Below are 72,089 nucleotides of genomic sequence, written 5' to 3'. Positions count from 1 at the left end.
TAATGCAACTTCTTAATTTTTATTTAACGTAATTTTTCTAAATTTTACTTAGATAATAGCAGTTCCAACTTCTTAATCGGTATCAACTGATTTCTAAGTTGACCTATCATAACTTTGTTACTGACAACGCTATAAAATTTGTTTACTTTTCTGTCCTGTTCTTGAGGTGCAATTTTAGTAGCATTTTTTCACGCTCAGCTGTTGCATTGTTTGATATGATGCTTTACGTATTTTGTGCCGACCCTAGTCCATGTTTGCCGGTAATAAATTATTTCAAGAAATAGCAACTATGAGGCCAATCTCAAATATACTTACCGCTAGGTGTGTCATCGCCACAAGTCGTTTCAGACGTCGCCGAATATCCTGCTTGAGTTGTGGGAAAGACAACCAGGATAGAAGTGTTTGAAGGAAACGCCACAATGTCTTCATTACACTTACCTACAGAAGCACAACAAAAGTTTGAATTTGTGTTCACTGAATGGTGAGCGTTAATTGTAGCCTACAGTCTACTTTTAGCTTCAAGAAAGGAATTTTGTGTTTGAATGTATTTTTTGCCAATACATGGACCCACATGCCCTCGCTGAAACAAACAACAAGTGTGGCTTGGAAAAAAGAACAGCTTCACTTGTAATGAAGGATTTATTGCATTTAAAACTTAGCAGCCTTCTGTTTCATATCAACAAAATATCTGAGCTTTGACGTAACGCCTGGTTCTCTGTCTTATTTCAACTTCTGTCTCATTTGCTATATGAAGTTTGGCGTAATGCCTGGTCATCCACGAACTGCAATTATTTTTTATCGATGGGGCAGCCACCAAAACATTTCGATACGTCCAAATTGCAACATAGCAAAGAGAACCGTTCTCTAGGACCGTCCATGGACCTCACTAGGTATCGACCAGGCATTGTACAAAAGCAGATTTGCTTTTGAAACTTGACTTGAAAATCGCGCTATGAAAGTATGACTACACAGGTGTTTACGCAACGTTTACTACCATAAGCGTTACTACAATAAACATTCAAGATTATAGATGCTGCACACTGCTGCATTCTTGCCCAGAGCCAACATACTTTGGGTTACGCTTGACAAGTAACTCGATCACATACCGTCACCAATTACAATCACTGCGCAAAAAAATGATATCTCGCGTCGCCTTGCTAACACACTTGGCAGGCACAACGTGGGGTGCAGGCGCTGACACCTTGCACAGCTTTGGTTCGCTTCACTACTAAATACTGAGCCCCTGCCTGATGCCCACACTCGCCTTATCGACCCACCAATCAACAACGCATTGCGAACTGTGACAGGATGCCTGCGCCCAGCTCCAACAGAGTAGGCCTACTTACCATTCCTTGCAGGCATCCAACCTGCTAAGCTTCGCCGAAAGGTAGCCGTTATACATCTGGCTCGCCGAGCAGAAGATCCCAATCACCAGTTCCACGCAAAACTCAACGTCCCACCTCAGGAACCCTCTCGGCGACTAAAGTCAAGACAACTCTTTGTACCAGCGGTCGCGGAATTATTACAACCATTCTGCGATCATATCTTCAGCCCAGCACATACATGTAAGACACCTGGAATGCAGCATGGTGTGCCGATGACACCAAACTTAATGGTTTTATACCTCTCCCTGTGGCACGCCACCCTGGTATGGATCTGCTTCGGCAGACTTGGGTTAAGCTTAACAGAATCCGAACAGGAATCGGCCCCTTCTATTCCAACATGTACAAGTGGGTTTGGCTCCCTCATCGGTCTTGGAGTGTGGCGTGGAGGAACGCTGCTGACCATGTCAGTCTTGAATGTCCTATTTACAAGACACCAAATGGAATGCATGGTACGGCAGCACTGGGCGAAGCTATACTCGCCTGGCTTTCAACCACCAGCCCTGAAATTTGAACAATCTTGTCTCATGCGAAAGAAGGTGAAAGACAACCAACATGACCTCTTTGATGTTTCTACTTAATGGAAGCGTGCTAAAGAGGAGACAGTCTTCTTGTACCTTTGGCAAGACAATAACCCGCCAAAGAGTAGCAACAAAAAGTGAGAATCTTACCACCTCAAGTAGTCAAGATGGCTACCATAAGCATTTCACTGCAAACCTTTGTTTGCCTCGATCTTTAATCGCTTACGAAATTGGAACAGAAATATGGATTATTGCATTAAAACGTGACTTGGTTGTCCAATAAAATTTATTTGTTTAAAAAAAAAAATCAAGTACTCACGTGGAAGATTCGATTCTGCTGCGGAAGATGTTGGGATTATTCTTTGCCCTGAAAACGTGATTTCATCAACTGTAAAAAAATGCAGCATTTTAAAGCAACATCAATTGTTTTATCTTTGTGTTTAAAATTATAACTGAAAATAATACAAACTATGCTAACTTACCCGCTGACAAGCAGTGACCACGCCTAAATTGCTGTTGTTTTACAACTCGATTATGCACAGTAATTATTGCAAATTATTTAAAAAAATTACTCATCCAATAGGCTACTCACGAAAAACGGTAGAACCTATTTAGGCAATTGAAGTGATGATACTTGTTGGAATTTTAGATTGGATTTCTTCAAATGTAAACATAAGTCATTGTGAAAAATGCAAACTCTGTATCAAACTATAAACAGATGAAACCAAGCAACCACACGGCATTTAACATAATATATTAAACTGAACATAAACTATAAACTACGAACGTTTTCGGCCATATACCTGTTAGCCCTTTTCAAGTAACGAAAAAATAACTGATTTTACATCTACATTGAAATAAATAACTGATTTACATACTAAATTGAAAACGAAATGCATAAGAATGAAACGGCAAAGTAGAGGAGAAAGGCATGTCAAATGGCGGTTAATTCCGCGAGGCAAACACGCATCATACGATGAATTAAGAAAAGACGTTTAGCAAATAAGAAGCACCTGCAGCAAACAACTGCGTATTGAAGCTAGGATTGCATGATTTTATTAGCAAAGCCTCGTTGATTTTAATATCAAATTCGGTGAAACATTTACGCAAAACTCTAAAAGATTTCAAGGATGGTTTGTTGTTTAAACATGATTGGCAATCGAATATATGGTCTTTAATGGCACTTCTTCTGTTCAAATTAGTTAAATCTAAGTGCTCCCTCACTCTCGTGGCCAAATGCCGCGTGGACATACCAATGTATGTACAGTTCAAGTCGTGCGAACAAGTGAACATGTATAAGACATTTGAACACAAGCAGGAGGGAGTCCCAGATTTAAGCTGAAAATAATCCCCCATTTTAAATGTTTTATATACGGGAATAATATTCACGTTGAACTTCATTTTAATAAAACTTGACATGTTACTGACAAAACGTTTCGATGCTTTACCGATAAAGGGAACTGTTAGAAAGTTTTTTAATTCACGTTCGTCCGCTAGAGAGTGCGTAGAACGTGAATCCAAAAACCCCCTGAGCACTCTATTAAAAAACAATGTGGGGTAGTTGTTCGCATTAAAATAAGAACGTAAGCGATTGACTTCATGATCAAAACTATCAACATTAGAACAAATATATTGTGCTCGCTTGAACAGGCACTTAATTAATCCAGATTTGTAGGTAAAAGGACATAAAGCATTAAAATTAAGAAGAAGGTTAGTATTGGTTGGTTTTCGTCAAACCCAAGTGTCAAATTTGTTGCTATTAATTTTAATTTCGACATCGAGAAAGGGAATGGTCTGGTTGGCTTTTTCTACCGTAAAAGTTATATTAGGATGTTGCGAGTTAAGAATGTAGAGAAACTGCATGCAAGAATAATCATCATTAAATATAGCAAAAACGTCGTCAACATAACGGAAGTACAATTTAAGATGGCAGTTCACATCACTTAAGCTGCTGCCACAGTTTCGGTTTCGCTGAGTTTCAGTCGCCAGTTGTGGAGATAAGCTAAGTGTTTTCATGTCCTGGCTCAAGGTGTCTTTTAGATTTTCTCACGACTTTGTGGAGTGGAGAATTACCAGGTCGTCCGCATAAGCGTATTTTGCGGAGACCATGTTTGGCACAATGTGGGTGTAGATCAGGGATACTCAAATGGCGGACCGCGGTCCGAATCCAGACCTTCTGGGTGCTGATGTTGGACCTTGAGCTTTTGGAAGAATAACCTAATTGCTACGTTTCAGAGCTTCTTTAAACAGATTTTTACTGGGAGGAAGCAATTTTTACTGTGATTATCCTAGTTGCTGGGGGTCTTCGACTCCCAGACTCCCGAACACTTTCTCAGAAATCCAATTAGAGCTACATTTTACCTAAAAAAGTGGTTTGGTACAGATAGTTTAGCTTGCGTGGTAGTGTATGAAATAACTTAAAATTTAGGCTATTCACCGGACCACCAAAAATATTCAACTTGTCAAACTGAACCTTTGTTAAGATTAGTTGAGTAACACTGGTGTAGATGTTGAAAAGAAGTGGAGCCAGGACCGATCCTGTGGGACGCCGTTTTTCAGGCGTCTCAGTCTTCTTTGCCGTGAGTTTCCGGTGGTGAGGCTGAAGCTTCGATTCCTGACAAGTTCCATAATCATACGGACCATATGTCGGTCAGGAATAAGGCGAAGCAGCTTGCAAGTAAGGCCACGATGCCATATGCTGTCATAAGCAGCTGTGAGATCTAGAAAGACAGCACCAGCCTTCTTTTTTGCCTCAAAGCAATCTTCGATGTTTTGGGTCAAAAGTGCGACCTGATCTACGGTGAATTTTCTGCGCCGAAATCCAGCGTGCTCTTTTGGAAGGAGCGGGTCGATGATTGGGTTGACGCGGGCGTAGATCAGTCTTTCGAGGATTTTGAAAGAAACACAGAGGAGGGATATCGGACGATACCTCCTTGGGTCCTCCGGTGGCTTGTGAGGCTTAGAGATCGCAACTACTAAAGCTCTTAACCAGATATTTGGGATTGTGAGGTGGTGCAGGCAGGAAGAGAGGAATCTACGTAGACAGGACTTGAGGGCAGGGCCAGCATGGAGTACAAGCTCAGGGCAGATCTTATCCGGCCCTGGAGACATGTGTAGTTTCACTAGGCGGAGGGCAGTGGTGAATTCTTCTGGAGTGAAATCTCCAGAGATTGTTTCTTTTTGTGGTGTTTCCACTCGCCACAGGGCAGATGCTTCTTTGGCGACAAGGCGGAAGCCTAATTCATAATATGACACATTTTGTCAGTTGGTGAATTTTTTTTTTTTTTATAAGAAACCTTTTATGTTGAAAAGCTGTTTGAGTTGTTTATGAAAACTTTTAATTAGTTTTTATGCCCTAGACAGAACCAACTCAATTTTTGTTTGAATTGAATTTGAATTGTATTTTAATTTGTTGTCAGGTTCGATATATTGAATTAGTAGATTAATTTGCTTTCAATTTGACTAAAAAAATTTAAAAATCAATTTGTTTTTAGTCTTACTATCTAGCCTATTGATGTTATGCTATTTAGTTGCTTTTACTGCTTAGTTTTGGTTTCACTCAAACCGTAACGTTCGTTTTGGCATTTTGAGTCAGTCGTTTATTTTATTTCGAATCATGTTTCTTCGTGAAGAATTTGAAACCATCTTGTTCATGGAGTGACATCTCATCATATTTTCATTATTATAAGTTATATTGTAAATATGCACGCATATATCATACTACACTGGAACCGTTTAATTTATCATCTTCAATATCCAAAACCTGACAATCAAATAGCAACGCTACGAGGTTACTCACTTAATTCACTACAATCTCAAGTATGTAGGGTTTGGCTATCTAAAGCTGTCTTTTGGTTATTAAAAGTATGATTTAGTCTGTCTAGTCGCGGCTTTCGTATGATTTCTCCTATCCTTTGCCCAACGGAGTTACACGAACTGACAGTTTCAGTGGAGAACGTAAGGGTAGCAAAGTGGGTGTCTCCTAGTCGGGAGTAAAAAGACGCACAAAAATCACAAACGGTTGCTTGGGAGCGAAACCACAACGCTTTTCAGAGCGGTGCCTGCATGTCTGTATAAAATAAGATTGGAACGTGTGTCCTGCAATCTGTGATGCCGACCTATGCTAACTGCAAGTAGGTTAACGCAAAATAAAAGGAACATTGAAATAAGCTAAGTTTTCAAGTTAGATTTGACACTGTGATTTTTCAATAAAAACTACATGGTTATGTTTCCCTGAAAAGGCAACTTGTTGGCAATTAGTGAATCTAATGTAAACGTTTATAAATTTTAAAAGTGGCAAAAGGCGCTTTGGCAGGTAAATAAAATTTTCGACATTGGCGTCTAAAATAAGCAGTCTGCCGCTGAACAATTCGCTTTATTACATCCCATAAACAAACAACAAAAATCAGTTAGGTTTGACAAGCAATAAATTGCCGGCGTTGCGCTTAAAAGTACAGTAGGCTACACAAAAATTGTTTGGCGAATTAACGTGTGAAATGTTATCAAGTAAAATGTTTTTAAAAAATGTTTATGAGTTCGTGCATTTTTAAGTTAGAAATAAAATATTGTAGCATAGCTTACTTACCAGATTTGCTATAGCTACTTTGGAGAAAATCTTTCTAAATTCACTTGTCTGAGTGTCACGAAAGTGGAGAGCAAATTATGAATTAAGCTTTTAATCATTTTCAACCCGACTTAAGTTCAAAGGTCACCAATGTGGTAACATTTATATTACATCGTTCATATTATACTGTCGAGTTAACCCTTTGAAGGTTGGGGGGCTGTCAATTCAACTTTTTTGTGTAAACAGTTGTATCTCTAAAACCACTGAGGCTGCGACTAGGAGATTTTTTGACTTTTCCTAACTTTTATTCACCTTTATCGAGCTGAAATTTTGAGCGAATAAAGATTATAATTTGAGAGATATAAGGCATTTCTCAGCACATCCTCTGAAATATTTCATATTCCATTGTTCAAAATTTTTCCACCAGCTGGATGAAAGTAATTAATTTAGCCCATGTCTAGCTAATCCTAACTATTCCACAGCGTGGAGGGAATTGGCTGTATGTAAAATTATGTAAAAAAAAATTTAATCACAACATTGCAATGCATGTTCTTCATTACTCTACCAAAAAATAATGTGTAAACTCACGCTACAATTACAATCATACGTCACCTCAACATTTCAACGTATATGAGCAATTCTAAAATTTACATAGTTTTAATTTTCGGATATGGTCAGCGTGAATAATTTTACAAAGTGAATCACAAATTTTGAAACCGTGCCTTAAAAAATAACAGAGATATCACTCCTAAAGCATAAGAAGAATCGACAGTCCTCCCCCCTCCCCCCAAACTGAGCAAGACTACAGGAGCCCAACCTTCTGAGGGTTAATCATTTTTTATCCCGTACGAACCCCCAATGTAGGGTTTTGGCTATCTGAAGCTGTCTTTTGGTTATTAAAAGAATAATTTAGTCTGTCTAGTCTAGGGGTATGACTAGGCTATCTACAAAACTTAAACAAGTTAAATGGAATATTAAATATAATTAATATTAATCAAAATTACAATTTTGCTATTTGGGAAATTGAGAAATATGTCTACCTCTAACCAATTTAGTTTATTGCGACGGGTGTCAGAAAAGCGACATTCTTCCGTCGTGAGTTTAACCTTCTCGTTCTGGTGTTGTTCAGTCTGTTCTCTTTCTCTGAATGGTTCTGAGTGTGAGCATTTTTCAATTCCCCGCTTATTTTATATACTGGTAGTGCCTTTTTATGAGTAATAGCCTATCGTGAGAGTTATGGAAGCGATACAGGTTACATAGTTATGTCGCTTTGAAATACAGATGTGCTAAGCTAAATTCCGTGAGAGTAGCATTTGTTAAACAGGAAGAGTGACCTAAGTTCTGTGAAAACAGAATTTAAGTTTTGAATTTGCAGCGTTGAAATGCATTTTGCATTCTGATAAGTTTCAGTTAAATGTTAAAATAAAAATATGTTGGTTAAAAACATGGTACATGTTACTTCACTACAATCTCACGTACATCATAAAAACAAGATATGTTTTAACCTACTTGATACCAAACATTCTACAGGCACAGAACCGGAAATACCAACAATAAGACTGTCAGTGTCTGAGAGATTGAAGACAGTCAGAGTTGATACGAAACCACTCGGCAAAACAACACCACGATCAGGATTATTGCTGTTGGAAAATAAAAGATATTTAAAAAAGCTTAAAAGTTTACCAGCAGAGCATATAGTTTCACGTGAAATTGGAATAGCACAGGACAAGCCTGGAAAGTAATCTCTGTCGGAATCATTAATCATTCCATTGGAGGGTGATTAGTAAAACTTTAAAGTTATAGTTAATAAAATAAGAATGTTTCAAATTTTTTTCAGAATTTTTTTTGTTTTCTAGAAGCAGCTGAGCATAGGGAGTTGTGCTTGCTTTTATTTCGTTGCAAGAAAGGTAGTTCTTAAAATTATTTGATAGTACATACAAAAGATATTCTTTGTTGTATTTGCACTCCAGATAGTGAAGTGAGTAAATTAATAAGAGAAACATAAAATCTTTCAAACAAATCCACTTGAAATCAATGAATGTCATGCCTCACGCAAACATTTTTGACATTATTGACACTTTTCAAGGAAATTTTTTTACAAACAGACAGAAAGGAAAATGTTGTGTCGTTGAGAAGCAAAAACCATCATCCGGCTCATCAACAGGTTCACTGCAGTTCAGTAATGCTGATCTAGTCATTACTGCTGTTCAGTAATGCTAATGCAGATCAACGAATTACGCTTTTCCCGCTCCAGGAATTAAGCATGTTAGGAGTTTTTGAAAAAACAAATTGTCAAAAAAAAACGCTTAGGCTAAATGGCGCAAACATATGTTAGGAAAAAAACAAAATGCAGATAAAAAACAAGTAAAGTTCTACACAACTATAATGAGAACATGCAACATACCTTATAACATAATCGTAAGGGAATAGGTGAGTAGGAGCTATAACCATTGAAGCATTGCTTGAGGGAACTGTGACTGTAGCAATTATGATCTGAAACACAAATTTTAAGTAATCAACAGTTTTTTTTTGCTCTGGGTACAATGACAACGTAGGGAAACTATATAATATCTGAAAGCAAATGCCGACAACGACCGAACCTCAACATTAAATGACAGAACTCTCATACCTTTGTAGAAATTTTTTGTACAATTGACTAAATGACTAAATGGCCATATGTGTAGTTCTCTGTAGTTTTGCAGATATATCAATACAATATCAACATCAACAACATAAAACAGAACTCATGTCGCAAAGCGATACAAACATTCATGAAAATATAAACCTGTTTAATTTTGAAACTCGTTTAGAAAAGTTACGTTTTGTTAATTTTATTTTGCAATAATTTATTGTCTAAAAATGTTCACTTATTCTCAACAACCTTCGTCAGATAGATGCTAGTTCTTATAAAAGATAAACAACTCTACAACAAACTATGGCAGAGAGGAAATATACAAAGTAAGTATATTGGCTAATGATAAGAAGCAATGCACTTGGGAACACAAAAAAAAATTAAGATTATTTTTTTCTGCTGTGAGCCATTTAATAGAAATTGAAAGATTAGGCTACCAACAATAACGTAGAATAACCACTGTGCTGTCAAAAACAAAGAAATCTTGCAATAACAAGACTTACGTTTCTACCATCAGGATCCCAAACCCAATCGAAAGACCACGATCGCCAAGCAGAAAAAAAAATAGGCCTAGTGGATGAAAAAGAAGCACTTGCAATTCCATTTGATAAACTTAGAATTTCACATCTTCCATGGGAGAAGAATATTTGAGAATTTGCGCATTGAAAGCAAATTCCTAAAATAATTTAAACATATTACGTAGGCTACATGTTAATACATGAAATACAAAGCTAACACGTAACCATACGGAAACACTGACTAACGGGTCCGCGTCGTTTAGCTCAATGGTTAAGCGCCCGACTCAAGATCAAGCGGCGCTGATTTGACTTTCGGGGTGTGCGCTTGAACAACGTATTTCAGGATTGCTCTCCATTCAGAAGCACCTAGTGGATGGAATAATTCCCGGTAACAACACTTGAACAATCGGAAACTTCACTCTGTCAATCTTGGTGACTGGGCTTGCGTCAGTGCTTCAAATCCTCTACAAAGTATGCAAAACAGCCAGGATTAACTTCTCAGAAACTTTCTCAGTCCGAGAATAAAGATCAAATCAATCAAATCGTCTTCGATGTGTTTCGCAGATTGAGTGCAGCCGATAATGTCTCATTCGTTTTGATGCATTATTATAATTACAATGTGTGTTTCTACGTAGCGCTGTATACATCGCAGATATGCGTTGTTTTCAGCACTTTACAAAGCAGGTCATAAACCAGAACTAAAAAGTATGGAAACTTATTCATTGCAATCAGCGACCAGGTCAGTTATCACCTGCAGGCTACAAACGTATGGGAAGCTGTACTTTGTTGTAAGCTACAATAATGCAATCTGTTGTGAGAAATGAGCTTTGGGAGTTCTATAAGCAGTACAAGCTGCCAATAGCGGATTTGTAAGCATTGCGTTTTGCATAGTTTGTGTGCTTTTTAAAGGGATAGTAAAGGAAAAACCTGACTTGGCGATTTTCCACGTTCTTTCTGAATAACATGCTACCTTAATACGATTTTCAATAAAATTTTGCCCCATTGCGGTCTGACCACCAATGCGCGCGTGCTTTTGTCAGCGCATTCAGAACAAGATTGGGCTTGAGCAGCGAAGCGTGCGACTGTACAGTGTACACTGTACAGTCTGCGTCTCTAGAAACTAGCAATCAGCTGATCTAGCAATAATTGTTACTGCGGGCGATTTGACTGTAGGCTATGTATGTATGTACATCAAAACATCAGATTTCAACATCAAAACATCAAACAGTATGCTCAAAACATCAGATGTGGTAACGTGGCTTTTGTTATTGCTGTCTTTTGTGACGTATTCTCGAGCAGTGTTTGCACTTTTGGTTATTTTGAAATAAATGAAACATTGGACTTTGGGCCTTGCCAGCGCCATTGAAAACATTTTTTTTTCGGTAATTTTTCTTGAAATGTATTCTTGAATTTTCAGTTTACGCATTATAATGCTTAATTCAATTCCCGTTTGAAATTTTCATTTAGTAGGCCTTTAAGCTGCTTTTGTGCTATTATTGCCATAGCCTACAAACAATATACTGAATTTTGACATTGTGGTAGAAATCTATAAAGCGTCTGGCATCACTGGTTATAGGTAACTATTTGTTATTTTTTAAACTTTAACTTAGGAATTCTGCAATGATGTGAAATTCAGTGATTGTGTAATTCGACACAACGCTTAGTGTAGCCAATGGGTACTCACAACTGAGGAAAAAAAGTGATTTTTCTGTATCTAAAAAACTAAAGCCAAGTCGAAAAAACAAGTGCATTTTCAGAATCAGATGCCTCAAAATATATAAAAAACAACTCTCACATCTCGAGCCTTTAAACAAAACAAAAAAATATACAAACACAATTTTCTTGACAAGTGTAGTTGATTTCCGTTTTTAACTTTTTACAATCTCAATATGATTAGTTTACTTACCAAAGATTATGCAAATCAAATCCAAAGTCCAATGTAGGTAGCTCATTATATTGAATAGTTTGCACCGTTGCGCTTATACAATACTGAATATCTTGAATAACTTGGGAAAAGATGAAGAATATTTTATACTATGCAACTTTAATTTATTGCAACTACACAAAATGAAAATATTAAATCACATGGTAGCCAATTGCACAAACATTTGCAAACCAATTGTTCATGTCCGTAAACACAACAACAGCAAAAAGACGTCTTAGTGATGTTAATAAATGTGTATAAACGTAACCGCCGTTTCTCCTCACCACCTGCCTCAAGACGAGTTTCTCTCAGCTTATCTTCCAGTTCTCCGATTTGCATTTTTCTTCTGATAATTTTATTTCTTTCTCGTTCCTACTTTGTCAACCATAGAGACCATCGGAGCATTTTCATTTCAGTCACTTGCATTTTTCCTTCTTGTGTTTTTTTTTCAGAGTACTGCATCTCATCTACATAGATAGTCTTATAAAGTTTTTCCTTGAGCTCTTCCGGCCCCTTTCGGTCACAGATTACTACTGCTGTTATTTTCTTCCATGCTCTCCATCCTGCTGAACATCTCCTTCACCTCTCTGTCACGTGTTCATAGACTGACCAATTAAGTAAGGCCTAATTTCCATTGATGACGACACCAGGCAGTGGCTAACCAACGGATGCCCTGACATAATAGCGACAATACGAGAGAAAAAGAAGACCAATCAAGTTATTTAAACTCTGGTACTTTTTTCACCATTTCTCCTTGAAGTCGTGTTTCTGTATCATTTTCTATATTATCTTTATCTTTGATTGATATCTGAAGATATTTTGTCTTTTGCCTGCTTATTGTCATACCTCTATCTTCCATCACTGCTCTCCAACTGTCCAGTCTATGTTTGCCCACAGCACAACGTTGTCGCCATTGGATCTATACTAATTCATCAAATTTTCCTAATTTATAGTTTAATCCTAGAACTACCACACTGCTCAATTGACTAGTCACTAGTAGGACATTTTGTTTTTACGATATTTTCTGCAAGTGACCATATATTTTGCTAATATTTTGCTAAAAACTAAAAAATTTGTAAAAATAATAAATATAGCCTACCTTGAATTACCACACCAGTCAATTGACCGGTAAATGATGCAATAACTTAAATTTTCTTGCAAATTCACTATCAGTTCAATAATCAAATAAAGATAATGGTACAAGTGCCAAGTTCAAGTTGAACTGCAGACATCTTTTTTGATAAATAAGATTTTTAACATTTTCAATTTCTTTATTTCCTCTATTCTCCCTAAATTTTTAACTCTTCTTGCTTGACCCTGTGGTCTGTATTGGTGAGCAATTGATTTATAAGTTTTGAGCTTTTCGATTTTCGATTGCCAGATTTGTGCTCTGAAAGTTTTGTGCATAAATTACGTTTTGTTTCTTCCATGTAACTTTATCCATGTGAGCACGACGATTGTGAAACAAAATGAGAAGACAATTGTTGAAAGACAGTAATATCTGGGTCCGAATTCTGTACCTGTATTCTCATGATAATGTTGTCATCAGGTATGTAGAAAATATCAAATCGTAAATACTTTAAAAAGTGTTCCAATTACAAAAAAGCTCTAAAAATACCTTCAAACAAATTTGAAAAATCTCCGTCAAAACAAAGAAAATGTTGTTTTTTATTGAGCTATGATAATTAGTGTGGTAACGGTAAGCATATTTAAAAATGATAAGAGCTTTGGTAGAGGGCTTGCTTGTACCATAAGCACACAAAGCCGAGTAAAGCAACCAGATTTAACATAGTTTTTATGTTTATTTTTAACACTCACGTACAAAATTATTTAAAACAAAATCGAATAGTTTCGACATCACATAATGTCCTCGCTTGGAGCAACAATTGTACAGTAATTTTATCTAAATCTGAATGAACAAAATGTACTAAAGATTTATTTATCAATAAGAAGAAATAACACATATCTAACCAGGCGCGGATGTAGGAGTTTTTTTTTGGGGGGGCCAGAAAATTTGAAAATGAATTAAAAAGTAGGCTAAGAAAAAGAAAAAACAAATGTGAACAACCAGTGGTGTAGCCAGGAGTTTGGGGGTTTTAAGGCCGGCGGGCAAAGCCCGACGGCGTGTTTTCCAAAGACGACACCCAGCGGCGGGGTGTCTGGGGGACCTCCCTCAAAAAATTTTGAAAAATTACTTTGAATTTGGTGCATTCTGAGAGCATTTTCAACAAAAATATGGGTATAAATATTCCTGTGAAATGGTGCTGTCCGGTGGCATAGCAAAAGGATAAGACCATGTTTTCTTCGGCATTTTTTCGGTAACAAAGCTAAGTCTCAATGTTTTCTTGTTGCTAATTCCTGGCTGAGATGTTTGAATGTTTGGTATTGGCAAAACTCGCTCTTTTAATGCAGTTTCGTATAAAATTAGGCAAACTTTGTTTTAGAGACATGGAGACTGAAAGCATCATTCTCAATATCGTGACGTCACACGCGTGCCAAAGGGGGGTTGTAAGTCCGCTGTGGGACTAATATCAGCTGTTTAGAAGCATATCAAACCATTCAACAATTTCTCACCAAATTTCCGGGGGGCCCGGGCCCCTTGGGCCCCCCCCATAGATCCGCGCCTGAACTAGCACACTGCTCATCATACACAAGAATTCAAAAAAGTTAAATGTATTAAACGGCATCAAACAGATAACATCGGTGGTTTGTACAGTAGGCCTACATATACCTACGCTAAGTGCGAAGAACATGTTATGTTAAAATACGTAGAACAGGAAACATACAGTCGTATGTTTAGGCCTAATAGTTTATTGTTGCATGTTATAGAAGTACAGTTTTAAAGCTCAAATCAAGTTATCTGAACATAATTTACCAAACGTACAATTGAATCACCTGAAAATGGTAGATTTGAAATTAAAGTTTAGTACTTTTGGGAGAACCTTAGGTGTAAAAACGCGTATAATCCAATCAAAGTTATAAAAAACGATTCAGTTTAGTAAAAATGCAACAGTGTAAAGTTAGTAGGACAAAACCACGCAGCTTGCGCTTATCAAACGCTATAAGAAAAAAGTGCAAAGCATAGCTTAGTGTCAATATTGTTCAACAGTGAGTTTATTTATCACATATTAAAGCATGAGCATTTAGCGAGGGTATGTGTTCAAGACCAAAAAACATTCTTAGCTTTCAATCTAAGCAAAAATCCAAACAGAACAATTAGCAGCAAGCTTGCTTGTCTTTGTTTCATTGTCCTAGCTCTTAAAGCTAATTTGTAACAAGACATCTAGAACCTAAAATAAGCTTACTAGTTGATTTTTGTAAACTGGCAAAACAGATGAACTTGTATTGAAACCCTAATTATTTAGACAAGAATTTGTCTGATACGTTAAAGTATATCTGTTGAATTAAGAATGCAATCACAATCAGCATATCAGATTCATAGGTGCGAAAACATGGAACAAATTTCTTTCGTCAATTAGAAAAAGACTGATACAAAGTCACTTTTTGTTCACAAACTAAAACAACATTTAAGCAAAACGGACACGTAATAGAAAGACAACGTACAAAGGCTTTCTTGCATTCTTGTGAAGATTTTAGTGGAAATCCGAAATAATTTACAAAAGATTAGGCCTACCTAATAATAATGTCGATTGCTTGTGCTGTGCTTTTATGTTTGTAGATATTGACAGCAAACGCAACACTCCATAATCAACACGACACGTCGCAAAAGGGGATGAGAGCTTCATCAACACCATCAGTTCATCATCATCTACCAACCCATCCATTCCATCACCCACCAGGACAAGAAACAATAACTTTGTAGAGGACGCGGTACTTAGCGCGCACGCTCATATGCAGCCGTCCGTGCTGACGGCGACATTCCTGGGCAGAACCGGGGTCAGAACTGGCGAGGAATGACCAGGACACGATAGTCTTCTTCACTGCCTATTTTATTGACTAGTTGACAGAATAGTACTCGACCACAAGATAGACTCCTTTAAGACGTTTATTAACTTGACCGCTGGTTTCAGAAGAACAGAATCCAAACATAGAAAATCAGAACACCAAACTATTGACAATTCCACTACCGAAATACCAGCATGCTGGCGTACTACATTATAACTTCATCACAACAAAAAGAACTTCAACTTTGGGGAAAAGAAACTTCATTTACGACTACATCTTCCAGAGAATAGAATCCTGCACATTACATTTTACATTATAGAAGCCGCAGAAATCAACCAACTAACTTGATTACAGAGAGGAATAATAATAATAGCAGTCTAAGAACCTGAGCCTAAGTCTGAGTCGACTAAGAGTTGAATAGTTGAATAAGGTTAGGGATCATAGTTGCCGTTTCTTAAAAAGAACTCTAGCTTTAATTGGAGAGGCGCGTCTACAGGCATTGCCAATTCTACATGCGACCATCTAGCGTAATATAACGGTGAATTTACGTTTCGATGAAATACAGTACTGGTACTGCGATTCAGGCATAATGCAAAAGTTGATTACGAAACTGCATTCCGAGAGCACGCGGTATTTGTTAATTGGACGGAAGGTTCCAGAATTCGACTTGGCGTCATAGAATTGACGCGCGCTACGTCAGAGGGGGATGGCTCTCTCGCGTCACAGAGAATATTCTAGAATACGGCTTGACATCATAGAAGTGACGCGCTCTGCGTCAGAGGAAATTAGCTCTCGGGCGCCACAACTTAAACTGGATCTCAAACCTCAATCGTCTTAGACTACTGTGTGATGTGCAGTCTGGTCATAGAAAGAGCTCAACACCTGCTCTCCTGGGCCACATCGAAACGGGCTTTTGCCTGAGGATGGGTTTCTTTTATGTCTGGTTTTCTTTTTCCGTCCTATTATTATTATTATGACTGCTCATCCACATCAATATTGGAACTGGCAAATTCAATCCACAACACTTTTCATTAGGCTATGATTCATTGCTACATGTGTGCTTCTCTCTGTTTTTGTTTTATTTTTTGCTATTTGTTTTTTTGGGTTTTGTGGCCGTGCTAACTACTGATATATAGCCTACTACATAATTTTTCATTCAGGTAGGTTTTAAACCTTTAAAGGTTTTGCCACCTTTTCCCGTTCATTAAAGTGCTGCTAGGTCTACATCGATTTTTGTAGTTAGTATCTTTTTCGTACCGGACGCGTTAATGACGAAAAATAAAATGATTGATGATTGGTTAATTGATATCAACTCTTAACTCATTTTTTCAATTAGAATTTTCTTTTGTTGTAAGCTATTAGCTTTGAGTGAAAAACGGCTGGTACAAATCACACTTTCATAAGCATCTGCTGTCAGTTTTTTTTACTATTATCTGTTCCAACTTCTTCTCCATTATTATGAAAACAGTTGAGCGAATATTTACAAATTAAGTGACGTATTAGTATAACGAAACCACCGCTAGGGTCGAACAAAAGATTACAAAAACTTTCGTTTCAATGAAAGGCTAGTAACAGATGCTCTTCACACAGATTGCTAAACGTCATCAAAAAGCATGTTGTCATTCCAAATTACAAAGAAAATTAAATACTTTAGGCTGGTGCTTTTCAACTTGTAAAATAATGATTTCAACTTGTTCATTTTGGAACAAATTCATATGCTCAAACCAGGGATATCTAAAGAAGGGGGTACGAAAGGCTCAAAGCGATTGCCTTATTTTCATGACACTACCAGAGCGGTAGTTTGTAGTGCTTTAAACATGCGTTTCTTTTTAAAATCATAGAAAGTTTTGTAGTGCAGCTGGTACAATGAGCTACAGAAGACACTTAGCAAAATAATGTTACGTAGAGCATATTTACAGAATACTTGTTTACAAAAACAATTGGAAAGTTACCAGTAAGCTGTTTTTTTAACAAAGCCTTTGCGGTAGGCTAGATGTAAAGCAAGTATATGGGTAGTTGAATTAACAAGCTACCATGAGCATGCTGTGATTATCCAGGCCTGATGCTAATAGCGCAATGCATGTTATCATAACAAACACAGATTATTTACGATGAACAAAAGCCCTTCTATTGTCAGACTTAATAAAAGACTTCGTATCCCCTGGCTCAAACCAACCATAGTTAGTGTGTAGGCCAAGGCGTTTCTTTATTAATTTTGCAAAATAACAATGGAAGAATTTAGTCAATGAAATCGTGCAACTGCGCCGATGTTTAAATCGATAGCTTAATTAAGTTGTAATGGATTGGTCTGAATTTAACTCTGATTTATTTCACTCGCTACTGCTTTCAGTAAGTAATGAGTCATGACTAAACATAAAAAGGCACTTTGAAAAACATGAACTACCATAGCCTACGTTTTATTTCATTAACAACAACAAAAATTGTTGCACACTTTTTAATCAAACTTGCAAGTACATTAATGGCTTGGTTGTTGCTGAATATTTCTGAAAAATTTAAACCGGTTAGGCACAACATATTGTGCCAATGCTTCGTATTAGACACCGTAAGTTAATATAAATGTTTAATTTTAAAAAAAACTTTTTTTCTCGTTTTAATATAGCCTACTATTGCGCTAACCTCTATTTCAGCTGAGGAGATAGTGGGATTTTGCACAAAAACTTTGTGTGCTTGGATTGTCGGGTCTTTTTAAGATCCATCAACACTAGAAAAACCAGCGGTTATTTTTGACCGCAAGATGATTTTGTTTTTTCTGTTATCGCGTTGTTCGCGCAAATTAATTTTCTTAGACAACTATGGTTGGTTTGAGCCAGGGGATACGAAGTCTTTTATTAAGTCTGACAATAGAAGGTTAGCGCGTTAGGCTCGCAGTCGAGAGCCTGCATGTTCGACTCCAGCCACCCGCACTTGCTGTTGCTTCTCTGGGCAAGAAACTTTACGATAATTGCCTCTACCCAGTGATCGACTTCGAGTAATGGGTAGTAGCCTACCAAATTTAAGTCATAAGTAGAGTAGACAACCGGATACAGACATTACCGTCCGCTGCAGCGTGGGTCAGGTGTATGTCGGAAGGCGTACACCGATGTATAGCGCTCAAGTCGGCTTTCCCGCAATGCAGGATAAAGATAAAAAAAAAAATGTTTCTTAACTTTATCAAATGTAACAAAAAGTAGAAACGTTAAATTGATGCCTGTGTCAAAGCTCGCTCACTGGAGGATTATAGCCTACAATACATAAAAACACCTTAAAACTGCTACATACTTTTCAACGAGAATAGCTTTGTAATCAGTTTTTTTTTTGATTTCAGACAACCAGATAATATCAAAGGAATGTACGATAAAAGAATTGTTAGTTTAAATTTAAGTAAAACCGATTAAACAGTTTATGCATGCTGTGCATCAAATTAGACCTCGCAAAACCTTTATTATTTGATTGTGTGATCCGTAACTTTGCATTGCAAAAAGTTCGGAATGGGTTGAATGCTTTGTTGAGCTATTTTCATTGCCTGCACTGTGTGTTTACAATTTTTTTCCATCTACTGTGGGCTATACTAAAATTAACAGTTATAACAATTTCGATTCACGTCAGGAATGGTACCGGTACCAACGCGATGCAGTGACACAGACTTGTCAAAGGGAGGAGAGATTATCACCGACCCAAAAACGGCTCTTCCAGGATTCCACAAAACAAACAGACAAGAATTCATCAGCAAGCACGCACGGGGCCTAAATTCTCCTTTCATCGGCCCTAACCAAAGACATCGTGTAGCCTATGAGATGTGCAATGTGCACACAGCACACCATACGACTTTTTGCAATTTTTGCTAGACAAAATATTGAGCAACAATGGCAATTTTGTCATTCGAAAATGCGTTGTTTTTATGAAATCTTGGGCTAGCTAGGCTACATTGCATCGCAGCATACTCTGACAATGTTTTTCACCTCTAACTATTTGAAAACGCGTTGTTTTTATTAAAACATGGGGTTCATTGCATTGCAGATCTTAAACTTAAAAATATCGTTTGTTTCTTCTGATGTTACTTGAACGAAGGAAGACATTAATTGTCTAGCAATAGATTAAAATTTCTTATGAGTTTCTTAATGGATTAATAGATAAGGAGCTGCGAGTCCAACGTAACAGTTTATCAATACTTCTTGCATATCTTTCAAAATTTTAATAGATTCATCACCGGACCTATAAACATATCGAAGTAAGACTATAGTCCCTCCATTGCCAATGATCGCCACTGATTTATGCAGGATTTGTGGATCTTCTTTAGTTCATTAAACGTACCGTACGGTATTTTAGAGATAATTTTTAATTTTTAACTCGGCAACGCTTCTGTTATATAATGAAAAACATTACCGTTGCCAAATAAACAAATTTAGTTGAGATGGAGCAATCTTCCTGGCGTTAGTTAGCACTACCTAACTACTCGCTACAGAACAGCGAGCATTGTGTTTCGCTAACCATACCGGAGTAGCAAATTTATGTAAGTTTTCCAAAATTTTGGAAGTCAACATGACAACCTTTAATCACAGGCTATGCCAACATGCAGCTTCAAAATTGATTGCAAACCGATCTTTTTGCAGTGAAAATTGCTAATATGAGTTAATAGTTTGATTAATAATCTTTATGCATATTTTATGTAAGTTTGAGCTACCTTTGTACGGTTTGCCTGTGAAGACTTTGAAAATTGCCTTTGACCTTTGAAGACTCTCAAAGTAAAAAATTCATGAAAACTTGTCGCTTTTTAAATTTCTTTTTAGTGTTGTAAAGTTTAAAACGCCCTTATTGCACTGACAATCGTTAATTAGGTTATAATTGTTAATTTATTTTCCCAAAAAAGTTTCATTTTTTCTATATTTCTTGTAGGTTTGGTGGCGATGCAAATTAAAGATAGTGATAACCAAACACTGTTTTATGCATGTTTTAAACTTTTTGGTTTCGCCATCTTTCTTTTTTGTTGGTGCCAAATTCGTGTGTTTACTTTGCTGTTTTCCACATGTTTGCGCCCGGGATATGGCTTGCGCCAGCAGCAAAAAATTAAATTATATTGAACTATTGCAATACAGATTCTAAACTTTAGCATTTGTGCTGGAAATCCAAAAAGTCTGGCAACATTGGCAATTTTAAAAAATTCGTCTTTTTCAAGTTTTTTTTTTTGTTTTGCAGTGATTTGAGGTTTAGTTTAGCGTTCGCGCTCTGGCAGTTTAAAATCTCAATTTTTAAATGTAACTTCAAAGGGATGTAAAGTAAATTTAGCTAAGGGTTCAAAAGTCAAATTACTTGGCAAATAGATCACTATAAAAGTCAATTAAAAAGTTGTTTTTATGTGTGACCATCACCACAAAAACAAAGTTTTCCTTTCATATGAGACAAGATTGTTCTGACTTCAGGACAGGTGATGGAAAGCCAGGTGAGTGTTGCTTCGTCCAGTTTTGCTATACCATGCATTCCATTTGGTGCCTTGTAAATGGGACATTCAAGAATGACATACTGTACTCAGCAGTTTGTTCCTCTGCGTCACATTTGCAAGGCGATGAGAGAGCTAAACCTCACTTTTACATGTTGGAATAGAAGCAATTGACTCCTGTTGAAATTCTACTGAACTTGACCCAAGTTGGCCAGGACAGGTCCATACCAGGGTAGGCACGGCACCGGGTAAGGTATAAAACCGGCCAATCAACAGCACATTGCTTGATGTGGGTGCAACCTAGTTCGTACCCTGAACAGTTCGGACTCTCAGTTCGTACCCTGAAAAGATCGAGAGAAAAAATTAAAAAAAGCCGAAGTCGCTGATCGCAGTTTAATAGTACAAAGCCGAAGTCGCTGATCGGAGTTTCCGCAAACAAACTCGAGGGTTAGGGTTAGCGGAAACCGCGGAACTGCGGAAAAATATTTGCGGAAACTGCGATCAGCGAGGGTTAGAGCAGAGCATAAATTACTCGATGATTTGAGTTAGGGTTAGCCGAAACTGCGGTTAGCAAAACTGCTGAAAAATGTTTGCGGAAACTGCGATCAGCGAGGGTTAGGGTTAGAGCATAGATTGCTCTATAGTTAGGGTAAAGATTAGCGGAAACTGCGGAAAAATGTTTGCGGAAACTGCGATAAGCGAGGGTTAGGGTTAGAGCATAGATTGCTCTATAGTTAGGGTAAAGGTTAGCGGAAACTGCGGAAAAATGTTTTCGGAAACTGCGATCAGCGAGGGTTAGGGTTAGAGCATAGATTAATCTATGGTTAGAGTTAGGGTAAAGGTTAGCGGAAACTGCGGTTAGCGGAATCTACGGAAAATGTTTGCGGAAACTGCGATCAGCGAGGGTTAGGGTTAGAGCATACCGTAGATTAGCCTATGGTTAAGGTTAGCGGAAACTGCGATCAGCGACTTCGGCTTTGTGCTATCTTTCTCTCGATCTTTTCAGGGGGAAAATTTTAAAATGTTTGCGGAAACTGCGATCAGCGACTTCCGCTTTTTTTAATTTTTTCTTTCGATCTTTTTAGGGTACGAACTGAGGGTCCGAACTGTTCAGGGTTTCGAACTAGGTTGCATCCGCTTGATGTGACTGGATACCTCTGCGCGACTTGGATGCAACCTAGTTCGTACCATGAACAGTTCGGACCGTCAATTCGTACCTTGAAAAGATCGAGAAAAAAAATTCAAAAAAGCCAAAGTCGCTGATCACAGTTTCCGCAATCATTTTAAAATTTTCCCCCTGAAAAGATCGAGAGAAAAAATAGCTCAAAACCGAAGTCCGCTGATCGCAGTTTCCGCAAACATTTTTCCTCAGTTTCCGCTAACTTTAACCATAGAGTAATCTATGCTCTAACCAGATGCAACCTAATTCGTACCATGAACAATTCGTACCGTCAGTTCGTACCTTGAAAAGATCAAGAGAAAAAAATAAAAAAGTCGAAGTCTGTGATCGCAGTTTCCGCAAACAAGCAAAAACTCTTAGGATTATTACCAGAAATTTTAAAATGTTGGAAACTTCGATCAACCTTTTTAAAATGTTTGCGGAAACTCCGATCAATCCTAACCCTTTTAAAATGTTTGCAGAAACTGCGATCAGCCACTTCAGCAAACTCTCAGGATCATTACTGGAAATTTTTAAATTTTTGCGGAAACTGCAGAAAAACAGAAACTGCAATCAGCGACTTCGGCTTGTTTTTTTTTTTTTTTCTTGATCTTTTCAGTTTGTTTGTTTGCAGAAACACCCTAAACCCTAACCCTTTTAAAATGTTTGCGGAAACTGCAATCAGCGACTTCGGCAAACTCTTAGGATCATTACCAGAAATTTTAAAATGTTTGTGGAAAAATGGAAACTGTGATCAGCAATGTTCTATTTTTTTCTCTCGATATTTTCAGTTTGTTTATTTGCATATAGCGATACTCCGATACCCTAACTACCGATACCTACCGGTAACCGATACTCCGCGACCCTAACCTTGCGGAAACTGCAATCAGCGACTTCGGCTTTTATATTTTTTCTCTCAATCTTTTCAAGGTACGAACTGACGGTACGAATTGTTCATGGTACGAACTAGGTTTGCACCCGCTCTAACCTAAATCCTCGCTGATCGCAGTTTCCGCAAAATTTTTTCCGCAGTTTTTGTTAACCCTTACTCTAATTCTAACCATAGAGTAATCTATGTTCTAACCCTCGCTGATCGCAGTATCCGCAAACATTTTTTCGCAGTTTCCGCTAACCTTTACCCTAACCATAGAGTAATCTATGCTTTAACCCTCGCTGATCGCAGTTTCTGCAAACATTTTTCCGCAGTTTCCGCTTACTCTAACTCTAACCTTAGAATAATCTATGCTCTAACCCTCGCTGATCGCAGTTTCCGCAAACATTTTTCCGCAGTTTTGCAGTCTCCGCTAACCGCATTTTTCGCTAACCCTAACCCTCGAGTTTGTTTCAAATTGTTTGGGGAAACTCCGATCAGCGACTTCGGCTTTGTGCCATTAAACTGCAATCAGCGACTTCGGCTTTTTAAAATTTTTTTGTTGATCTTTTCAGGGTATGAACTGACTGTACGAATGCAGGGCTGCTATTTTCGGTGACGAGGTCACTCGACACGCGCCATCACTATTCGACAAACGCCGTGCCTTACAAAAAAAAATCGAAAAAAAGGAAAATAAAAATGAAAAAAAATTGAGAGAGGACTAAACGTCTTCAAGTCGAGGAACAATCGGGGGGGGTGGGAGATCACGTGATGCAATCATAAGAGTGCTGACTTACGTAAACTTTCTTGCGCCAGGTACTTCAAAGCAAGGTCTAAAAGCGACGCTTCACACCGTATCACACGAGAAACTCCCAAGGCGTCAGCGCCGCCATTTTGAACACTGCGGGAGTATGCTTTGATCGAAGTTCCAACGCCTGGCATCAAACATTTTGCCACACACGTTTTGTGCTATTCGACACAACGGGTTTCTTTTATAGATAAAATAACCGAAGTAGGCTACTTTAATTGTCAACGTGTTTGCAAGTTTGCACTTATGTCTGACTTATGCACTTGTTGTTCCCTGGTTTTTTTTTTTCGCTGAGACTTTTCGGTCATTTGTCCGAAATGACTTGAAAAAATTTGGTCATTTTTTATTTATTTCGGTCATTTTTTCTGATGAAAATATTTCCTTTGAAGTAGCTGATACAAACGAAAATTTGCACTTCCTGACTAGCTACAACATTAAGTTTCGCTGAGAAACGTTGTCGTGTTTTATCTGAGAAAAGTTAGAACAAACAAACGTTACTTTCAGTCTTTGAAATTATCATATTTTTATTTTTGCAAAAACATTGTCAAGGTCAAACGGCAAAAGTTGAAATTGCCTCGGCAATTGCATGTGAACGTTTATTACGAAAAAATTGTACCAAAACATGTAAAGCGAAAAGCAAAATATATACTAGAGTAGTCTATCACGACCGCACTGTTTGATTTATTGTGATGTAATAATACCAAAAAGTAGCGATAAAGCGAGCAACGCGATACGCACGCTGTTAAGTAATAAACGTTATATAACTGACGGGGGGAAAGTAAGTTAATTTTGGGTTGATTCAACGTTCGAGGCAACACAAATCGATTTAATTTTCCCGGCTGGTTATATTGCGTAACAACAGTATCCAATAAGAAATTTACGTTTGTTTTACATTAATTCGACATCTAGTGGCGTTGAATTATCATAAAATAACGTTAATTGCTCAACCAGGTACCAGTAACAAATTAATAGCTTCCTGCGAAAAGATTGCCTCGATTTACGTTTACACTAACATAATTTCGGCACAATTGAGATACTGCGAGCAACACAAAGTCGCGAGGCGCGATAAGGAGTAGATGCTTAGACTAATTTGACGTCTACCATCGTTGAATCAATGCAAATAGGATGATATTTTTATGAAAGATTCAATTCTCTCAGCTGGGCACGTGTCTAAGCGCCGGCGAAGTAGGAAGTAACCCAAATAAAACATCCAGCAATAGTAAGAGTGTGGTGTAGTCCAAGAAAATTATTTTTTTTTTTTGTAGTCTTTTGGTCCTTTCAAGCGCTCCTGTGGCCTCAGCATTTTTACTGCCAACGCTAACGCATCTGCGTCGGCAATCACCTCGGCAAGTGCCGATTGCCCACGCTAATTTCGAAGACTGACTTCTGTATTTGCGTTATCACATATAATAAGACATTGGATCAACGTTTAAACACTAAGTTTACGTCTTGTATTTCCGATTGACAAGAAATCGTACAGTGGCGGAAGAAGCTTCTTTGCAATCACTGAAATCGATTTGAGCGTGTACGTATTTTTTCGGACATTTTGACCGAATTGACTATATTTTTTTCGGACATTTTGCTAAAAAATCGGTCAATGACCGATAAATGACCGAAAAAAAAAACCCAGGTTGTTCCAAGATTGCAGAAATGTTTTGCAATGTGAATAAAGAATAGTATTATAGTAGACAGACAAACATGGTTGCAACTTGACTTCCATCCACTAAAAGGGTTTCTGTGATTACCTAATGGGCGATTTGCATTCACAAAAACACACAACCCAGCTGGCAAAACCCGACGTTTTTACATTGATTCAACGTCTGCAGACGTTGAATCGAAAAAAAAAACAAGAGGCGAAAAATATACTAGAGTAGTCTATCACGAGTCACGACCGCACTATTTAATTTGTAGTGATGTAATAATACCAAAAGTAGCGATACGCACGCTGTTACGTTAAATAACTCAAGGGGAAAAGTAGGTTAATTTTGGGTTGATTCAACGTTCGAGTCTGCATAAATCTATTTAATTTTTCTGGCGGGTTACATTGCGTACCCAGACAGCAAAAATCATCATTTTTTACATTGATTCAACGTCTACAGACGTGAAGTCAATGCAAAAATAACGATTTTTGCTACCTGCGTAACAATGCCCAAGAAGAAATTTATGTTTGTTTTACATTAATTCGACATCTAGCTACTTTGAATTATCCTAAAATAACGTTAATTGTTCAACGAGGTACCGGTAACAAATTAATATTTCACTGCGAGATGATTGCCTTGATTTACGTTTACGCTAACATAATTTCAGCACAATTGAGATACTGCGAGCAAACACGAGTCTGTTTGATAAAGAACCAACTGTCAGAATCGGAATCATAAGACGCTGTATGGGAGGATGAAGCTGCGCATCGTCACTGGAAAACTTGAAGACGCAAAACTGCCCGTTCATGAACGCGCAATGCCATATGATCAGAAGCATTATTATTTTTCTTTTCTGCCAAAGAATCGTTTATCCAAATTTGTACTACTTTTTTAACTTGACCCCGTAGCTTTTCAAATTCCGATTTGTTTCCGTCATAAAATTCTTTACAAATTTAGCAAAATACCACACTAACTTTTCCTTCTGTTTGATAATAATCTATATATAGCAGGTAAATTCCACTTTTTAACTGTATATATCTTTTTTCACGATGGTTTATATTCGCAACCACACCGGTAAACAATAAGCATTTAATGAAAGAATAATTTTTGCGTAACAATAAGCCGGTATTTATAAGGTTGCAAACTTTTTACAGTTCACAAGAGCATTGTCAGCGCATAAAATAGCTTGCGTGACGCTCTGGACTACCGCCGTGTGACACGCGATGAAGAACCGCATAAAATTTTGTTTGATTATACATTAAAGCATAGCTACGGCAATTGTCGCAGCAATCCAAGGTGTGTTGATTTGGCGACGGCAATGTTTTTGTCGTCGTAGATGGAATCACTCAACCAGCGTGGGATTAAAAACTTAAAGTAAGTGACTTTGATACCTCACAACTTGTGCGGTAACTCGTGGCCAAACGCTTATAATCTGACTCTTGTGACGTCATATTACTATTCGACAAACAAGCGTAGAATTTTTGGTCGTTCGACAAGAAAGAAAAAATCGCAGCCCTGTACGAAAGGTTCAAGGTACGAACTAGGTTGCACCCGCGCAACTTCAACAAAGTACTTACCAGTCCTTGCAGGCATCCAACCAGCGTTGCCAAAAAAATAACCATTAAGTACATGTGGCTCACCTTTTAAAAGATTCTACCCACTTGCTCCATGCAAAACTCAATAACCCACCCAGGAATCTTTCTGGCGATTAAGGTCAACACATTCCTTTGTACCAGCTGGCCTTAAATTATTACAACCATTGAATGATCATGATATGCTGAAATTACAATTATTTCAAATTTGACAAAAACTTTTATTTCCTCCCTTTATTTTCAGGCTCTTTAAAATATGAAAAATAATTACCCATTTTTTCATAAAATTTGGCAGCGTAATGTAGCCAGACAAAAAAAAATTTTTATGGTTATAGGCAAATTGTTCGTAAGGAATTGCTCGTAAAGCAATTGTTCGTAAGCAATTGTTCGTAAAACAATTGTTTGTAAACTGTTTCTTGTAAAATGAAATCCGTAAAACAATTTTTTGTAAAGCATTTCTTCGTATACATCAAATTTTAACTGCATGCACGAAAAAATGCTTTAGGAAGAATTGTTTTACGAAGAATTAATTTTACATTGCTTACGAATTGCTTACGAACAATTGCTTCACGAACAATTGCTTACAAACAATTTGTCGGACACCATATTTTATTGAGTGGTTTTGCAAAAAGCTGGGGATTTATTAACGTATTAATTTTAGAAAAATTACTAAAATTTATGCATTTGAATGTACTTTGGAAAAACATTTATTCAGGGTCATACTCAGAAGATTAGGGTCAACAGGTTTGACAATTCTGGAAAAGGGTTCATGGCCAGTTGGCCACAAAAGTGGTTGAGAACCACTACACTTGTATTCACAATGCTCTTTCAACCTTTTTGTTCTATCCACATTTATGTCTGGTAGTTAATGGTGTAGACTAAGTGAACAGGAAGGGCGGTCTTTGTAATCACCTTCAGGCATAAGGGCATTCATTCACCTCCCAGAGACACAGTCGTTTGGTGTGCAACCGGTGCCGTTTTGGACATTACACCAAGGTTCTCGCATTTGGCTAGGCAGCTGACACCTGACATGCCACTTTTTGAACTGACAACCAGGCTCAGTCTTTGAAGATGTTTATTAAGGAAATAGGAACAAACTACAGGCAACATCAGTAACAGTACTGGTAATCAACAAGGTTGTTTGCCAGGGTTGCAACCTAGTTCAAACCCTGAAAAGATCGAGAAAAAAATTTAAAAAAGCCAAAGTCGCTGATCGCAGTTTCCGCAAACATTTTAAAATTTTCCCCCTGCAAAGATCGAGAGAAAAACGCAGTTTCCACAAACAAACAAACTAAAAAGATCGAGAGAAAAAAATAGAACAAAGCCAAACTCGCTGATCGGAGTTTCCGTTTTTCTGCAAATATTTTAAAATTTCCGGTATTGATCTTAAGAGTTTGAGAGTTTGCCGAAGTCGCTGATTGCAGTTTCAGCAAACATTTTAAAAGGGTTAGAGTTAGGAAAAAAACAAGACGAAAAAATTAAAATGAGCTGAAGTCGCTGATTGGAGTTCCCGTTTTTCCTCAGTTTTCGCAAACATTTTAAAATTTCTGGTAATGATCCTAAGAGTTTGCAGAAGTCGCTGATCGCAGTTTTCCCAAACATTTTAAAAAGGGGTTAGGGTTAGGAAACAATCGAGAGAAAAAACTAAAAATACCGATGTTGCTGATCGGAGTTTCCGCAAACAAACAAACTGAAAAGATCGAGAGAAAAAAATAGAACTGTTTTTCCGCAGTTTCCGCAAACATTTTAAAATTTTCAGTAATGATCCTAAAAGTTTGCCGAAGTCGCTGGTCGCAGTTTCCGCAAACATTTTAAAATTTCCGGTAATGATCCTAGGAGTTTTTGTTTGTTTGCGGAAACTGCAATCAGCGACTTTGGCTTTTTTAATTTTTTCCCTCGATCTTTTCAGGGTACAAACTGAGAGTACGAACTAGGTTGCATTCGTTTGCCAGTAATCCATCATGGTAAAAGGTTTCACTTTGAATATGCAGCATTATGTTCAATGTTCAAGCAATGACATTGCTATCATAATTATAACCATTATCATACTTTATGTGTATGACAATTAGATTAGTTGTTTATTTATGTCCAAAAGTATTAATTTTGTTAAATAACAAAGTAATTGTACTCAAACTGAAGACAAGTAGTGCATCTGACTCACAGTGATCTATGACAACCGGCCTTGACAACGATTGAACTGGAGGCTGATGTAATTTCGATTTTGAACTTTAAGCTAAATTTTATTTTATATCTTTTTGAAATAATAGTTTTGGGAATCCAAATTGCCAAAGTGTGATCACTACGAAACTTCTAATTTTACATTGAAAAGATGACAAATCTTTCGTAATTATCAGTGTTGCCAGATGCTTTTTGGTTTTCCTGAACAAGTACCAAAATGTATTTCGTTATTTAAATGGTAACATCAGCACAAAATTAACTCACAATATACACATAGACTATATATTTGTTAACTAATACTAAAACTATCAATTTATGCTAGCAATTTTGACTACGGACGGATCGGCCTTCAGTCAAATTTTTACTTTAAGCTGCACATTGTCATGGCCTGAGTATAAAGGTCACCATGATCTGGCTCTATTATAGTAAAGTAACTTTGAAATTAAAACTATGATCTCTCAAGTATTCTAAACTTTATCATTCTTTATTCCTTATAAATATTTAGTCTATATAGTATTTGTTACAAATTCTAGAAGTAGCATACAATGCATAGGTTGTTGTATTTGGCTTCTATAGATTTCCTCATTCAACTGGTTGGATTTGCTTTGGCTTTTTCGTTGCAAACGGAAAAGTTTTATGATTTAACTGGTAAACATTATAATGTATATATATAATAATTATTTGCATGTGTAGTAAATAAACATTTGCAAACCATGCTTCTGCATGTCAGAATAAATTGCTTCATGATAGTTTAGATTAGGGGTGGGCAACCTTTTTAACACAAGGGCCAATTAGGAAAATGTAAGGCTTGCAGGAGGGCCGCACATCAAATATACACTAATTCATATTTTCAGCAATGGAATTTATCTTATTGAAATTTTGTACTTTAAGAATGTCATCCTCCTGCAGTGAATTCAATTCAAGCTGGATTTCTACAGGCGCAAAACTTATTTTACAAGTACAGGAGAGTGAAAAGACGGCCATATCACTTCTTAATCTTCGAAATTGTGTAAATCGAGATGAAAATAGCCTTATTTGGAGAAAAATAGCTGGAAGAAGATGAAGGGTTGCACAAAAAATGGAAAAGGGTTGCACGTTGCCCACCCCTGGCCTAGAGTGTAAAATATATATATATATAAATAACAATTTTAACCATTTTAAATTTATTAAGCCATTTTAGTTTTTGTAGTCACTTGCTCTGCTGCCTGCATTTAGCACTTTGTTATGCGTTTATTACAATTTATTCTTGGAATAAATGACACTTTTAAACATCTTTGCGTATATATTATATATACCATATCAGTGGAATAAGACTTTAGAAAAAATAGATGTGATTTATTTTATAAGTTTTCATTGTTATTTTATAAGTTTTCTTTGTTATTTTATAAGTTTTTCTTTGTTATGGCATCTCTAGGAAATTGCAAAGCGCTAACTTTACGGAAAATCAGAATAGAGACCTAACAAAACAATTAGATCAAATAACTAGCAAACAACTTAGATAATAAATTACCATTTTAACAGCATTCATGGCAATTCTTGATTGAGATGGTGATCACAAGCGTCCTTATGATAGGGTGCTGTTGTAATGTTGTATGCAAATTGTTATGCTATTGGTGAACCTGAGGCCTGAATGCATGCAGAAGATAGAAAGTTTGGTCTTGCCTCCAGAAGAAATGTGACTTTAGTTATTGATGTTGTGAGTGATCTCATTATGGAGGGATGCTACTTTGTAGAAGAGAAAAGGAAAAATAATTTCTAGCATTCCGTCTTTTGCAGGTTCTGCCACCTTCATTTTGTTGATCCAGACCAGCTTGCAGTGGAACAAAGTAAAAAGCAATCGTCATATTCTTCTTGCCACTCTGACCACAGTATGGGCGATACGGTAATGAACTAAGCCACAATAGCATGCTTCATTAATTTATTTTGAGCTTGTAGTTTGGACTTTACAGGCTGCGTTTATTTTTAAATCAACTGGATCGATAGAGTCAGCTATTTCAATTTATTGTTTCAAGAGTATTTTGTAAATGTTTTATTGCAAAAACGTCAACATATTGAACAATTGGAAGACACATAGTTGTTGCCGATTTCTTTATGTAGCCTTATGTTTCCTTGTGTAATGTGTATTCATGCTTAAGATCACTTACTCTCTGTGTAATATGTTGCAGTCTTGGCTCATTTTTGTTTTATCGAGTTTTATTGAGTGGTGGAGACAGTCGTTTCGACAGGGTCAAGAGTAAACCCGTCACATTCTTTATTTTCTGGCTTTTGCAAGGTGAGTAATTAATGTCCAGTTGTGCAAACAAAACTACCACTTTGTTCATCATTCCAAACAAATTATTTCCTTGACCAAACGAACAAATGAGCTCCTTACCATCACCATGTTACAATAAACTATTGGTGTCCTAAAACTGATTTTGTGGTTCACCATGCACAAGAGTATACCACGGGAACTGATGTGAAAGGTTACCACAAATATCAGTGAAGCCTGGACGCTTGAACCCAGGAGGATAGGAAGCGATGGTTTAACTCACGCTTTATGCGCTTGAGCAATACATTTCAAGAATGTCTCTTCAATGAGCGGCTTGAAATAATTAGCAGACGGCAGTTCACCAAGCGGAAACTTCACTGTGTCGGTCTTTGTGACCAAACTGACGTTAGTTGTTTTAAGCGTTTGCATTTGTAGCCTCCGTGAAGCTGCTTCTCAAGAGATTCACTCAATCTGACCACTAGTACCGTCTTAGGAGTGAAATATTTGGAATGCCTGGTCAAGCCAGAGCCCAAAATGTAAATACTAAATTTATGATCAGCAGACGTTTCGTAATCTACACTGTTTTCATCTTCAGTGCTGTTGCACAATACAGAAAATACAAATCGATATCAAATCTTATTTCCCTTCTGTGCAGGGGTGTGGGTGTACGTCACCCTCCTTCCCACTCTATTGCTGAATAACAAGAACAACAACAGAGAGTTGACTCTCCAGGACGCAGTGGGCTTCTCTGTGTGGTTGCTCGGCTTTTTGATGGAAGTTGTCGCCGATTATCAGAAGTTTGCCTTCAAGAACGACCCAGACAACGTGGTATGCCGCGCTTTGCGATAAAGATCAGTGATATTTGGATCGTTTAGTGAACGGTTTGTCCGCGTTGCAAACATTTTGACTTGTAAAGTTTGTTAATGATCCAACTAGATTTTGGAATGTTTTGTGGGAGTGCAATTTGGTAGCAACGCAAAAAAAATGCAAATAGAATAATTTAAAAATGGCGTTATGCCAATAATTTTCAACAAATCTTGATGAACCAATGTTTTAAAATGCGGTTGTTTATTATCCAGGGCAAGTTCATCAACACTGGACTTTGGTCAATCAGTCGCCATCCGAACTACTTCGGTGAGATCGTCATGTGGTTTGGCGTCTTCATCATCGCATCGACCGTCTTCTCAGGTGCTCGTTGGTCTTTGATAGATTCTGACGTTTCTATCGTTGAAGGTCGCGTTGATGGCAAACAGTTCACAATCAACAAACCGATGCTGGCACCAAAGCATTGTTGTTCCATTGTATCCGACTAAAAATCATGTCGTCTACGCGTTTTTTATTTACAACAAAATGTGATAATTCGAGAATGAAATTTCAAACATGGCCCTGATTTTAATGATGTTGATTACAATTAGAGTTGTAAATGCAAAAAAAACTTGGGCCAAAAAAAACACGCGTTTTTTTTGTTTTTTTTCATATTTTTCTGGAAAATTTGCAAATTTTTTACAATTTGCGGCTTAGTTTCATTATAGTGCTCTTGAAAAACATTAAACTAGTAAAATTGCTTTTATTGGTGTGCTGAAATTCCTCAGTGTGTGTGCTTGGCAGCAGCATATGTTTTTGCATAGCCCTATAGCCTACGTTGTTTCACTTTCTTTTTCATTCTCAGGCATGTTTGTGGCAGTAGACCTGACAGACATTGAATTAATGCAATTTGATACATGACATAATGTAGATGAGTTAATTTCTTTTTCCTTTTATGGAAGTGCCCTTTATGGAAGGTAGCCTACGATGTTAGTATACCGGTAGGCCTACTGGTTATTCTTGTACACACTCAATGGGTTGACGAAATTTTGGCAAAAACAAGATGGCAGTATTCAGAACACACATTAACTTGTTTGTGGTAATTTACTAATGCAAGCTATTGCCAATAGTTTGTTTAAACATGTTTTTTAACTGATAGCTTAACAACGATGTAGCCTATATGCTTTATAAACGTTGAAACAGAAGTATTCTTTTCGTGTGTTGTAAAAGGTCTTAGACACTTTGTCATTGATGCTTCCTGCAGATCATTTGTGACATAATGCAAGAAATCTTATCACTGATATTTTTAGCTGTCAAAAGTAAGTGCATTTATCAGAAAAGGTTTTGGTTAATGTTCCTTTCAAATGCCCACCACCCATGTTACCTATTGCTAATAACTACCAACCCTGAATGAAGAAATTTCCCTTTAAAGTGGAGTTTTTCAGCACTGCTCAGTGTTCACATAGTGAATAAATGCTTCATAATACTTTTCCTGACAAGTATAAAGTTTTACCCATATTAGGCTACCGCAATGCAGGATAAAGATACCAAACAAACTTCAAAGATGAAAACTTATTTTATTTGGGAACTACGCTGGAGTAAAAAGGAGTGAGAATTGACCTCTTGTCGTTACACACCAATAAAACCATGATGCGTAACTTTAATTTTTTTATTGGGTAGAGTAAAGATTGATGAAAAGTTTGGCAAAAACAGAAAAGTGCTAAAGTCTCAAAGTCCTGAAAACTACAGTAGTTCAACTTGGATGGATAAGTGCAACCATACTTCTTTTAAAAATGTCTATGACAGCACAATGGTGTGATTAAGGGAAAACAAACATGACTATGACATCACAAAGGAGTATTTATTGAACTCTTCAGGGAAATAAAAAACAACATAATGTTTCCATCTTTCACTTCATTTAAATGTGATTTGGGCTAAAAGTTGGGGCTTTAGCACTACACTGCTTTTGTCAAACTTTTCATCAATCTTTCCTCTACCCGATTAAAAAAAATTTTTTTTTAAAGTTACGCATCATGGTTTTATTGGTGCGTAACGACAAGAGGTTAATTTCTTTTTATCTCAAAAAGTAGTCGCCAAAACTTGTTTTAATATTCATAAACAGATAGCCCACCCCAGAAAACATGGGGTAGAGCTAAAAATTATCCAAATATGTTGAGCGGTTCTTGAGATATTGCCGTTTTCTATTGCTCCTTATCTATGAAGCCACCTAGTGGCTAAGGTTACTTCACTTATAACTCGAGAACCGCTTGTGTGATTTTCATCAAGTTTGCACCAAATGCACATCAACTGGAACAACCTCTTGACGTTGTACTGGAAAAGGTGTGGAGTGCTGCTCAAAAGTGCCTTTGTTAAGTAGAAAAACAGGACACTGACCAGTGACCACCTGGTCCTAACATGCCCATTAACCAAAATCCCAGGTGGCTTCGAAACTGTACACGAGTGTGGTACTGCATTTAACAACTGGCTCGACCAAAGTACAGACAATACTTGAGACAATGAAAACTATTAATACTACAAAAAGTGCTCAATGCCAAGCAAAAAGGCAAAGCAGAGCGAATTAAATCAAATATAGTTATTACTATCTGAAGCCTTTACAAATTGTTTCACCTAACGGATCATCAGAAGGTCTGAAAAAAACATGCAAACAGTAAAGAATCGATAATTCTGAAAAGATATTAAATATTACAACTGTAATTTAATCTGCCAAAAAAATCTCTAAACCTGTACTTCCTGAGAAGATATTAAATATTGCAACTGTAATTTAATCTGCAAAAAAAACTCTAAACCTGAATTCCTGAAAAGATATTAAATATTATAACCGTAATCCGATCTGTATTAAGAGACAAATCCCGACCATGATTTCAAAGCGATTGTCCGCCACATCATTTGGCCAAAATGAATTTGATAAGACCGCATCTGTTTATAATGATGCCCTTTTGAAAAGTGGTTTTGCGGAGAGAGTTTGCTACAACCCTGCTAATAACTTACGAACATCTAGGAAAAGGAGCCGGACAATTTTATGGTTTAACCCTCCTTTCAGCTTGCAGGTTGATAGCAATATTGGTAAGGAAATAAGGAATTTTTCAATCTTGTTTCCATACACTTTCCACCCCATCATAGATTGCACAAAATATTCAACCGTAATACTATTAAGCTGAGCTACAGTTGTACTCCGAATGTTGCAAGTGTCATATCCTCCCACAATAAAGCAATATTGCAGGCTGATAATTTACCATCGCAGCCTGGTTGCAATTGTAGGGTGAGGCCAGATTGTCCTTTGAATGGGCAATGCTTGCAGAAGGCCGTTGTTAACAAAGCTACTATTGATAACAGCCCGAAGGTTCTTAATTACATTGGTTGTTGTGAAACTACTTTTAAAATACGTTTTTCCAACCATAAATGTACCTTCATGGATAGGTCTAAACGAAACAGCACCGAGCTATCTAAGGCAGTTTGGGACCTTAAGGACAAGGGTGTTGACCCTAAAATAACTTGGTCCATCCACAGCTGTGCTCGGCCTTATAGTGGAGGTGGTCGTAACAATTGTGGCCTATGTTTGGCTGAAAAGCTGGCCATTCTGAAGGCTGATAGTGGCCACCTTTTGAACAAGCGTTCGGAACTGGTCGGCAAATGTCGTCATAGAAACAAATTTAAACTCAAGTACTTCAAAATAAAATAAATTTCTTTTGATTTTCACAGGTTTTTTTAAAAAAATTTCATTTGATTTTTACAGGCTGTAAATCTCATTTAGTTTTTACAGGTTTAAAAACAGATTTTATTTCATTTGTTCGGATCACTACAGGTTACATCATCACAATTCCTTGGGATTTTCACAGGTTATAATTTTAAAAATATTAAATTTCATTTGATTTTTACAGGTAGATCTCATTTAATTTTTACAGGTTTAAAAACAATTTTTATTCATTTTGTTCAGATTACTACAGATTGCGCTGATCATCACATATGCATTTTGCTTCTTTGTGATGTCATAGATGTTGCCATCATGTTGTTTGGTTTCCAAATTGGGACAAATTGATTGAAGCTTTGTCGTGGCGGATGGATGTTGTCCTTAGTGATTCTGAGGTTTTTTTTCTGCAGATTGGATTACGGTTATAATATTTAATATCTTTTCAGGAATTCAGGTTTAGAGTTTTTTTGCAGATTAAATTACAGTTGCAATATTTAATATCTTCTCAGGAAGTACAGGTTTAGAGATTTTTTTTGGCAGATTAAATTACAGTTGTAATATTTAATATCTTTTCAGAATTATCGATTCTTTACTGTTTGCATGTTTTTTTCAGACCTTCTGATGATCCGTTAGGTGAAACAATTTGTAAAGGCTTCAGATAGTAATAACTATATTTGACAATACTTGAGATGTGCCAACCATAGGACACTGTTACTACTATTTGAGACAGTGAGAAATTTTTATGGCTCGTGTGTTGAGACTTGGGACCTACAAAATTGCAATGAAAAAATAGGCCTATACCAGACATATAGTCTGATTTAAAGTAAGTTATACGAGTTATGAGACTGTTTCTTTGTTGAAAGAGACGCTATAGCAATGAGTTTACTCTAATTGCTGCATATTGTGACATTTAATGTCAAAATAGGTAAAAAAAACAAAAAAACGAATAAAAAACAAAAAAAACGATAAAAAACAACAAAACGAGCTCGTTTTTTTTTAAAAACAAAAAAAAAACGTTTTTTTACATCTCTAATTACAATTCTCACCAAGTAACTGCGGTTGTCCTCTTGCAACTATTGTATAGTTCACCATTCAGTGGCACTTGGTTGATTGCGTAGGATCAATGTAAGAACAAACTGTCGGTAGAATGGTAGAGACACGTAGTGACGGCCATATTATGCAGTTTGCTTTACCGCAACGTTGACCCAATATAAAAAAAAAACAGACTTGATGATTGGGTTACTACTGTACTTCGTACATGACAGTTTGGCATGTAACATAACCTCACTCACTAGTGGGATTTCATCACTCATGTTACGGTATAAGAGGTTTGGTATGGCCTGGCTAGAGTTCAGTACATACCCACCAAATACCCCATCAATCCTAACTTTTTTTAAGCATTCAAGGTAATTTTCGGTGATTAGAAGTTTAGAATAAGTGAGTAAGGTAAGGAAGCCAACCCTTTCAATTGTTCGCCTCCCTTTCCATTTTGTTATTAAGTGTGTTGTCGAAGACGCAGCCGGGTGCTCTTGGAGCTGTTCTTTCGAGCGTCGTACAATGCTGTTTGGCTGCTTTTGTGTCGTACCTATGTCAATGTTATGTGGGTGATGAAATGGATTGCTTGGACAGGCGTCTGCTTCCCATCTGCCTGTCTGTTTTGTTTGGAAAATGTACCCAATCTTTGTTTCCACCAAGCATGTTATGTGTTGTGTAAGTCATAGGTCCATGTTTTTGAGTGGTGTCGAACTGAGCATCGTGCAAGTACTATCAGCCGACTCCTGCTGAATGTTGTTGTGCTCATGATGCGTTGTATTCTCGTTGTTCTTCAAAAGCAAGCAGGTTTGGAATGATAACAAATTTATTTCCTATGATAGGTTGGGAGTGGCTCAGCATCCTCTCTCCAATCTTTGTCTACTACCTCATCACTCAACTGAGTGGGATCCCGATTCTGGAACGGACGGGGTTGAAGAAGTACGGAAGTTTGGACTCTTACAAACACTACATCAACACTGTGCCTGTGTTCGTGCCGTTCATCGGCAGCACTTGATGTTGTCGTGTGTCTAACGTAGATAGCAATTTTTACATTACGTCGACAGACGTTGAATCAATGTAAAAAAACGGCTGATTTGCTGTCTAGGAGTATGTTTGGTTGAGGTCAAAATTAGACTTCAAAAGATTAACAGAGTAGTTAAACAAGTTATATACCGTAATCTATTGTTTCATTAAACATAATTGCTAGACTAACATCTGAGTAGCCTTCGCCAAAAGTTTGCACTTAATTCTGTCATGATCAAGCATAAAAGTTCAACTTCGCCGTACTCTGGTTTGGTTTTACGCATCAAATTAAACAGCCAAAATTCAAATTTGCAAACACTTGTCCTTTTGTTCTATCGATTTGCAATAAACCTCATTGTAGTGACAAAACATCGCTTGTAATATTGCACAGCCAGCAACAAAGTTTCCGTTTGTAGGCCAACGTTGTTTCAACGTATCCGGACGATTTAAAACAAGGCAACTTTTTCTGCCTGTCAGAACATCGCACTGGTTGTACAAATAAAAAGGAATTTTGCCCGGATGTGACGAATAAGGCGAACTAACGGTTCCGCCTCGATAGCTCAGTTGGTTTGCGCGTGACTTCTGGAACGAAGCAGCTTCAAGATCAAGCGGCGCTGGTTCGAGTCTCGAGGTGTGCGCTTGAGCAACGCACGTTAAAGACCGCTCTCCATTCAGCGGCATCTAATGAATGGAATAATTCCCCGCAACAAGACCAACAATCGGAAACTTCACTCTGAAAGAAGCTTTCCCAGTCCGAGGTTAAGTATTCAATCATCTGTCCCTGAGGTGACGAATTAGGTGAATGCTTCTGCACAGGCTTCGTGCAATCAGGTGCTGGAAATGTATAATATGTATCTCACAATCCATGAGTGCTTTCCACATTCGGTCAGGGGAAATAATATTAAAGGGTAGCCTCAATATTGAAACATTACATTTTATGTAAAAACGTTTGACCGCTTGGTGGGAGGCAAAAATTGCAGTTTAAAACCAAAGTGCTTTTGTTTCATATTCATTCACAATTACGACTTCATATTCACATATTTCACTTCATATTCACATATTCACATATTCACATATTCACAATTACGTTTCATATTCATTCACAATTCACAATAACCGTTCATTTACAATTACGATTCATTCACAATCACAATTCGAGTGTCCACCCACAAGTGTGTCATTGGTTGTCTCGTCAAATACAACCGTGAGCTCGCATGCGGTGTCGAACCCGCGTCCTCACGAACATCACACAAAGGCTCTACGTCTACAGTAGCATCAGTCCAGTACTGCACAGCATTTTGCAGAAACTTTAAGTTTAAAGGCCAAAAGGAAAAAAAATAACACAAAATCACATTTTAACCACATAGGGGGGCCCTTCAAAATCGGGGGGCCTGGGGCAACTGCTCCCTCTGCCCCCCCCCCCCCCCCCCCCCTAAATCCGGGCCTGTATATCGATAACATTCCCAAACTGTTTTCTTTGCCTGCCTTGCTATGAGCTAAACGCATCAAGATGTGTTCCCTCACGACCATCAGCACTCTTGATAACGCACCATGGCCGATCTTCATAGCAAATGTTTATACAATTCTTGAAAATGTCAGCTAAAGCTATAAAATTATGGCTATTATTTTTGTTTGTCTTTTTTTTATTTTTGTCTGTACCGGTAACGTTTTCTTTTATTTCGCTTTCTATTATAAATTTTTCTGAAGGTGTTGAGACCGAGCCAAATTCCTTTCAACTTAATAACTTACTTCGGTTACAAGCACGTTTTAACGTTCGCGTTTTGTCTCTTCTACCTTTTTCTCGACCTTTGCTATGTTGACGTGTAGCCTATAGCAAATTATATTTATTTATACAATTCTTGAAAATATCAGCAAAACCTATAAAATTATTGGCTGTTGTTTTTATTTTTTGTTTCGTAACATTTTCTTTTATTTTCCTTTCTACTGTAGGCCTATCTTAAATTTTTCTGAAGGTGTTGCGACCGTGCCAAATTTCCTTTAACTTTTCCGAAGTAATCCGAGAAGTTTCCTGTTCGAAATGAGCTGCTTTAATTTTCAAGGAAAATTTTTGAAACAAATCTGGAAAGCAACGGGTTTATCACAAGACGGACTTATCGGGCAGTTCAACTTTGAGGAAGTTCTTAATCGGCAAAACATAAGGAATCTTATAAACTTGTGGTTCAACATGACGTCATCGTACCCGATTCTTGCAGGTGCGATCTTCCTCAGTTATCAATGTCTGTATTGGAGTGCGAGGAATGCTTCTCGGCTTTGATGACAACCAAGTTGAAAAGCAGGAACCGTCGGCGTATTTGTAGGTTGTTGCAGCAAATGGAGTGTTTTGACCAGTAGACACTTTAACATGGGACAATTTTCTCTGTGAACCAGCTGACTAAGCCTTCTAGCATTCAGCCAGAGAATTGATTCTTGCTTTGAACTTTGTTTGGTAATTACGGAAGAAAAAAAAGTACTGGCATGGCTGGGAATTGAACCCACGCCATTGAAATTACCATTCTCTAACCCCATAGCCTATATGGTCAAGGCGATGTCGAAACTTTCATTTAATTTCCTTTCTAACGTGCATAAGTCGCATGACTGCAATCAATTGATTTAAATCTTGCCTCCTGATTGATTAATATTCGTCATCTGCTGCAGCGACCTGCAGACTACAACACGCTAACCGTCATGTTGCACCTGGGCATGGTTTCAGGTATTATTGAAGTTATTCCTCGTATTGGCCAACTGGTGGGGAACATTCCGTTAAAACTATTTGATGTGTTTTTGTGAATTTGTCTTCAAGCCCTGTCCTATCAGTCCAATAGGAATCGTTAAACTTTCTTGTCATCGTGTGGGCTGGGTTTTATCAAATAACAAGTTTTTTGAAATCCTGGTTTAAAGTAAAAAGAATTCTCCCAAACCGCGTGGCAGCCTAATCGCTTAACATGGGATTCCAATACAATGCGGATATGAGTGGAAGTCGTCACAGCACGACCCGTTCCACTTTCCTTCCTTCTTCGTCAGCTTGATGTAAAACGATTCGTGTGCAGCATTAATTCGCATAGCCAATGCGATGGTTTTGATTCCTTAGTGCGGAATGCAACACGCATGAACCGTGAATGCCAGTGACATGGCAGAGCGTCGCCAATGAAACAGCAATATCAAGCCCACCTCTTTTATACCTGGCACTAAGTACAATTCTCTTCTAATCGTCGATGGCTGTTCGCTGACAGTGAATGATTGTCGCTGGTGCAAGCTGCCACGTCATCACTATAGATTCAATTTGTGAATTTACTTGAAGACAAACGACAAGAAAAACTTGCATTTTAAACAAAGCAAATATTGATAGAAATTAACGGTATCATGCTAGTCCCTGAAATATAATCAAATTGGTTGAAATATCAGCACAAGTCTTTGAGGACACAACTTCATAATTAAGAGATTAAGCCAAGTGCTTCATTCACAATCCAACGTGTAACTTTCAACAGAAGTCAAGTGCACTGGTTCGGCCAGGAGGTGCCACGAATGTTTAGAAAATCAACTTCGGATGCAACAGTGAAACATGCAACAATGTGGTGATTGTGACAGCAAATGTCATCTTCAAGTAAACTTCAAACGATCTGATGACACTCTGTAGTCACAAAGGCTACCAACAGTGTCTCAAACCATTTTTAACGAGGCCCACAGTTCGCTTCATATTTAGCTGAAATTACTTTCGAGGCGCCTGTGTTGCAGGTATAGTTTGAGATAGGTTTTGGGCGGTGCTAGAAACAGTAATTGAACAGACAAGAATCTATCGTCTGTCGGCAAGGCGAAACTCTGGAAGGAAAGCCAGGTTTCATACAAACATGAAATACCACCCAGTTTTGCAAGCACACAATTTAACGACTTCGTTCAAAGTTGTGAAAGCTCTGAAATATGAACGTGTATTTTGTATTTTGAAAATGTATTTACTTTGATCTGACACCACCAAAAGCAATGCCACAGTGTCAAGTAGCCGCAAGTGTAAAAAACAATTTATATTGAACATGATGAAATTAAACTGGAATTATGTGATTACGGCTTTGACCAGCATCGTTATGCAAACGTTAAACAATTCAAAAAATATATATAGTTTTGGCCAACGCAAATATGACATCAGGTTAGCACAATAATTATATAGCAAAACTGACGCCATTATAACATCAAGACAACGCGTTATGACGCTAAATAAATTGCGGCAGCGACGCCCCCGACGACACACAGAAGCACAATAAATGACTTGGAGTCGAATGATCACCAACGACCGCCAACTGGACAAACGATGAAAAAAACTGAACTATTGGAAGTATTCCCTTTGACTGGTTTCAAGTTTCACAAAGTGGACGCAAACCGCCGCGACCAATCACCGAGAGGTGCGATGCTGCGGACATGACGTCATGGCAAAGCTACAACATCAACAAACGTCACAAACACATTAGACCACGTGAACAAACGGAAAAATATAAAAAGTTTTCATGGTTTCAAGCCGATTCAAATAGAATCGACCACAAAGCACCACCGGATAGTGTAAACTTGAGTTTTTACATTTAAATTGATTAATATTCGTTGAATCGCGTTCTTCGAAGCGCACAGGGCGTAGTGCATGACGCAATAGCAAGCGACACGTACCTGTCCACTGCAACGCTTACACATCGTACACTGCAAGTACCCCAACGCTGCGCATCAGTGAACGCACGGATCGTGAGCATGAATATAAAAATAGTACGAACCCCAGGCCTAAAACAGTCCTTTCTTACCATGATATATAAACGTCTTTAAACGTTTAATCAATGTAAAAAGTTATAATTCGCGGGCTGGGGTGGTATCGTAACTCTTCCGGAACACACGACGAACAATCTTCAAAGGAAAGTCCCAGCTAAAGTTTTGTTAGCACCGTCCTCACAAATATCCGGAATAAACTTTTACTAAAATGCTTCAACTCCTTGTGCTCATTACAGTGCAGGACTGCAGGTCACGATTGCCGGGTGGTGGCATCACTGGAAGAACCGTTGGGTCTTAGACAGGAAATCGGTCGTTTTTGTAAAAAAGCGACTGACTTGCTATTTGGGGGAGGGAGGTTGCAAGCACAAGCAACAGCCATCAGATAATCTCTTTAAACACATTATAAAGGTTCAAGATAACATTACATATGTGCATATATTGACAACTCAACGGGTAGATCAGTTGGATTCGCCGTTGGACTTGTAGTCTGGGTACTCCTCGGCCGCTGTAAGAGGGGCCTTTTCGTCGGTGGTGGTCGGTTTAGAGGGGTTGTTCGAACGGGGGGCTTCCGTTACAACAACTACGTCATCATCATCTGAAACAAAATTAAGAACTTTAGAGAACAGTATTAACGGCCGAAATCGCGAATCACTTGTTTTTTACATTGGTTCAACTCCTGCAGACAAAAAATAGAACTGGGAAATATAAAGCTAGCGGGTCTGCTACTATTCGGCGAGTCCGATTCGGCGAGTCCAATTCGGTAAGTGCGATTCGGCGAGAGCCCTTTCGGCGAGTTCCCTATTCGGCGATTTTTTCAATTTTTTTTTTTAAATTATGAGGTACCGTAGCCTATTTATCATTGCCGCTTTTACATCGTTTTAACGACGCTAAATGTTAAAATAAGCGGAATGGCCCGTTTCGGTGAGTCCGATTCGGTGAGTCCGATCCCTTAATGGGGGATTTTTTCAATTTTTTTTTAATTATCGGGTACCGTAACCTAATTATCATTGCCGTTTTAGGGTTAGGGGTTTGGGGTTAGGGTTAGAGGTTAGGAACTCACCGAATCGGACTCACCGAATAGCAGCAGACCCTAAAATAAGACCCTAACCCCCAACCCCTAACCCCAACTCCTAACCCCAACATCTTACCCCTAACCTCTAAACTCCAACCCCTAACCCTAAAACGGCAATGATAATTAGGCTACGGTACCCAATAATTTAAAAAAAAAAATCAAAAAATCGCCGAATAGGGAACTCGCCGAAAAGGGCGCTCGCCGATTGGGGCACTCGCCGAATCGGACTAGCCGAATCGGACTCGCCGAAACGGGCCATTCCGAAAGCTAGCAGACACAAGACCCAGTCAGCAAAGCTGGTCCTTTTTACATTCATTCAACGTCTGCAACTGCAAACGATGAATTAATGTAAAAAGGACCAGTTCTGCTGGCTGGGGATGAACAACCTTCAATATTGCTTGGTGTTCTATTGACGTGTTTTTCGTACGTACATTCGCATGGTTACTGGAGCCACAGTCAAATGTGCGTCAGTATGATGTAACAACTATGTTGTTATTATATACATGTTAATGTAGCTCCCATACACAAGTGGAAAGTAAATGGGAGAATTGTAACTTGGTGATTGTAACCCAGACAGCAAATCAACCGTTTTTTAGATTGATTCAACGTCTGTAGACGTAGAAATAATCTAAAAACGGTTCATTTGCTGTCAGGGAAGTTGTTAATTAAATATTATTAAAATCACTAAATGACTGCAATCGATGAGTAGATGGCTGTTCTCAATGCACAGAGAGGAAGAACATGTGCAGCTAATCAGTCAGATTGCAAATATCAATATCAGCAAACAATGATGCAACCGTTTCCTCACACTGGTTGCTTCAAAATTCGTCTACCACGCTTAATTAGTTTTTGAAAACTTAATTGATAAACAAAGTCCCTTGAACCGGATAAAACACGGAAGGAAAATTATCAGGCGATCCAATCGGTTAGGGTCCAGAGTTTCTTTTGAGAAAACCCAGGGACAGATGCGTAGAATCTATCTGGTAGCATCACCACTAAACTATGTCGAGTTCAAGTAGCTATTACACTTGTGCAGAAATGACAAGCGATGATTGAAAAAGACAAATGGAACGTAGGTAGAACAAAGTAGAAAATACGTTTTCACCAAAAAATCAACTAAAAATTAACCATCACACATTCAAACAAGATGATTCTTGCAGAACACAACCCAACACCGCATTTATAAATTGTGCTCCCCAGCTAGTAAGAATTTTTTGCATTGATTCAACGTTGATACACGAAATTGCAAACTATACCAAGCTATCGAAAACATGGTGAAGCACCTTTCTTCCAAAACACGGAACAAGAGTTGGACATTAAAGTATGCGCAACCAGTGGCAATGTCAACAAACTTGTTTAATAATTAATCCTTCCGTACAGAACATAACGCTTAAACGAGCCATGAAAGATATCGGGGATATTGAATGAACGAAGGTTGTTGTAACCTAGTAAGATGGCAGTGCCACTGTATGCAAACAAGGCAACATTCACAATAACATTCACTAGTGACTAGTGGGAGTGAAGGCAAAGACGAATGATAGCGGAGACTCCAACCAGCAACGTTGTTACAATATCGAAACAGTAGTATGAACATGTAACATGTACCTGTAACATGTAGTTAAAAACCCTACAAACATATAGTTCAAGTAAAGTTACAATGTTCAGTTGTTGTCTTGGAATTGTGGGGATATTTACAAGACATTTACTTCAGTGCACAATGTAGATATTAAAGACTTGTTTTATCCTGATGCTGCGAGTTCGCTGATGGTAATTGGCAGCGAATAGAACAACTAGCTTTCGCAACACAGTTTCCTAGTCATGTGCTATGACGTTCCCTCGCCATGACGTTCCCTCGTCATTGCACATGACCAGGGAATTGTGTTCCGAAAGCAAGTGCAATCCGCTATTTCCACAGCAAACTCGCAGCATCAGGCTAAAACATATATATCGTTAATACATTGTGATAGCAACGATCATGTGAAGTAAGCAACGACCAATGCTGCTAAAAGCGAAACTCAATCAATTACAGAAACCGGTCAATTCTTTAGAAAAATTACTTTTTCAGAGACGTTTTTTTCTATTCTACTTCGTTCATTTTGATTTTCAGCACTAGATTCATGATGCACGATATTGCAAGATAATTTAATGTGTGCAAGTCGACCGCCTTGTTAGAATTGCTCAGCACAGTGGTGTGTAGTAGCACATAAGCTAAGAACCACTGCTCTACTTATTGCAAGATTATGAAAGATTATTATTATTGATGTGACGGAATTTCCTTGTTTTTCTACACACAACTCACATGCAACACAAAATAACGGTCCAAACAACCCCTTAATGATGTCATACGATACAGCTCCTGACAATCTTGGGGAGAAATTTAACAATGAACTCAAAACTTGAAACGTTATCTGCAAATTAGTGGCTTTTCTAGTGTGGGGCTGCAGCTTCTATTAAACAACAATGAAATAGACAAATCCCACGAAATCTGGCAACCGTTGCCAGCGATCAATAATAATTCGTTTAATCCCAAGGAAGCCAGTTGCTTGCACAGAGTGGCTGCAAAAATCGATGCCCGTTCGTGCTGCGTGGTTATGCAGGAAGCATCGAGAATGTGGCCTGCAGGAAGCAGTTGAATGTGCAGGGTTAGAATGCGAACACAAGGAAAGCTTAACTTCACAGAGATGCTTTATTAGAACCACTACAGCAAAGAGATTTGCCAAGTAAACTGTGCCGCTTTCATTATGATCACCCAGTGCACCATAAGCATAAAAAATACTTTTTCTCAACATCGTGTACGTGTTGGTGCAGTGCTGTAACAGAGTTGCGTTACTCAACCCGACCAACTGCCCAATGGTATCGCTTAGCTCCAGATTTTAGTTTTTGTATATAAAAAGTTTCCCATGTAATGGAATCACAAACTTGAACAGACACATTTGGAATGTCCTTGCCAACGTGCTCCCACCCTGTTTATTGTAAAGCTTTGGTAGAGAGTTTGCTTTGTTTAACCATAGACAAACAAAACAAAGTAACTTTAGCGGGTTTAAGATGCTGTGATACACAGAAATATAACATTATCTACATGTTATATCTCTGTGGAACACAGCATGTTAAACCTGCTAAGGTTACTTTGTTTTGTTTGTCTATGGTTATTGTATGCATCAACCCCTATCGCTTATGCCGCAGAGAGAATTGAAAGAACCCATGCAAAACATTTTAAAATCATTTCTTCAAACAAATGAAACATGCAATGCTGACAGTTAGAATTACCACTACAAGCCATGCCAGCTGCTAGCTAATGTGACACAATAAACTTCTTGATTAAATGATACCGCTGCAAAACTAACGAAATCACACGGGGAGGTGTGAATCTAATTATCACCACTCGCTTATTATTTCAATGCACCAGATGTCATCGTGAAGGCTCCCACAGGTTCAGTGATCTTGAGTTTTTGACGAAATAAAATACGAGCTGGAAGTGACAAAGTGGTCTTGTCCCACCAAATATCGAGAAACGTCATTATCCCAACATAATTGGTGATTTAATGAATGAAATGTGAACATTTGCATTTTGCAGTTGTTAGCTCGCTTCCACTGGGCCTCACAATGTAAGATACTGAATTAATCCAAAGCAAATTATTGTCGCAATCAACTGTGGTTAGTAAATACAAGCTATACAAGGCCGTGCAAGGAAAGTCACCGAAGTTTATTGGTCAGATGGAGGTGGTCCTAACACTATGGGCTGGCTCGTAACGGGATTGCTTTCGTCGGCTGTGCCTTGGTACGACCTGCGATTCTGACCTAAACCATGACAAGGTAAGATGAGTTGTGGGAAAAGTGTCATTCAAACCGACGCGTTTCAAATGAACAAAGCACGATTTGTTGTATGATGTGACTGATTATTTTTTGAGCTTGAGTTTCGAAGGGTTCAATACATGAAGATTCGATACGGTTTGATATCACAATCTCAGTTGCAACTTGCAGAGTTATATAAACTAAGCCAAACGACCATGAAAAATCGTAAACTTGTAATGCCGCTAACTCAGATTTTAACTGGTGTTCATTTTAACAACTGAGCTTTTATCGACCTCTAGTATTCTCAATTATCGAATTAAGAAAAATCGCCCAATGCTCTTTTGATCATTAAGCGTGGAATCAACGCAAACAAATGTTCGGAGGATCAGTAAATCGTTCACGTCAGAAGCGCAATCAAGTTAATTGTATACTGTATAATAAATATGTCACAAACGCATCAGATTGAGGGGAGTCAATGGATCACTGCTAGCCACAGGCCCCACAGATCCAATTAAATTAACAAAACAGTCCAGCTAGCAACATACTTATGTTCTTCTTACTGTTCTTCTTCTTACAACCTGCAGACGTTGAAACAATATTAAAGACAAAGGTTTTTCAAGTTTGGGTAGTTAATTACCGACTGAAACTTAGAAAGTATTTGAGGTCGCACACAAGACTAAGCTGTAATGTCACGCTGATTGAGCACCAACGTTGAACCAAACACTTCCTGGGCAGCAATGAAGCAAATCAAAGCAATCAAAACGGATGTTTAAAGGAAGCTACCGCAGAGTGGCAGATGATACAATCGGGGAATCGTGTTCATCAAAACAAAAACCTTGTTATTGTTTATTGGGGGTGCTCGACTGCTCGTGATAGAAGTATTTTCAAAATCTTTGAAAACCAAATTAGGTTTTGACGCAAATAGCTTATGTGTTGCAAGCCTTAAAGCAGCCGGCGGCCATCGCGGCCATGGCCGCTAAGTAGTGGTTGAATGACCGCCGGTGCTACCTCCTCCGTCGGCCAAGTTTGGCCGCCGGTTTCTTCTAGCCAATTATTTAATTTCGCAATAGAATGATCGTGGATTAAATGACGAAAATATGTAGTATCAAAGAGTGACGCAGAATTAGGTCAGCGCATCATAGTCACTACTGTTGTATTGAATATATACAGCTGCGATCACCAGCGCTGTAAGCCTTGTTTGCAATTCCCGATGTTTATTTTAACGAAGTGGTAATCCGAAGTGCTAAGTTACATCGGCTGGCAATATTGTCGTTTTCATATCGATTCAATGTTGTCGGACATTGAATCGTTGTTAAAAAGGAGAACTAGGTTAGTTGACATCCGTGGGTACACCACGTGTCTTCATAGTTGAGAACGCTGTGGGTTAGTGACTTCACACCCTCAATGGTGACATCATAACGGAATAAATGGTCAGGTTTTATGAAAGGCGGTATGCAGTTGAAACAATTTACTGAGCTGCGAGCAGTGAAAACAATTTAAGGTCGTTAGATGGTCCCGCAATACCGGATTACAATCCCGATAAAGCATTTAATGCGTGGTGCAACGATTCTATTGCAGGACGTCGCCCAGACTTCAACAACGCTAAGTGATCATTTTAAATGCAAGTTTAATGCTATTTACTTGTGCTATCGTTATTGTATTTTTGGCCTCCAAGCACGCAGATTTGGCCGCCGAGAAGGAGCTCTCGGTAGGCCACGACGGCTGCCGGAAAAAAACACGAGCTTTAAGGCCTGTGTTGGTTACTTTTCCAACAAAATTATAAAAATGGTCATTCTGCTTCATTTAGATTTCGAAATTTGAGCAATTCGAGCCCAGAATAAAACGCACTGGAGTTTCAAAACCTGGTAAGGGTCGTAAGATTTAAAAGCTTGCGCCGCATCACTTCAAGGTTGACTAATAATAAAAACGTTGTGGCGAAACATAAACAAATGAAAAGTTTTCCAAAAACAACACGAAATCTGGTATCGTACGGACGTGAAACACCGCTAACGACTAACGTAATAACGTTTTCGTGTTTTCACTAGTTGATAGCAATACATTTCATACGAACTACAATAAATTGAAGCACTGCGTAGACAAAACATTTTGTTGTTCCCTTTCAAACCCAGAAGGTGAGGAGTGTCATGCTCTATGGCTTCGAAACGTGGGCAACATTAGCAAGCGCCCACAACTTTATGCCAGAGCGATGGTAAGATGGATCTGCCTGAAGACAACATCCAGTTTGAGACCCTTTTATCCAGGCTTAAAATAAGCGGAATGGCCCGTTTCGGCGAGTCCGATTCGGCTAATCTGATTCGGCGAGTGCCCTATTCGGCGAGAGCCCTTTTCGGCGAGTTCCCTATTCGGCAATTTTTTGAATTGTTTTTTTAAATTATCGGGTACCGTAGCCTAATTATCATTGCCGTTTTAGGGTTAGGGTTAGAGGTTAGGTGTGGGGGTTAGGGTTAGAGTCTTATTTCAAACGTTAGAGTCTTATTTAGTTAGAGTCGTATAGTTAGACTCTTATTTAAAACGATGTAAATGCGCAATGATAATTAGGCTACGGTACCCGATAATTAAAAAAAAATTTCAAAACATTGCCGAATAGGGAACTCGCCAAAAAGGGCTCTCACCGAATAGGGCACTCGCCGAATCGGACTAGCCGAATTGGACTCGCCGAATAGTAGCAGACCCTAAAATAAGAGACATTAGTGAAGTCCTCCAATTGAGCAGACTGAGATGGCTTGGGCACGTTGAGCACAGCACTAGCTGGATCTCACAGGTCAGATGTGTCAACATCGCAGCACAGCGGGGTCAAGGTAGACCAAAACTTTCTTGGGAAGAACTTGTAAAACGTGACCTTGTAGCCCTGAAAATGGACTCTGCCAACTCAGCAGATCGCGAGGTGTGGAGAGGAAGACTTTGCTGTCGACATACATGCCGCCCACACCCTCAACATGAGGATTAAGTTATGGCCTGTATCAGGCCCGCAACCAGCAAATATTTTCGGGGGGGGCATTTAATTTTTATCAAAGAACAAACATTAAAATGATGCATTGTAACATTTTTATGTTAATGTCCACGCCCATTGATAAGGGACAAGAGTGTGTGACACCAGTGGCATAGCCAGAAAAAAATTTGGGGGGGCCAAATATTTGATGAATTGAAGAGAACAACAAAGTGTTTGATTTAAAACATTGCCACCTGATGTACAGTGACGTATCCTGGTGGGGCAAGGGAAGCAATAAAGCTGGTGAGGGGTTAGAGCGTGCCGAAGGCATGCGTATTCTATGGGGGTCCGGGGGCATGCTCCCCCGGAAAATTTTTGCAAAATTACACTCAAATAATGGATTATAGCGCTTTCTGGAAACACTTTCAGGGTAATATTTGTATCAAATTTATTAGCAGATAAACAGCTATTAATTTATTAAAGGTAGCTGTTACACACGAACGGGCAAAAACTGCGGCTAAAATTAGAGAACACAAAAAACTCAGCTACACAAAAACCCAACAAAGTAGCCTAAGCGATTCTGAAATTGCTTCAACAGATTAGTTAAAAGAAGCGTAAATCGCGTAAATTTTGCGTGATTTACGATTTACAAAATTTATTAGTGTCTTTCTGTGTGCCTAAAACAAGTTCTGGGGGTGTTAATAGCCAGATGTCTTGAAAAACGATATAAATTTCTACAAATTATATTATATATTTCAAAAAAGGGTTTAACTTCGGAACTCAAACTTTGAAAATTTGGGGGGGCCATGGCCCCTTTCGCCCCCCCCCCCGGCTACGCCTATGTGTGACACTACCATGTTACGGTTAAATGGTCATAACTTATGTCAATCACGTTTTTGTTTAGTACAGCATTAAAGGAAACTAGCCTTTGTAACCTTTTCTCATTTAGCTATGACTACCCGAGGAAGAAAATTACGATAATACAGTAATGTGTTCAGTCGAATTTGTAATCGACTCAGTCGATTACAAATAAAATACAACATTTGTAGGCTACGAACTGCATTGGCACGACTGGAGTCATAAATTAATCAATAACATATATTTACATCAACATAAACAAACAGATACATATGAATAAACTCAACACGGTAATTACAAATTACAATCCTGAAACATTTTGTTGGCTCAACAAGCTTTTATGTTTGTAGGCCCAAAGAAGTTGACTTTGCAAATGCAAAATGACATTTTAATTTAGAGCATAATGTCTAACTTTCTACTTGATTTGGCAATTTTGTTTAACACCAATTCCGCGCTTGGAATTTGAGTAACAGATAATGAGGATGCCAGCCTAGTTTATCGAACAAAATCGTTAGCATGGCTTCCAACCAGCGTAGCCTACTTTCGGTTTCGATAGTATGGCTTTACGTGTACGACGTACTATTCATAGTACATTTCATACTGCATAGAACGCTTAAAATTTTTTCAAAAAATTTCGGGGGGGGCAAATGCCCCCAATGCCCCCCCCTGGTTGCGGGCCTGGCCTGTATAATATAATCAAACTTGGTTGATGATTGATGATGACTGCGCAGTGCGCACCCCATCAATTTGTTCAACTTTATCACTTGAAAGTAACAGACAAGATCAACGGTATCAGTTGTAAGTTTTTACTGCACTGCACATGCAGGATCAAAGAAAGGCCAACATGCCAACATGATACGTGCAGCCACGCCGGGCGTGTACCAGTGTACCCACTCTGCAAAAAAATTTAAAACATTTTTGCTGGTGGCCACCAAACTAGTGAAGACGCCTAATCTACTGTATTTATAATTTTCATTTGCAAGTGCAATGCTTTTACTGAAAAATATTGCAGTTCAAAAGTGACTTCAAACAACCTTATTTGAAAAGGTGAAAATATACTTATTTTTTACAATTCTTTTTTTATTTTAGATGAGAACAAGTTGAAGTAAGTGTTTTTAAACTAAGCCTATAGCAAAACTGTTTCAATCACCTATTGTTGTGGCAATACAGCCATGCTGTGAGATTTTGTTGTTGTTAGAATAATGAATGATTGCATGAATCGTTTATTATAAGCTGCACGGTGCACAGTGCACACGTTCAAACATGACTTCAACCCATGTCAGTTTCCAATGTTGTAGAAACAACTTAGTAAAAAATAACAAAAAAGTTAAAACAACCTTCTCAGAAAGAAAAGACTGATGAGAAGTTATATCAGCAAAATATATGAGAAATTGTGTATTAAAAGTTACACCGACAAAACCGTGCAAATGTCTTTGCATTATTTGCACTGATCTAGTAATAGCCTTTGTCTTAGTCCAAGATCCGACAAGCCTATCATGATTTGAATGCACAAAGTCCTGAAACTGGTGGCCCGCAGTCGTAACAACAACCAAATGACATCAAAACACGAATGTTGTGCAAAATACAACAAATATTATTATACCCATATACATTATGTATACAATCATGCATAACTTGCGTTTTTTTGCAACTAAATAGTTTCTTTTTGAAGTTTCATATTACGAAGACACCTCACACAAGCAACATAACAACATAACAGCAACGTAAACATCTAAGAGTTTTGCAATTTTTCCTACTTTGTTATGTGTGCCACCAGCCATGAAAGTGAGGGTCTATTAATTTATCACTCCAGACCAGTAACGTTCTCTAGGCTAGATTTAGTGCACGGTACCATTAGGCTCTCACCTTCATCAATCAGATCATCTGGATTAACATTGAAATCTGGCTCATCCTCATCGTCCGGTTTACACTTCCCGCAGCAACAGAAGCAGCAGAAACAGCAGCAACAACATCCGAAGCAACATCCAGTGATGAGGCAGCAAAAGATTCCCAAGCACTATAACAAAATACCATAGATAAAATTCTCTTCAAAATTATGATCAACTGCTTCCTTACAACAATAATTCATAGTTGAGATTTCAAAATGCAAAACAGTTGAAGGTCGTACCGGCAGATAATAATATATAATTCATAAAAAATGTCATAAAAATAACCAAATTCACATAGAGAAGGAATTTCATCAATTGATAATAATTTATGTATGCAGAACTAAAATTAAAAAAAACGTCATACAGTAACTTTGACAAATTGACCTCATTTCTTTTGCTCAAGACAATTTGATATTATCACACACAATGAAACAAAAAATCATATTATATATAATACACTGTAATATTTATACTGTCATCAAACTAAAAACCGAAGATAGTATTTGATTCAACAATAAACAACATGAATACCGCACAAAACTATCACCAATACAAACAAAACAAAGTCCTAGATTACAAGCCAGTGTAAACACATTGTTGAAATAAAATATAACCAGTAACCTAACCTTCCATTAATAAAGTCAACATTCTTAGAGCTTTGTAATATCTTGAAATGTTTGGCTTGATATATATGGATTAGATGCATGGCCGAAAACGTTTGCTATTTTGTTTTAACAATGTTAAATGCCGGGTTGTTGCTTGCTCAATCAAGTCTGTTTGTCTGCTTATCATATCATCAAATGTACCGAAGTGCTTTTTTTGTGAAAGACTTCTTTTAACAAGTTGTATATATATATGTATAATACAAGCCAAAATTGATCTCAAATCAATTGGTCTCCACTGCGCATGTCAAATAACAGAAGATTTAAAGACCATGATCGCCAACGTTTATATCAGATTAGGCACATAATTATCAATCATAGATAAAAATATAGAGAAAATAACTTCTGTTATTAGGATTGGAAAACCATGATCGCCAAAGTTTATATCAGATTAGGCACATAATTATCAATAAAAATACAGAGAAAATAACTTCACTGAAGTTGCACAACCTATCTGGCTGGCATGCCTTGGTGAACATTTTCAATGCATTGGTCTCAATAAGCAGTGTTCCTTGGTGGCCAATGTTTGATTTGATCTCAAAAAATAAAGTTTGATGAAAATTTTTGAAAAAGTTGAAACTAGTTAAGTCTAAATTAGACAATTGAACGTTGTTCTGTCTGAGATAAGATGTCTGAGAACCAAACCCAAGCTCACGTTTTTAATACCATGTCCAATTCCTGTGAACAATGTTACTTACAAAATCAAATAGAAGTTTATGTTGTTGTAAGACCCAAAACAATAAACTTAACAACATTGCTCTAAATTTGTACATTCAAAAATCAATAGCAAATAGAATTGAACATAGCTAACCTTCACAAATGGAGATTGCAAAGCAAAATATGTACTCATATTTTCCTCGCCAATTTGATCGGCGATATAAAGGCCAAGAGACCCATAGCGATCATATATCTCTTTCTTCTTTTCATCTTGCAGAATTCTATTTGCATTATTTATCTCTTTAAATTTTGCAGTTGCTTCTGGGTTGTTCGGGTTCTTGTCTGGGTGGTATTTCAAAGCTAGCTTCCTACAAAATTGAAAAACACAAAAGATGAAGCCAAAAACAAACAAATGCAATTACAGAACAAAATACTGGCTCCGGCATGTCAAATATTCAAAACAAAACATATTATGTGCATTAGCCTATAATTTTTGTTGGTTGGTTTTGAATCTTTATCCTCGGACTGGGAAAGCTTAATCCTGGCAGTTTCACATACCGTACTTGTAGAGGCTTTGAATCACTGACACAGACCTGGTCACCGAGATTGACAGAGTGAAGTTTCCGATTGTTGAAGTGGTGTTGGTGCCAAGGAATTATTCCATCCACTAGCTGCTAATGAATGAAGGGCAGTCCTGAACGTGTTGCTAAAGCGCACACCCTGAGACCCAGTGTCGTTTGCTCTTAAATCAGGAGCTATCAATGATCTTTCAATCAACAATTTACTGATGAAAACACTCAAATCATACAAATCAAGTTTTAACATACCTGTACTTTCGTTTCACTTCGTCAGGCGATGCACCTTTTTCAAGATCAAAAATATTATACAATGATTCTCCCTTAGTAGACAATTTTCGATTATCAGTTCCACTTGGTTGGGTGGACCCAGGAGGTTTATCGCCTAAGCTTTCTGACATGCTTGTGATTATCTGGTTTCTACAATTTCAGCTAATTTCTCAAACAACAGAGAACTAACACAGAAACCTAGCATCGATGCAAACAACTTCCATGCACTGACGCACCAACCAAGCCACCTGCAGCAACAAATTCATTCAACTAAAAATCTTCTAAAATGTGCCATGCACTACAATGACAAATATTTAGGCAAACGACAACAATGTGTAATGTTGTATGAAGATTAAAGATGTACCGATATATGGATGCAAACTATTTCATTCCCTGAACACTTCAACCCCCGAAATCGGGGGACAAAGTGTTCAAGGGATGAATTAGGTTGCACCCTTGATATATCGGTATCAATGATATCAGCCATTTTTGGAGTATCGGTATTAGTTATATTTGGATGATATAATGGCCGACATTAAAAATGTACAGTAAAATAAAACGCACTTGCTGCAGATTTCAAAGATATGGATTTTTTTCAGTAGTAACTAAGGTCACACTGATGTAAAACAATGACAACCTGTTTACATTTTGGCAGTGGTTATTTGACTGGCTCCGGTGTTTTAATCTGAAACACTATTTGACCGGTCATGACGTCACTACATAGATACTGTTTTCTTTTTGTAACTTCTAAATTAGACAATTATATTCAACTGGATCAGTGGCGCATACGATACTACTCCGGCTGGTGTTCCAGAGGGAATGAGTTCAATACAACCCGGAAGCGTTCTTTTTTTTTAACTAAACTTTGACCCGAAACCTGATGCATTTTTGTGGTCAATTTTTAATTTGAGTAGCCTACAGCGCAATGTTTTACATCTTTTCAAATATGAGTAATAAAGTTAGAGCTTTTTTGATTTGCTGGAATTTAAGAATTTCTCTGGGTAGTTTTCCGTTCGTCACAAGAGGATGTGACCGTGTTTGCCGAACGACGCATTACATTCTTGCTCTCAACCTAGGTTTTTTTTCGGTCATTTATCGGTCATTGACCGATTTTTTAGCAAAATGTCCAAAAAAATATACTCAATTCGGTCAAAATGTCCAAAAAAATATAGTCAATTTGGTCAAAACGTCCGAAAAAAAAAAACGTTTCTCAGCAAAACTTAATGTTGTAGCTACTCAGGAAGTGCAAATTTTGGTTTGTATCAGCTACCGGTACTTGAAAGGAAATATTTTCACTAGAAAAAATGACCGAAATAAATAAAAAGTGATCGAATTTTTTAAAGTCATTTCTGAAAAATTACCGAAAAGTCTCAGCGAAAAAAAAAAAAAAACAGCTCTCAAAAAGTTAAAAATACAATAGTTTTATTCAACTGAATCAGCAGCGCGTACGATGTTTCTCGGGCTGGTATCCCAAGGGCATGAGTTAGATACTACCCAGAAGCATTTTACTTCAAACTAAATTGCCTGCTAAAAAACACTGCCTAAAAGTAAACTTGACATTGATCAACCATTTTTTTTAAAAGTATTATATAAGTTATATATAACTTTTTACAGCCACCAAACTAACTTGTTGAGAGCAAAAATGTAATACGTCGTTCGGCAAACACGGTCACATCCTCTTATGACGAACGGAAAATTACCCAGAAAAATTCTCAAATTGCAGCAAATTAAAAAAACTCTAACTTTATTACTTATATTTGAAAAGACATAAAAAAATGGGCTGTAATTGTGCACTAATTGACTAGGCTAACCAGATCATATTCTCTTATCAGCAATGCATCTAAGTTCTTAGACATCATGCTTTTTCAAATAGAATGTTCCTGGATCCAGTATCAGGACTTCTGAACACTTTTTGTTAGCAATAATGCAACTTTAATGTCAGTGGTTGTATGAACTAGAACTACACAGACAGACAAGACGTCAAGAGTAAAACTTATAGCCTGAACTCACTGGGCTAACTGTTACAACTGGGCTAACTGTTACACTGGGCTAACTTTTGTCGGCTGCGTAGCCGTGTGGTGAGAACGTCTGCACAACGTCCGAAAGGACGTGGGTTCGACACCGCTCCAGAGCACGCAGCTGTGTCTCAGCAAAGACACTTAATGGCAAGTCAAACTAAGGGGAGCAACTGACTCGAAGACTATATGTCACTTTGCTGCTTCCTGTCGTCTGTTGTATCGCATCTGTTATCGCAGTGTACTGTATGTTATCGCAATGGGCGCAAATAAAAACACGATTATTATTATTATTATTATGTTATAGTAACTAATGCAGTACGGTACTATTTGAATTATATCAGCAAGCAACGTAATATTTTGCATGTCATGATAAAGCGTTAGAAAGTTAATGATGGAAGAAGATTGTCTTCCATCCCATCATCAAGATCTTCCATTCCTTTCCATACTTGACATTTTCCATCTTCCATCCCAAAATCTGTCTTCCATTCCATTCCATCCCAATAATATTATAATCGTCCGCCCCGATAGCTCACTTGGTTAGCGCGTCACTTCTGGAAAGAAGAAGCTTCAAGATCAAATGGCGCTGGTTCGACTCTCGGGGTGTGCGCTTGAGCAACGCACGTTAAGGACTGCTCTCCATTCAGCGGCATCTAATGGATGGAATAGTTCCCCGGCAACAAGACTTCAACAACCGGAAAACTTCACTCTGTCAATCTCGGTGACCGGGCCTGCGTCAGTGATTTAAAGCCTAGTACAAGTATGCGAAACTGCCAGGATTAAGCTCTGTAAGAATCTTTCCCAGTCCGAGGATAAAGATTCAATCAATCAATCAATAGATGAATTACCGGTAGTTGAAAGAACCAGTTGGCTCCACATGCAGTGGATGTTTCATTGCTGCCGCAAAAAATTAAGGAAAATTCCCTGCTTAAATCTTTGATGTGTCTTACACTTTCATGACTTCTTGGCATTGTTACTTCTCAGTCAGGAAATCAGTCGATTGTTACATCCATTCATTTTACATTGTTATGATAACTGATTTAACTAATATATTAGCTTCGTCTTTGGCTTCTGTCTGCGAATATTTGTGCTCTTATACAATATATCAGCTACCGTATATTGTCTATCATCATCATCATCATCCGTTCAGTCGTTTACGACTCTCGGTCACTCTATACATTATCTTTTTCCACATCTCTCGATCCCACGCAGACTCCTTCAATTCATGCACTCCCATGCCACTGTCATTTACAATCGTGTCAAGCCATCTTGTTTTCGGGCGCCCCCTTCCTCTTCCTCCGCTCACCAAACCAAGCATGATGTCTTTTTCCATTGATTTGCTTCTCATTATGTGGCCAAAATTTGAAAGTTTCTGCCTGACGATTCTAGCTTCTAGGGATATGTCCGGTTTAATTTGTTCAAGAATTTTCTCATTTGTTATTTTGGCTGTCCAAGGAACACGCAGTAACCTTCTCCAACACCACAATTCAAATGCGTCAATCTTTCTTCTGTCTGTTTTGTTCATTGTCCATGTTTCGCATCCGTAAGTTGCAATTGGGAATATTATAGTTTTGATCAGCTTCTTTTATGTTTCTAATTTTATATCCTTGCTCTTCCAAATGCTATTCATTCCAACAAATGCATTTCTTCCCAGCGCTATTCTTCTCCTTATCTCTGGTGATATTGTCTATACAAATCTTAAATATATCAGCTAAAGCTATTTGGGCTAATAAAGCTATAGCCTAAATATTGTATATGAATATGTTGTTTATTTTTTTTTTGTAACAGTTTCTTTTTTTATTTTCCCTTTATATCTTAAATTTTTCTGAAGGTGTTGCAACCGTGCCAAATTTCTCAACTCAATAACTTACTTCGGTCACAAGCACGTTTTAACGTTCGCGTTTTGTCGCCTCTACCTTTTTCTCGACCTTTGCTATGTTGACGTGTATTGTTTTTGATATGATGGTCAGAAATAAACAACAACTGAACTGAACTGATCCGCCTCCCTGGCCCTTTTCTCGGAAAAGACTATAACATCACACGCCCAGGGCGAAAGAGAAAATTGAATTGAGTCCTGTCTTTGTCATGAGTTCCAAGGGGGGTGGGGGGGACTTATATACCAGTCCCAGGTATAACCTGTCCCCCCACCCCCCATGGTAACTCATGACAAAGACATTGATTGATTGATTAATTCAATTTTCTCTTTCGCCCTGAGCGTGTGATGTTATAGTCGCTACCCATGTTCTCTGATCATTCTTCAACTTAGAAATTATGTGGATACTAACACACTGAAGACTGTGTACTTACAGTCTTATATATTCTCATCTTCAAAACTGCATATCCAGCTGGGGTGGAGCTTGTGACAATGCGCTGGATCATTTATTTAAACTGCATAAAAGAGTTGTTAGAACCATGACATTCAGCAACTATACAGCTCACACATTGCAACTCTTCCAAAAACTACAGCTGTTAAATATACAAGAAATTTATAAACTGGAGATCTAGCAAAATACATGCACAGAGTCCATTTAAATCTATTACCAAAAACGGAATGTAATATCTGGTGCTCTTCCACAAGACGCCCTGTTGGTCAAACGGAAAAAATAATGACGTCAGACACATTGGAATGGACTATTATGAAGGAGGAAGTGCGGGGTGGAAATGCAATGAAACACAGCAGAAGGAAATTGTCTCCCATTTATTGATTTATTGTTCAATTTAAACAAATTTGCGATCGTTGAAAAGCACAAGCATAGATCTAACCAACTAAGTTTATACCAAGTCCCAAAATACTACTAGCTCCATCTGGTGGCCACATACACTTGATCAAATTCAAACCATTATCAAAAGTTTATTTGCAATGATAAAAACATTAAACGACAGCCAATTAAAAGAACATGTTATTGTTTATTGAAGTGCTAACTTTCATTTTTATATCTTATTCAATATGCGCGCAATCGTTGTTCGAAGACAGCCCCCAACGAAGCTTTTGCCCAATGCATTTCAATGGCGAATCGATCGTTTTCCAGTTCACGCCCTGCATGATCACGATAATTAATTGTCTCCCATTTATTCATTTCTTGCTCAATTTCAACAGATTTGCTATCGTTGAAAAGCACAAGCATAGATCTAACCAACTAAGTTAATACCAAGTCCCAAAATACTACTGGCTCCATCTGGTGGCCACTTAAACTTGATCAAATTCAAACCATTATCAAAAGTTTATTTGCAATTATAAAAACATTAAACGACAACCAATTAAAAGGACATGTTACTGTTTATTGAAGGGCTAACTTTCATTTTTATACCTTATTTAATATATGAGCAATCGTTGTTCGAAGACAGCCCCCCAACGAAGCTTTTGCCCAATGCATTTCAATGGCGAATCGATTGTCTTCCAGCTCACGCCCTGCGTGATCAATGGCGAATTGATCGTCTTCCAGTTCACGCCCTGCATGTTCACGATAAGTAATTGTCTTCCAATTATTCATTTCTTGCTCAATTTCAACAGATTTGCTATCGTTGAAAAGCACAAGCATAGATCTAACCAACTAAATTAATACCAAGTCCCAAAATACTACTAGCTCCATCTGGTGGCCACCTAAACTTGACCAAATTCAAACCATTATCAAAAGTTTATTTGCAATGATAAAAACATTGAAATGCATTGGGCAAAAGCTTCGTTGGGGGGCTGTCTTCGAACAACGATTGCTCATATATTAAATAAGGTATAAAAATGAAAGTTAACCCTTCAATAAACAGTAACATGTCCTTTTAATTGGTTGTCGTTTAATGTTTTTGTCATTGCAAATAAATTTTTGATAATGGTTTGAATTTGATCAAGTTTAAGTGGCCACCAGATGGAGCTAGTAGTATTTTAGGACTTGGTATTAACTTAGTTGGTTAGATCTATGCTTGTGCTTTTCAACGATAGCAAATCTGTTGAAATTGAGCAAGAAATGATTAAATGGGAGACAATTAATTATCGTGATCACGCAGGGCGAGAACTGGAAAACGATCGATTCGCCATTGAAATGCATTGGGCAAAAGCTTCGTTGGGGGGCTGTCTTCGAACAACGATTGCGCGCATATTGAATAAGATATAAAAATGAAAGTTAGCACTTCAATAAACAATAACATGTTCTTTTAATTGGCTTTCGTTTAATGTTTTTATAATTGCAAATAAACTTTTGATAATGGTTTGAATTTGATCAAGTTTAAGTGGCCACCAGATGGAGCCAGTAGTATTTTGGGACTTGGTATTAACTTAGTTGGTTAGATCTATGCTTGTGCTTTTCAACGATAGCAAATCTGTTGAAATTGAGCAAGAAATAAATAAATGGGAGACAATTAATTATCGTGATCATGCAGGGCGTGAACTGGAAAACGATCGATTCGCCATTGATCACGCAGGGCGTGAACTGGAAGACGATCGATTCGCCATTGAAATGCATTGGGCAAAAGCTTTGTTGGGGGGCTGTCTTCGAACAACGATTGCTCATATATTAAATAAGGTATAAAAATGAAAGTTAACCCTTCAATAAACAGTAACATGTCCTTTTAATTGGTTGTCGTTTAATGTTTTTATAATTGCAAATAAACTTTTGATAATGGTTTGAATTTGGTCAAGTTTAGGTGGCCACCAGATGGAGCTAATAGTATTTTAGGACTTGATATTAATTTAGTTGGTTAGATCTATGCTTGTGCTTTTCAACGATAGCAAATCTGTTGAAATTGAGCAAGAAATGAATAAATGGGAGACAATTAATTATTGTGATCACGCAGGGCGTGAACTGGAAAACGATCGATTCGCCATTGAAATGCATTGGGCAAAAGCTTCGTTGGGGGGCTGTCTTCGAACAACGATTGCTCATATATTAAATAAGGTATAAAAATGAAAGTTAGCCCTTCAATAAACAGCAACATGTTCTTTTAATTGGTTGTCGTTTAATGTTTTTATCATTGCAAATAAATTTTGGTAATGGTTCGAATTTGGTCAAGTTTAGGTGGCCACCAGATGAAGCTAGTAGTATTTTGGGACTTGGTATTAACGTAGTTGGTTAGATCTATGCTTGTGCTTTTCAACGATAGCAAATCTGTTGAAATTGAGCAAGAAATGAATAAATGGGAGACAATTAATTATCGTGATCACGCAGGGCGTGAACTGGAAAACGATCGATTCGCCATTGAAATGCATTTGGCAAAAGCTTCGTTAGGGGGCTGTCTTCGAACAACGATTGCGCGCATATTTAATAAGATATAAAAATGAAAGTTAGCACTTCAATAAGCAGTAACATGTTCTTTTAATTGGTTGTCGTTTAATGTTTTTATCATTGCAAATAAACTTTTGATAATGGTTTGAATTTGATCAAGTGTAAGTGGCCACCAGATGGAGCTAGTAGTATTTTGGGACTTGGTATTAACTTAGTTGGTTAGATCTATGCTTGTGCTTTTCAACGATCGCAAATTTGTTTAAATTGAACAATAAATCAATAAATGGGAGACAATTTCCTTCTGCTGTGTTTCATTGCATTTCCACCCCGCACTTCCTCCTTAATAATAGTCCATTCCAATGTGTCTGACGTCATTATTTTTTCCGTTTGACCAACAGGGCGTCTTGTGGAAGAGCACCTAATATCTTCCACAGACTATCTGAATGCCACTCACACAATACGCGCCAATCATCCAGCAGTAACTATTTTGTTTCAAGGGTGCGTACTGAATTAGGTAAAAGGCAGATGTTAATAAGGGGTCCTAAAGTGTGGCATGAGGTCCCAGGTGATTTCAAAGGTCTTTCTTCAACTTCTTTTAAAAGAAACTTTAAACACTACCTTCTTGATTTGAACGACCCTGTTGAATAATAACTGTTTTGTCTATATAATTACATTATTCTATTCTATTTGCTCATCTCTTTGGTATATATATGTTGCTTTTTATCTTTTTTACTGATTAAAATTGTCGATTAATATCTCTTAAACTCCACTCACAATTAATTCATTCAGCAGCATGGTAAACCTGCTTAGTTTGTTTGCTTTTTTTTTTTTCTCTCCTTTTTTTGCATAATGAAAACATGTGTATCTGTATCACCAAATGCTTGATTTCTTTGTATATGTGTTTGTGTATTTACTGTATACCTACGTATATGTTATTTAGGCCTATATCACCTAGCTTGAGGTGGCTGCTGACTAGATGACCGTTTGGTCTTTTCGCAGTCTCCTCGTCATATGACACACAACCGATAATTGTATATATACTTTGTATTCTTTTCATGTTTGTGTTTGTGACAAATAAATGAACTAACTGACTGACTGACTGACTGACTGACTGACTGATCAATAAGACATCACCGAACGGAAGTAACTAAAGAAGTAAAGATTATTCAAATTCATTGTTAAATAACATTCCATATTGTACTATTTTGCGTCTTCAAAGAGTTCAGAATGCTGCTGCTCGGCTAATTACTTTAACACGTCAACGTGAGCATATCACTCCTATACTAAAATCCCTGCATTGGCTTCCAGTATTGTATCGTATTCGCTTCAAAATATGTCTATTAATTTATAAAGTTTTCCATGGTTTTGCTCCAAACTATCTGGACACTTTGCTTGTTTATTATAAACCTGCCAGAACTTTGCGTTCTCAACAACAATTGCTCTTGTGCAACCCTTCATATAAGACACAATATGGAAATCGTACCTTCCCAGTTGTTGCTGCCAGTTGCTGGAACTGTTTGCCTATTTGTGTGAAAGAAGCAGAAAATTTAAATGAATTCAAAACTCGCTTGAAAACGTTCTACTTCAATGAACATTATGACTGAAATTACCGTATTAATTATCACCATTGTCATGTACAGCGCCCAGGAGCATAGTTTGACTGTGGATGTGGCGCTATATAAATGTTGTTATTATTATTATTATTATTAACTATTATTTGGAAGAAAAAAGAGGGTATAAAAAAGAAAGGTGAAAAGCGGCGGGACGGAGGTAAAGTGATAAAGTGAGATAAAGTGATAGAGTGATAGGTAAAGTGATAAATAATAATACTGGTAATAATAATAATAATCGTGCTTTTATTTGCGGAAGGGATATGGATTTAAAGCGGAATGGATATGGATTGACAATTTTACTATGTTTTTACAATATAAACATTAATGATTAAACCAACATCGAGTGTTCAATATAAGTTACTAGAATGACTTAAAATTCATCAATTTGCATCAAATCAACTAAAAAATTACTCAATTAAAGTTTAACATTGACAATATGAAACGTTTACCACTAAATGTGTTGTATACTCGAATTTTAATAGTTTTATCATCGTTTGAAAGCACGATCTTACTTCTACCAGAATAAATTAGCTCTGAGTACCAAATAAGTTCAGTTCAGTTGTTTTTTTATTTCTGACCATCATATCAAAAACAATACACGTCAACATAGCAAAGGTCGAGAAAAAGGTAGAAGCGACAAAACGCGAACGTTAAAACGTGCTTGTGACCAAAGTAAGTTATTGAGTTGAAAAAAAATTGGCACGGTCGCAGCACCTTCAGAAAAGTTTAAGATATAAAGGGAAAATAAAAAAATAAAATGTTACAAAAAAATAAAACAAAAAACATAAATTTAGGCTATAGCTTTATTAGCCCACATAGCTTTAGCTGATATATTTAAGATTTGTATGGACAGTTGCTATGAAGATCGGCCATGGTGCGTTAGCAAGAGTGCTGATGGTCGTGAGGGGAACACGTCTTGATGCGTTTAGCTCATAGCAAATAAGAGCAAGGCAGGCAAAGAAAACCCCACAAAGAAATCCTACCACGGGCAACGCCATTTCAAGCGCAACGCACCATGCCTTGCACGAATCACAAAATAGATAGGCCATAACTTGACGACATGAAAACAATGACAAAAACAAATAAAACAAACTAGCAAAAACAACATCATCATCTTGCGGAAATCCAATTATACCCAGGAAAGTACTTATGTCTTGAAGATATCAAGCGTGCTTTGTTACAAAGTTGCGTTGATAAAGCGATAATTTTAGACCCCAGTTAGCTAAACTCGTCACCTCCACACCGATCCAACGTTAGCAAACGTTGAATTAATGCAAAAATGACAGGCATCGCTAGCTAGATGTAGTAGTGGCATGTCACAGTAATATGAGAAATTTGGGTTAGGCCTACCATATGCTTTACACGTTAAACCAAAATAAAAGTGAAAAAAATCCAATTCGGCATATTACGTAGAAAAAATTGCAGACAAACAGATAATAGCATGACGATCCAGTCCAAGACATTAATATAAAAGAAAACAACTGGTTGGAGCACATGGCCACCGCTTCACCGAAAGATGGCGATTGGTCGAAGAGGATGGAAAAACTTCTGCAGACTCTGTAGAACTTCTGTGGACAATAAACACAAGAACAAGAAAGCCAGTAGGAGTACCAACAACCTTACTATTTTGCTAATAAATCTACACACATTGGCCTATCATTGCTGGGCAAACAAATATTAGTATGTTTGGTGTATGTAATACTTAGATAGGATCATTTCAAGGAAGATTTAGCTTGTTCATTTTTGATTTAAAGCCTTTTACAGTTTTACATTCATTTCTTATGGTAGTTGGAAGCTTGTTCCAAACTGTTGGCCCCATGTACCGTATTGATTGTTTGCAAGTGTTAATTCTGCAATATATAAATAGGAATATATGGAGAGTTACTTCTTGTTGTTAGGCTACTTGATTGTTTACACATAACTATATCATTGAATGTTGTGGGAAGTAGCTTTTTTGAATATTTAAACATGAAAGTTGCAATCTCTGTATTTTTCATGTGGTAAATTGATTTTAAATTATTGAGTTCCATTACACCTTTTATGCTTTCTCTGCGGTCAATGTCAAATACAGTACGAAGAAAGTTATTGCATGTGCGTTGTAGCTTTTGCAATGTAGTTTTGTTTCCATGACACCATGTTGAGATACAATATAATATCTGACTCTCAACTAGAGAATGGTAAATGGAGAGAAGTGCTTGTTTGTTTAGGAAAGGTTTAATTTTTTTTTTCACGCAGAGTGTTGATCTTATTTTTTGAAGCAAGACTTCTATGACAAATGCTCGTTTACAATTATTCCCAGAAACTTTATTGAGGCAACTTGTTCTATGTTGTTTTTTCGAATACTCAAGGTTGGGTTGCATGATAGTGACTTGTTACCTTGACTTGAAAATAATATATGTTTGGTTTTGGTGACATTTAGAGACAATCGATTTGTTGATAGCCATTGATCTATGCATACAAACTCTTGGTTTGCCAGATCATATACAGTAGAAATGGTTTTATTTTTACATATAATGGTGGTGTCATCTGCAAACATAATTGCAGTTCCGTGTTGAAGGCATTTACGAAAGTCATTTACATAAATCAGAAATAAAAGAGGGCCTAAGATAGACCCTTGTGGGACACCCAAAATATGTTGTTAACATTAGAAGATAGTGTGCCATTGAAAACAACTCTTTGCTTTCTATTACTCAGGTAACTCATGAACCAATCATAGGCCACGCCTCTTATTCCGAAATGATATAATTTAGCTAGCAATATTTTATGGTCAATGGTGTCAAATGCTTTAGATAAATCAAGAAAGATTCCTAATGCAAGATGGTTGTCATTGAGTATACTAGCGATACTTTCTATTAGCATTGAAGCAGCATGGCTTGTGGAATGATTTTTTCTGAAACCAAATTGATTGTTATAGAAAAAATTGTGTCTAATTAAAAACGAGTAGCCTATAATCTGTTGTACATGATTCTTTCTAATATCTTTGAAAAAACAGGTAGGCCTAGTAGGCTGACTGGTCTGTAGTTGTTTGAATCTTTGCAGCTACCCTTTTTAAAGATAGGTATCACCTTCCCCAACTTAAATGAATTTATGAATTTTCCACTTGTTAAAGATAAGTTAAATATATGAGTTAAAGCATGCAGTATATTGTTTGGGGTTGACTTTACAACTATGGATGGTATTTCATCGATGCCACTGCTAGTTTTTGCTGGCATAGCATGAATAATATTGTTTATTTCATTTAAAGTAGTTTGATAAATATAAATTGTCTCAGAGAATGGAGAATCAAGATATGTTGAAAATATTGTATTTGATTTGGGAATTTTTTTGTAAGGGAATGGGCAGCACAGAAAAAGTGATCATTGAAGTGATTTGCAATAGTTAATCTGTCAGTGACTGTACTATCATTTATTTTGATGCCATGGTTAGTCTTAGACTGGGATTTACCTAATAGATTGTTGATTGTTTGCCAAGTAGCTTTCATATTAAATTTTTGCTTTTCAAATTTAGATTTATAAAATGCCTTCTTTTTTTGTTGAACTGTATGAAAGTATAAGTTTCTTGCAGAGGTGTAGTTCTGTTTGGAGTGAATAGTTTTATTGGATGTGTACTTTTTAAACAAACGCTCTTTTCTTCGTAATAGATGTAGTAGTTCTTTATCAAACCAAGAATTATTCTTTTTTAAAGGAAAATGCTTAATAAATTGACTAGTATATTCTCCTATGAATGACTCATAAGCTTCATCAGCATCAATTTGATTTAAGCAGCAAGTGATGTCCACATTTTCCAGAGCATTTGAGAAATTTTGTATGTTTGAGAGATTAAATGATCTGGTATATTGATGACATGTAACTGAGGGTTTTCCAATGTTTGTACAATGCATAACTGGGAAGTGGTCTGAGATTGCATTAATTAGAATTCCACACCGACTTTCATTACCTGTTTGCACATTGGACCATATTTGATCTAAGACAGTTGCACTGGTGTCAGTAATTCTGGTAGGTTTATTAATTAGTGGGCAGGGGGGCGAATGCCCCCCTGCCCTCAAATTTTCTGCAGATGGAGGGGCAGGGGGGTAATGGTGCCCTTTTAAAGTCATGTAAGCTACTGCACATTTTGCAATATAAGAGTTTCTGCTATTTGCTTTTAGCCTAATTATAATCTTTTATTTTTGCCTCAAAATAATATTTCTGGCACAAAATTTTGCAACACAGTACAGGCCTTAAAACTCGTTTTTTTTTCGGCAGCCATCGTGGCCTACCAGGAGCTCCTTCTCGGCGGCCAAATCTGCGTGCTTGGAGGCCAAAATACAAATTAAAAATAACGATAGCACAAGTAAATAGAATTAAACTTGCAACAATGCTAAAATGATCACTTAGCGTTGTTGAAGTCTGGGCCTGGGCGACGTCCTACAATAGAATCGTTGCACCACGCAATAACTGCTTTATCGGGATTGTAATCCAGTACGGTAGGCCTACTATTCAAACGACACTTGCACGAGTGTCTCCAATGTGGCTGATTTGATAGAAGTTTGCCATTCCCCTAGAATTCTTTTTAGCAACGAAAAACAACATTCGACAGGTGTTGACGATGACGGCAAAGTAATAAAATAAGTATTTCAATGATTAAAATATTACTTGTAGGCTTTAACTGCCCTTTATCAGAACTGACGATGCACTAGCAAGTGCGAAATATTTTTTCTGTTACATCTACTGACATCTGATCCCTGTTGCCTTAGCAATTGAGGTTTTAGCTATTTCAATGATGGGCATTACTAAAAGAAGCATAATTTTTGCAAAATATGATCAAAAAATGTTCTCCCCATTGATGCCAACTAACTTAGTTCTCCTTTTTAACAACGGTTTAATGTCCGACAACATCGAATCGACATAAAAACGACAAAATTGCCAGCCGAAATTGCCAGCCAAAATTGCCAGCATAAATTAGCACTTCAGATTAAGACTTTGTTAAAATAAACGTCGGGAATTACAAACAAGACTTACAGCGCTGGCGATCGCAGATGGATATATTCCATCAATAACAAATATTCCCCGCACAATGCAACAGTGGCGATTATGACGCGCTGACCTAATTTTGCATCACTGTTTGATACTACATATTTTCGACAGTTAATCCACGATCATTCTATTGCGAAATTAAATAATTGGCTAGAAGAGACCGGCGGCCAAACTTGGCCGATTGAGGAGGTAGCACCAGCGGTTCATTCAAGCACTACTTAGCGGCCATGACCGCAGGCTGCTTTAAAGCTTGACAGTAGGTTAAATCATTATAACATAGCATGGTGCCCTTCTTTGTATACCGGATTATCATTATCGCTATATTTTATCTTAAAACTTCAAAAAAAAAAATTGGCCTTTTAGTAAACAAAAGTGCCCTTTTTTGTGATCTTGCCCCCCCAGTCAAAAATCGTTCCGGCGCCCCTGTTAGTGGGTGAAAAAGAATTTGAAAACATTAAGTCTGTAAAATTGCCTACATTGATGTTTTCATAATCCAATAAGTTATAATTAAAATCTCCCATTATGTAGCATTGTTTTGATGTACCTATGTTGTTAATGCACTCACTAAGAAGATCAAGAAATTCCAAATTTGACTTAGCATCCAATGCAGGTGCTCGATAAATGCTACCACAGGTCACTTGTTTGCCACCAATAAAAATATCAACAAATAGAGATTCGAATACTTTTTCTTTCATAATGGTTATGTCATCACGCTTGGTATAGCCTACATAATGTCACTTTTTAAGTATATTCCTACCCCTTCACCGCGACTGTTTATCCGAGCATTTGATATGAATGTATAGCCTGGTAGGTTTAAGCAAGGACCTTTTGAATTAGGCTGAATCCATGTTTCGACAACAGAAATTAGATCAGGACTAATGGGTATAGACATCAGCAGGGCCTCAAGTTTGGTGAAATGATTTACATTGACTATGGACCGAGCATTGATACATAATGAAGAGAAGACTGGCCCCAGTGAGCAGTCCATTTTTAGTTTGTTGACAGTTGTTGAGTCTAAATATGTTTCAGATATGTTAGGCATAAAAAGGTCATCTATGTCATTGTTGTTTGTGTGAGATACACTAGCAAACATATCATTCAGATAGTCAGGCTTGAAGGTAAGATTTGATACACTGTGGCTTCCAACCAGTGTAGCTAATTCTGTATTGGATAGATGTACAAAAGAGGGATTCCAGTCACTGCACAATGTACATGTCCATTTTTTTGTGTCCTGGTAATTTGCGCTTTTTTTACAACATTTGACATGAGCTTCAATGGGACAAGTTAAGCAATTAATAAACTTTTGATTTTTTCTGATTGTTTTTATGCAATAGTTACATTTTGGTTTTGTATTCATGTATAAAAACTTGAAAAAATAAAAAGGTATAAAGTAGGGTTGGTTCAAAAGCTAAGCTTTTCAAAGGTTCTAGGGAATGCACCAAGTAAAAGGTTCCTGAGTTTGGTTTTACAGTCATTTATAATAATATGTCGTATGGTTTGTTTAGCTTCAAAATAGTTGAAAATCAGCATAATGTTATTAACAAAATAGTTTAAGATGACTTATGGTTAAAGATTTTAGGAATGTCTGAAAAATCATCTATGACTTGCCTTTTATTATCCCAGAAGCACCACACAGTTCCTTTGGATGTCCAGACATCCTTGAAGCCAAAGGCATCTCTTGCTTGACGAAGTAGTGCAAGACGTCGCTTGGTCAAGGACTCTGTGTTTGACAGTTTAGGATCATCATCAGTTTTCAATTTACTTTTGCAATAAAAAATTTCATCCCTTGTCATCCTTCTAACAAATTTAATAATTATTGGTTTATTTTTATTTTTTGATGGCAAGGGGTGGCATGCATCTATGTCTCTCACTGTAAGACAGTTTGTTGGTTTAATAATTTTATTTAACTTTTTTACTATATATTCAGAATAATCAATGTTACTTCCATTGTTTGGTGTATCATTGCATCCATGCAGTATGAGGCAATTGCTTCGCCCATACTGCTCCAAGTCATCCACCTTGCGATCCGTCCTGTATGCAGACTGTTGGAGGTGCCAAACTTGCTCTTGGAGAGCATAGACCTGTTTGGATAGCTCCGACAGCTCCACTTGTTGAGCCTGCTGCAGCCCATCTGCAAAAGATGAAGACACAGCAACAGCAGGGGGTGCAGCAGTGGTTAGATCATTATTGTATTTTTGTTCATACCTTTCTTGTCTTTTCAAAATTTCTTCCATGCCTGTCAGTATCTGATCCATCTTTGCCTTGCTGTCCTCAGAATTCATGTTGCAGTTTGATATTATTTTTGGGTTATTTAATACGATATTATTAGTGAAAGGTACAGGAACCTATACATGTAGCACTAGCTTCATGTAGGCACTAGCTTCATGTAAGCACTAGCTTCATGTAGTGCTGACTAAAGCTTCACCAATTTGTACCGACTCTCAGCAATTTAAATTTTTAAGAGTACCAATCTAACGCAACTGGAAAGAGTATGTCTTACTTTATGCACTTGCTGAAAAGTTTCAGGTTTACATCTGTTACGGACAATCGTTCCCCCATTCAAACGTCACATAACTTACGTCATGGAAATTTCTAAAAAATTAGCCGAGATTGCAACATACTTCGTAAGACCTCTAAAACATTGCACAATCCTTTTCAACAGCTGTGCGAATTGGTTCACAATGTTTATCACTGTTACATCACAGAAGCTGGTTAGGTCCCAGTAAACATTGATTGTTGGAGCAACATTGGCAAGAAGTTGGCCGCAACATTGGCAAGATGCAGACGCCAACGTTGGCAAGATGTTTTATGCACCATTTGGAT

The 72,089-nt window shown here is 37.5% G+C and overlaps 2 protein-coding genes across 5 annotated transcripts; one reads left to right on the top strand and one right to left on the bottom strand.

Annotated features, from left to right (window-relative positions):
• The first annotated feature begins 20,651 nt into the window (after positions 1 to 20,651).
• Positions 20,652 to 38,305, top strand: LOC145770338 (uncharacterized). Of its 3 annotated transcripts, none has more exons than XM_082581945.1 (6): positions 20,652 to 20,884; positions 30,906 to 31,011; positions 31,295 to 31,401; positions 32,033 to 32,205; positions 32,457 to 32,565; positions 37,765 to 38,305. In XM_082581945.1, exons 1-6 carry the CDS (start codon positions 20,839 to 20,841, stop codon positions 37,935 to 37,937), a joined length of 714 nt encoding a protein of 237 aa, XP_082438071.1. In that variant the 5' UTR covers positions 20,652 to 20,838; the 3' UTR covers positions 37,938 to 38,305. The 3 variants fall into 3 exon arrangements, with proteins under 3 accessions (XP_082438071.1, XP_082438070.1, XP_082438072.1); XM_082581944.1 differs by lacking the exon at positions 20,652 to 20,884 and adding an exon at positions 29,595 to 29,777; XM_082581946.1 differs by lacking the exon at positions 20,652 to 20,884 and adding an exon at positions 30,131 to 30,247.
• A 2,914-nt stretch (positions 38,306 to 41,219) lies between these two features.
• On the bottom strand, positions 41,220 to 55,667 carry LOC145770399 (dnaJ homolog subfamily C member 5-like). 2 transcript variants are annotated; one of them, XM_082582034.1, is made up of 5 exons: positions 55,393 to 55,667; positions 54,720 to 54,933; positions 53,224 to 53,374; positions 47,455 to 47,555; positions 43,147 to 43,280 (listed from the first exon to the last, which is right to left on the bottom strand). In XM_082582034.1, exons 1-4 carry the CDS (start codon positions 55,539 to 55,541, stop codon positions 47,461 to 47,463), a joined length of 609 nt encoding a protein of 202 aa, XP_082438160.1. In that variant the 5' UTR covers positions 55,542 to 55,667; the 3' UTR covers positions 43,147 to 43,280; positions 47,455 to 47,460. The 2 variants fall into 2 exon arrangements, with proteins under 2 accessions (XP_082438159.1, XP_082438160.1); XM_082582033.1 differs by lacking the exon at positions 47,455 to 47,555 and having other exon boundaries at positions 41,220 to 43,280.
• Positions 55,668 to 72,089: the final 16,422 nt, after the last annotated feature.

Source organism: Aplidium turbinatum, chromosome 5 (genome assembly GCF_918807975.1).
Source record: "Aplidium turbinatum chromosome 5, kaAplTurb1.1, whole genome shotgun sequence".
Classification (NCBI taxonomy): domain Eukaryota; kingdom Metazoa; phylum Chordata; class Ascidiacea; order Aplousobranchia; family Polyclinidae; genus Aplidium; species Aplidium turbinatum.
Note: the sequence above shows the minus strand (reverse complement) of the source record. Positions and strands in the feature narration are given on the sequence as shown.

Coding starts and splice junctions, on each gene's coding strand:
- LOC145770338 (XM_082581944.1), top strand. CDS start 29,675: ATGCATAGGTTGTTGTATTTGGCTTCTATAGATTTCCTCATTCAACTG. Junction 31,012..31,294: donor ACCACAGTATGGGCGATACG/GTAATGAACTAA, acceptor AATATGTTGCAG/TCTTGGCTCATTTTTGTTTT. Junction 31,402..32,032: donor TATTTTCTGGCTTTTGCAAG/GTGAGTAATTAA, acceptor CCTTCTGTGCAG/GGGTGTGGGTGTACGTCACC.
- LOC145770399 (XM_082582033.1), bottom strand. CDS start 55,541: ATGTCAGAAAGCTTAGGCGATAAACCTCCTGGGTCCACCCAACCAAGT. Junction 54,934..55,392: donor GAAGTGAAACGAAAGTACAG/GTATGTTAAAAC, acceptor TCAATTTTGTAG/GAAGCTAGCTTTGAAATACC. Junction 53,375..54,719: donor TGCAATCTCCATTTGTGAAG/GTTAGCTATGTT, acceptor ATTTTGTTATAG/TGCTTGGGAATCTTTTGCTG.